This window comes from Botryllus schlosseri, chromosome 12 (assembly GCF_051294905.1).
Source record: "Botryllus schlosseri isolate E-star chromosome 12, Bs_hap1, whole genome shotgun sequence".
NCBI classification, from domain to species: Eukaryota; Metazoa; Chordata; class Ascidiacea; order Stolidobranchia; family Styelidae; genus Botryllus; species Botryllus schlosseri.
The window spans coordinates 19125504-19194315 of NC_137247.1; the positions used below are offsets into that span (position 1 = coordinate 19125504).

Consider the following 68812-nt stretch of genomic DNA (forward strand, 5'->3'; position numbering starts at 1 on the left):
ATGTAGGCTTATATCTGTCATGTTCGCTGATTGAGTCGAGCAGCTATGCTTACACGAGTGTATGAACTGAGAAATGAAATAGCAACTTTCCTCGAAAATACAAATATCGCCAACTCGTAATCTTGTAATCGAAAATGGGTATCTCATCTTGCTTTCCTAGTACATTTAACGTCACATCTGAACAAATTGAACTTGCAACTTCAGGGCAGAGATGAGCATGGATTAGGATTAGGTTTTGAAAAAACAGGATTTGTGAAATTTTGTCGGATTTGGATTGGATTTGGATTAGACATTTTTTTCGGAACGGATTAGGATTTGGATTGGATTTACCTATTTTCTGGGAGATTGAAATGTCGTGTGGCGAATGGCGACAAACTTTACTCAGATCAGTTATTAATGTACTTATAGTTACTAAGTTATCTTGAATCAAGTGAATCGTTGGTTGTGAAAGAAAATTTTCGAATCCCTCCATTACATAAATTAGTATTTTTTCTGAATTTCCAGTTGGAATCGGATTAGGATTGGACATGGACTTGAATATGAAAAAGTTATGGATTAGGTTTTGGATTTGGATTTGAAGGTTCGGATTTGGATTGGATTAGGACATGGAAATTTCAAATCCGCTCATCTCTGCTTCAGGGGGAAAACAACTACATACATGAGATGTTGAGGCGCATTCAAAACAAATCTGTGACTCTGGAAATGTCAACAGTACAAAGAAAATTATGCTCACTTTCCTATACTGGAGGAGAGAAAACCTAGTACCAACATTACATTTGTAACTGTGATACGAAATTTAACTACTGAATATTCAACCGCTTTTCCGACATTCCTTCTCTACAAAATGAATTCTCACTATTCAGTACTCTGTTTAATGTGGACGCCAATACCATTGCCTGAAAATTTCAAATGGGCCTTTCTGAAATGCGACGCAGTTAAATTGAATGACAAATTTCATATAAAGAGCATATCGCTGCATGACTTTGACAAAGAGCACGTTCTTGAAATTGGTCTTTATCCCAGCTTGACCAGCAATGCAAAAGAAATTGCATCGATTTTTGGAAGCACGTACGCATGTGAACAATAGTTTTGAACAATGAAATTCACGAAGAGCAAGCTAAGATTACGTATTTCGGACGTCCATTTTGAATAGGGTCTGATTCTTGTTTCATCTGACTTGTTACCAGAAGTCGAAAACCTTTCACAGAGCAAGCTGCGTTAATTGTCACAATTATTCTGTGTCGTTGAAGTGTAAATACATGTGTCTTCGGATTGGTATGATTGAGATTGCAGCAATGTAGGATAATATACCGAAGTGAGCGTAAAATATAGTACTAAGAAAACATCCGGCCCGCCAATGGGTTGTACACCCGAAGTTTGGCCCGCGACTAGCAAAAGGTTGCCGACCCCTGGCCTAGAGCTACAATTCCGGTATCAGAGTGTGTAACTCTAAAAGTTGCATCGATTGCACGCAATAACTTTTCCCTGGCTATTGTACTTAGAGAGATATTGGCATATTTTGACATTTTGGGGGGTATGAAATTGACCAAGATTTCTTCATGTTCCCGAAGGCCTAGAGCTACAATTCCGGTATCAGAGTGTATAACTCTAAAAGTTGCATCGATTGCACGCAATAACTTTTCCCTGGCTATTGTACTTAGAGAGATATTGGCATATTTTGACATTTTGGGGGGTATGAAATTGACCAAGATTTCTTCATGTTCCCGAAGGCCTAGAGCTACAATTCCGGTATCAGAGTGTATAACTCTAAAAGTTGCATCGATTGCACGCAATAACTTTTCCCTGGCTATTGTACTTAGAGAGATATTGGCATATTTTGACATTTTGGGGGGTATGAAATTGACCAAGATTTTTCCATGTTCCCGAAGGCCTAGAGCTACAATTCCGGTATCAGAGTGTATAACTCTAAAAGTTGCATCGATTGCACGCAATAACTTTTCCCTGGCTATTGTACTTAGAGAGATATTGGCATATTTTGACATTTTGGGGGGTATGAAATTGACCAAGATTTCTCCATGTTCCCGAAGGCCTAGAGCTACAATTCCGGTATCAGAGTGTATAACTCTAAAAGTTGCATCGATTGCACGCAATAACTTTTCCCTGGCTATTGTACTTAGAGAGATATTGGCATATTTTGACATTTTGGAGGGTATGAAATTGACCAAGATTTCTCCATGTTCCCGAAGGCCTAGAGCTACAATTCCGGTATCAGAGTGTATAACTCTAAAAGTTGCATCGATTGCACGCAATAACTTTTCCCTGGCTATTGTACTTAGAGAGATATTGGCATATTTTGACATTTTGGGGGGTATGAAATTGACCAAGATTTCTCCATGTTCCCGAAGGCCTAGAGCTACAATTCCGGTATCCGGTGTATAACTCTAAAAGTTGCATCGATTGCACGCAATAACTTTTCCCTGGCTATTGTACTTAGAGAGATATTGGCATATTTTGACATTTTGGGGGGTACGAAATTGACCAAGATTTCTCCATGTTCCCGAAGGCCTAGAGCTACAATTCCGGTATCAGAGTGTATAACTCTAAAAGTTGCATCGATTGCACGCAATAACTTTTCCCTGGCTATTGTACTTAGAGAGATATTGGCATATTTTGACATTTTTGGGGGTATGAAATTGACCAAGATTTCTCCATGTTCCCGAAGGCCTAGATATACAATTCCGGTATCAGAGTGTATAACTCTAAAAGTTGCATCGATTGCACGCAATAACTTTTCCCTGGCTATTGTACTTAGAGAGATATTGGCATATTTTGACATTTTGGGGGGTATGAAATTGACCAAGATTTCTCCATGTTCCCGAAGGCCTAGAGCTACAATTCCGGTATCAGAGTGTATAACTCTAAAAGTTGCATCGATTGCACGCAATAACTTTTCCCTGGCTATTGTACTTAGAGAGATATTGGCATATTTTGACATTTTGGAGGGTATGAAATTGACCAAGATTTCTCCATGTTCCCGAAGGCCTAGAGCTACAATTCCGGTATCAGAGTGTATAACTCTAAAAGTTGCATCGATTGCACGCAATAACTTTTCCCTGGCTATTGTACTTAGAGAGATATTGGCATATTTTGACATTTTGGGGGGTATGAAATTGACCAAGATTTCTCCATGTTCCCGAAGGCCTAGAGCTACAATTCCGGTATCCGGTGTATAACTCTAAAAGTTGCATCGATTGCACGCAATAACTTTTCCCTGGCTATTGTACTTAGAGAGATATTGGCATATTTTGACATTTTGGGGGGTACGAAATTGACCAAGATTTCTCCATGTTCCCGAAGGCCTAGAGCTACAATTCCGGTATCAGAGTGTATAACTCTAAAAGTTGCATCGATTGCACGCAATAACTTTTCCCTGGCTATTGTACTTAGAGAGATATTGGCATATTTTGACATTTTTGGGGGTATGAAATTGACCAAGATTTCTCCATGTTCCCGAAGGCCTAGATATACAATTCCGGTATCAGAGTGTATAACTCTAAAAGTTGCATCGATTGCACGCAATAACTTTTCCCTGGCTATTGTACTTAGAGAGATATTGGCATATTTTGACATTTTGGGGGGTATGAAATTGACCAAGATTTCTCCATGTTCCCGAAGGCCTAGAGCTACAATTCCGGTATCAGAGTGTATAACTCTAAAAGTTGCATCGATTGCACGCAATAACTTTTCCCTGGCTATTGTACTTAGAGAGATATTGGCATATTTTGACATTTTGGGGGGTATGAAATTGACCAAGATTTCTCCATGTTCCCGAAGGCCTAGAGCTACAATTCCGGTATCAGAGTGTATAACTCTAAAAGTTGCATCGATTGCACGCAATAACTTTTCCCTGGCTATTGTACTTAGAGAGATATTGGCATATTTTGACATTTTGGGGGGTATGAAATTGACCAAGATTTCTCCATGTTCCCGAAGGCCTAGAGCTACAATTCCGGTATCAGAGTGTATAACTCTAAAAGTTGCATCGATTGCATGCAATAACTTTTCCCTGGCTATTGTACTTAGAGAGATATTGGCATATTTTGACATTTTGAGGGGTATGAAATTGACCAAGATTTCTCGATGTTCCCGACGGCCTAGAGCAGGGGTGGGCAAACTTTTGAGCTCGCGGGCCGCATTCAACATCTGAATTCATTCGCGGGCCGCACTATATAAAATTGGGGTTATAAACCAAAATGCAATATTGATATTTGATTATACAGCGAAGACATGGAGACAATATATGTGCTATTTAAAACAAGCCCAATATTGCTTTGATGATATCTAACACGCGTCAAAAACATATAGTAGCGAGATTTCATAGACTGGCGGACCTCTATAACCATTGTCCAAACTATAGAGATGAAAGCCGGTGGGCCCGATTCTTAGAACAGGATTGAAATATACATCTGTGAGCAGCGATCTGTTCATACATTTAGTAATTCCACTTTTGGCTCAGTTCTATGACACACAATGCTGACAGCATCATAACCATGTTAGCTTCAAACACGCTTCTACTATGTGTAGAAAAATATAAATACCCCCATTCTACGCATACAGACAACGAATCTACCTAAGACACGCCCGAATCGTTTTTTATGAGCACATCACTGAAATAATTAAAAATGAAAATGAAGTGGCCAATCCTAAATCAGGTGATCCAAATTATGTCAATCTCGTTGCAGCTATCCCGCTGTGATATTAAGTATTTACCTCAGACCAGTGGTTCTCAAACTTTTTAGGACACGTCCCGCCCCCTTATGATGGTCAAAGATTTCGCGCACCCTTATCGTCATATCACCCAACGCACCTAGGATGCTAGCAAACCTAACGGGTAGTTTGGTGGCATGGAAGGGTACGACTGTGGATGAGCGATTTTTAAATATGTAATTCAGACTAAATACATATCAATAACTATGAATCGGCTGAAAATCGCGCGGAGCGCGAAATTTTTTTTTAGTTGAGCTCAGCTTCGCGCCCTGCTTCAGTTTGAAAACCACTGGTGAAATATACTACGAAAAAGTTATTCAAGTCCCGTGAAGTCCCTGGATTATTTCCATTTTTAGTAGGCTACGCATTTTATCAAAATTTTTAAAAAGGTTTTTTAGACTCTCGCGGGCCGCACAGAACGGCGTGGCGGGCCGCATGCGGCCCGCGGGCCGTAGTTTGCCCACCCCTGGCCTAGAGCTACAATTCCGGTATCAGAGTGTATAACTCTAAAAGTTGCATCGATTGCACGCAATAACTTTTCCCTGGCTATTGTACTTAGAGAGATATTGGCATATTTTGACATTTTGGGGGGTATGAAATTGATGAAGATTTCTCCATGTTACCAAAGGCCTAGAGCTACAATTCCGGTATCAGAGTGTATAACTCTAAAAGTTGCATCGATTGCACGCAATAACTTTTCCCTGGCTATTGTACTTAGAGAGATATTGGCATATTTTGACATTTTGGGGGGTATGAAATTGACCAAGATTTCTCCATGTTCCCGAAGGCCTAGAGCTACAATTCCGGTATCAGAGTGTATAACTCTAAAAGTTGCATCGATTGCACGCAATAACTTTTCCCTGGCTATTGTACTTAGAGAGATATTGGCATATTTTGACATTTTGGGGGGTATGAAATTGACCAAGATTTCTCCATGTTCCCGAAGGCCTAGAGCTACAATTCCGGTATCAGAGTGTATAACTCTAAAAGTTGCATCGATTGCACGCAATAACTTTTCCCTGGCTATTGTACTTAGAGAGATATTGGCATATTTTGACATTTTGGGGAGTATGAAATTGACCAAGATTTCTCCATGTTCCCGAAGGCCTAGAGCTACAATTCCGGTATCAGAGTGTATAACTCTAAAAGTTGCATCGATTGCACGCAATAACTTTTCCCTGGCTATTGTACTTAGAGAGATATTGGCATATTTTGACATTTTGGGGGGTATGAAATTGACCAAGATTTCTCCATGTTCCCGAAGGCCTAGAGCTACAATTCCGGTATCAGAGTGTATAACTCTAAAAGTTGCATCGATTTCACGCAATAACTTTTCCCTGGCTATTGTACTTAGAGAGATATTGGCATATTTTGACATTTTTGGGGGTATGAAATTGACCAAGATTTCTCCATGTTCCCGAAGGCCTAGAGCTACAATTCCGGTATCAGAGTGTATAACTCTAAATGTTGCATCGATTGCACGCAATAACTTTTCCCTGGCTATTGTACTTAGAGAGATATTGGCATATTTTGACATTTTGGGGGGTATGAAATTGACCAAGATTTCTCCATGTTCCCGAAGGCCTAGAGCTACAATTCCGGTATCAGAGTGTGTAACTCTAAAAGTTGCATCGATTGCACGCAATAACTTTTCCCTGGCTATTGTACTTAGAGAGATATTGGCATATTTTGACATTTTGGGGGGTATGAAATTGACCAAGATTTCTCCATGTTCCCGAAGGCCTAGAGCTACAATTCCGGTATCAGAGTGTATAACTCTAAAAGTTGCATCGATTGCACGCAATAACTTTTCCCTGGCTATTGTACTTAGAGAGATATTGGCATATTTTGACATTTTGGGGGGTATGAAATTGACCAAGATTTCTCCATGTTCCCGAAGGCCTAGAGCTACAATTCCGGTATCAGAGTGTATAACTCTAAAAGTTGCATCGATTGCACGCAATAACTTTTCCCTGGCTATTGTACTTAGAGAGATATTGGCATATTTTGACATTTTGGGGGGTATGAAATTGACCAAGATTTTTCCATGTTCCCGAAGGCCTAGAGCTACAATTCCGGTATCAGAGTGTATAACTCTAAAAGTTGCATCGCAAATATTTGGGAATCGCGGTACCAAATAGAGAACTACGTTGGAAACGTTTAGCTATGGGCCTCAAAAATGCCGTGGCAATATTCCAGCAATCGATGAATGAAGGATTGGTAGAACCAGTAACGCGAGAATACAGAAAGCTTGCAAAAACCCATGGATGGGGAGAAGAAGAAGAAAAGGCATGCCCTATATTCGCATACATTGACGATATTCTACTCATAACAAAGACAGATGAACAGCATCTAGTATTGCTAGATCTGGTGTTTGCTCAACTCGCCGAACTTAGACTCACCATCAGTATCAATAAATGCTTTGTGGGAAAGAAGAAAATAAATCTACTTGGCGTGTTGCTGGATGAAGATACGGTCAAAGTACAACCTGAAAGGATCAGAGCCTTGCGTGAAATGCCTCCGCCCCGGAATATATTCGAACTACGCGGATATATTGGAGCATTGAGATATTTGGCAGCGCACTTTGAAGATATGGCGATGATACTGGCGTGTTTTGATAGTCAGACAGGATGTGTACCAGCGTCACAAAGCAGGCGAGTACCTGTTAAATGGACACGAACGCTGTTTGATAATTACACAAAAATGCGTGATACGTTACTACGACCGAAAACGCTCTTCCATTTACGAATTTGGACGGGATGGGGGCAGTTCTATACCAAACGGAGAACGAAGAATCCATTCCCCACAAACAGATATACCCCGTGGCTTATTACTCAAAGAAATGGAAACCTAATGAAAAAAGTTCATACAGCGCGTGCAAAAAGGAAATGTTGGCGGTAGTACGAGCTTTCGAAAAATGGGGTTCTATACTTCTGGGTAGACCTGTATCAATACTTACGGACAACAAAGGAGTAATGGGAATATTGAAGAAAGCCACTGAGGGTAACAAACAAGCTTCAGATGACCCGCAAATGATGAGATGGGTAGCTGTGATCAGCGCCTACAATATCAGAAACGTGGTTCATATTTCTACATCAGAAATATTCACGGCGGATGCACTATCAAGAATGTTTGTAGAAAACACGGCAGTGGAAGAAGGTGACCCACTGGCCTGGATAGCTATCAAGAAAGGCGGAATGACAAAAAATGAGAAGGAAAAGCTTAACAGAAAATTGATTAAACATCTCAGGCATACAGAGTGTATGCTACAGAAGAGGGGTTGGCACCCTTTTGCATGTGCTATGAAATATGGCTATGATAATCCGACGGAATGGATTGAGAAGGACAGAATAATGATCTCAGATCATGGGATTGCGGCAAAACAAGGACATACTAAAGGACAGAATCCGCAAATGCAACAGTGGACTAACCCGGAAGGGCTAACAACATTGTTTCATGCCACTCGAAAGAACCGAGTATCCCCTATTATGGTGGAAGGCATAGCTAAGATGGGAAGACGTTTTGTACATCTATACACGGACGAGAAAGATGCGAAGCAAAAGGGAGAAGTCTGCATTTGCATTGACATAAAAAGACTCAAACCGCAATCACTATGGTCCTTGAAGGACGCGTCGAAAGTTGTACTATCTTCGGACATAATTCCTAATGATTGTATAACTATTTCAGATGAATAGGAACCTATCCTATTATCCTAGTAGGTCGGCTAATGCTGCTATGCACCTGAGACTAAGGGAATATGGAATTGTACGACATGGATGGAATATGAAACCTACCGTATCAGGAAGTAATTATGTGGACCGAATGGCGCTTATTACTGTGTGGCCTTTACCCTGTAACTCACGGCTAAATCCACTACAATTAAGTATAACCAATGAAATGCAAGGAAATGACTGGAGAAAGAAGAGGCCGGGGTTTGAAGAAAGCTTGAGTGAAGTTTGGAGAATGTTTCGATCTTATGAGATACATCCTAATGTGGATAAGCTATATGCTTACCTTACTGATGGAGAATACCGTAAAGCATTGAACAATGGGCTATTGCCAATGAAACAAAAATATCTGCAGGGATATAAATACAAATTCGGGGTACTCACTACTTGTGAGAAGGCGCCTAAAGGTTGGGAAAAGAGACACAGAATATCTGTTACACTGCCTAGTGCACAGAGTAAATCCAAGTACCCTCGTAAGGACGTCCTGAAAAAGTGGAACAATACTGAACAATGTCAGCCATTACATCTATGGCAATGGAATGGAAGCAAAAACTGGTTATGGGCGATCAAAACACTTTATACCTAACGAGTTGAACGATGATAATGTGATTTTCGTTAGGACTGCGACATTGATAGACTGATATTTGTACAACTGAACATTTAGCACTGAATACAATACTAACAATGGTATCCGCTTTACAGATACTAATTACAATACCTATGTCGGAAGTGAACATATCGAGTGTGACTGAAACAACCAAGGTGGAAAAGAACAACATATTTGAAATATACATACCACCTGTGAACTCAGAATGGGCCACGTTTGCATTGCTTCTGTTGTCTATTGCTGGGTTATCATGGTCATCTATTGCGTTCTGCTGGACGCGGAAGGATCGAAAACGAACCAGACGGATGAAAAAACAACCTATAAGCCCGGGCTGGGATCTACAAATGTTGGCATAGAAGACAAGGTACACTGGCTACAGACTGAAGTCTATGATGAATCGTTACACGGCAATAACGCTACTCACGAATGGGTACCTATAGCCGGATGGGAGGAAGTCAAGTACAACATGACATCGGAATGTGACGAAAAAGATGACACTCTTTCGGATTTTACAACTAGTACATATGGAATAGTAAGATCAAGATCTGTGAATTATGTGGAAAAATACTTCCCTAATACCACAATTTTCTCGTCCCATGACGAATATATCTCCGAATGCAAAACAAACAACTCGACAACATACCGGAAAAGATCTGAGATATTGCCTGAATTGCATCCTCTAGTATTTGATCGGAGCGTGATTTATGTTCGGAACAATAAACCATACCAATGGTATGATTGGAATTGGGATCCGGAGTCGAATAATGTGAGGTCATGGAATGAAGAAGATATTACAGTCCTCAATTTAGTGGAATTCTTCACGGCATATCGCATACAAATTTCGTTGCTATTCCTAGAATTTGCCGAAGTACATGCTAATTGTACTACTAAGAAAGAAGCCTTTACCAAGAGGCTAGTGCACTTTAAAGAGAGGAGAATTAGGTGGCAACTCAGCCGAATAAGTTGGTCATATTCAATCAATTATTCCTATGACGGTAAACTACCTTTGTGGCAAGGATTTTTCGACAAATGGACTCACCATGCGCTGAAAATAAGGACAGAATGGACTATAGATTGTTCGTTCTATGGCAAAGAATCGTCTCGAATACGACCCGAGACGCTAAAGGCCGATCCGTATCTAGTTATGACCTGGGGAAAAACAGATAAGCGATTTAATAAAACGAGCCCTAAAAGAATGCATGAAGAAATGAAATGCATTACAGGAAGTGCGGCAATACACATACAACGGACCCGTGCTGAATTTATATTTGAGGATTTGGCAAGGATAAAGTTGGCGTTGATGGAAGAATACGTTAACAATATCTGGGCAAACCTGAATATATCCAGTATAAAAAAGGACGAAATCAATAGTACATTGACAGAAACACGACAATACTATAAGACATGGGCAGTAAAGACGGTTAAAAGGTTTAAACCGTTCGCTACGTTTCACATGCTACATAGATGGGGGTCGGTTGTTTACACGGGAGACCACGAGAGAGTCTGGAATAATCGACTACGCTTGAAAGTAATAGATGGAGTACCTAACAAAAACATATCCGGAACTCCTTTATGTCGCTTGGGACTACCGAGAAGAGGAATTAATGAAGGCAATGCATCGATTATGGATACATATTGGTCGGACTACGAAACCGATTGGCCACCAAGATCCGGAGGTTATGACGGAGTTTTGGAAAAGGATTTAATACTGTTACAAACGGAGAACACCAAGAAAGCACGACAATATAAGTGCGACCATCCTTTTGTTCCTCTAATTACAAAACTTAGGTACTGGAATGACACACGTTACTATGTGAATGTGCAAGAAAAATATCCTGTTCAGCCATTTTGTTTTAAGACAATGACATGAAAATCGGACTCTACTAACAATCAGACAAGGTCAAAGAGGCAAGTGCTAGCGGTGGGTTCCAGAATTATACGATTGGCAACTACAGGACAATGGGGTTCCACTAAAATGGAATCGGCCGTCAATGCACATGTGGCAAGCCTGGAAAAAGAAATTAGAGAAAGGTTTCGTAATGATGCAAAGAATCTAGCAAGAACTGCGGTAGATCTTCGGCATATGCACAAAATGACGCCTGAACTAATGAAGATGTTAACCAGTTTGCAAGTAAAGTTATTTGAAACAGCTCGGCTAGCAGACGAAGATGACAAAACTCTTTCGACCTTAGTGCAGATGGGAAATGGAGATGGTTCCATTACTTTGAAGAACTTAGTTTCGGAAATACACATGCTGGAAAGAATAGCGCGAGTTCATCTAGCGGCTGATGATATGGTTAGCAGAGAATTACTGCGAGTAAACATACATGTGCCCAGTGATGTCAAATTTGAATTGAATATTATAGAGGGTATAATACAACTGAAAACACTTGCAAGAAGAATGAGAATACCTGTGGAAAATGTCAACATTGAAGAATTCGAAAAGCCGCTTGAATTATTTGTCAACGACACCAATAGCAACTTGACGATTAGAAAGATTGAGAACAGTGCTATACACCGAGAATTGACAAAAATCAAGAATGCAAGTATGACTATAAAACATGAAGAAAAAACATGGTACGGTCGAAGATCGGGAATTGAAAGGGTGCTCGACGCGTCAGGCAAAATCGCTAAAGGTCTCGGAACTGCAGTTGTCAAAACTGCTAAAGGTGTCGGAACTGGGTTGGAGACAGTTATTAATGAAGGCGAGAAGATAGTAAGTGGCGTTGGTAAAACAGTCGGAGGTATATTTGGAAGCGTATTTGGATCACTGTTCAAGCCATTATTGATTCCAGCAGCCATCTGTATAGCAGTGCTAATAGTGATATGTATTCTATTACAATGCCACCCGCAGTGCCACGAAAACAAACAGAAATTACATCCGTCATTGAGGTGGGGAAGTAATAAAAAAGAACGTCTGTGGTCAATCAAGAATAGCAATTTGATTCACGAAGGGAAAAAGATACTACCCGAAGCCGTTAAAATGGCGACTATAGCCCTGCCGGCATATCAAGCCAAACCAACGAAGGGTGTGAAGTGGGCCGACGATATCGAATGTGAGAAATAAAAATCGTGGGATGTAAAACAGGTTGTAGCATACAATATTTGAAAGGGAATTCATAACGACGACTCATGTAAAACAAATTTGTGTGACATTGACATGGAGTCTGAAACAACACTACATGATATTCATTGGTATTCAAGGAAGGATATTAGCGCCGATTTTGTCGTGTTTCTCATGACATGGTACATGAGATCTAGGGATATTCCAGGAAGAAGGTGTCTGAACAGACATCGCCTGATGGTACAATAAGCACATGCTACCCATTCGGTAACAGAATCTGGTACTGACAAGAGGTATGGCCAGAGCAGTTGGAAAGAACGAGTCCCCATCAGTCATGAAATGGATTTTGACGAGTAATGCATCACCAAAGGGAGTCGTAACGCCTGCGAGACCAGCAAATAGTCGGCCGTCGACTAGTGCAGAAGAAGATCAGGCTATCGAAACTGTGGACAAATCGCAATTATCGCAGAGAGCTCGAAAAAGATACAATCGAATGCTCCGAGAAAAGTCTAATTCGTCGATCAAAATAACCAAGGAAACGAAGGCGATGTTCGAAAGATACAAACGTATGAAGCTACGAAACGATCCTGAACAATGGCAGAATGTCAGAATGTGCGAAGTGCTAATGCATATGACTGAGCCTAATTACCAACAACTCTTCAAAAAAAAACGCGAATGATGAGACACAACGAACAAAAGGCATTGAAGGGAGAAACGAAGCAAGAATTGCCCAAAGGAGTTATGCTTGCTAGCAAAGAGATGATGGGAGGAAAGAACATCCCGAAAGGCGCTTTGCAATCTGACGGACGAATTCTAACGACTGGAAATGCTATTTCTATTGGTAAAAAGACGAAAAGAGAGCTGCGAGCAGCCTTGAAGAGAACACGAGTCTGTGTTTTAGCCGCAACGCACTGCGACTTGTGCCACGAGGAAGACAAAAACTGCATATTACATCAGACTATAGACTGCAACAGCACGCGGATCAAAAGCCGAAAGACAAAGATTTAAACTAATATGTTCAATTAGTTTCCCCGGCTTTTAGGGTGATTAGTGCACGCCAAACGCTGCTATGAACCTCCGGTCGACATTTCCATCGACAGACCTGTTCGAGAATTGTATATATGTAATAAATTGTGGGGATTGGGGGGCCTTTATAGATAGGTCTAACTAGGTAGGAACATCTCATTGCCAACGGAGAAGGTTTTGCCTGCTGGAAAGGGGCTCAATTGGAAACCGGTTGTGCATAATGCATGGGCAATAACTATTGATATCTCCAATTGATTAGTAACAACATTTGGTTGTTTGGATAAAATTCGAAGTGGGGAATAAGGTGCGAATGGCGAGAGTTGGACTCCGTGTCCTTAAACGGCGTATCCCGACATTATGACTGGTGATGTTGTCGTCAAGACGACAGAAACCAGACATGGATGAAGGGCTGAATGCTGTGATGGGACGACTTGAGAAAAGCTTGACCTTGACACACCTTAGGACACATTGATTAAGACTGGCTTATGGCCATGTTTGGATCAATCTGTCAGCCTTATTCCTCCTAGGTCTAAGTCAGCAAATGAGGGGTCAGAGTAACAGGTCATCGCGGCGATTAGGGTTTATGCTGTCTTCGTGGTGCATGGCAAGGGATGCAATTGTTGGTAATTTATTGTGTAACGATCTGATTATTGAAATTGAGCTGCATACACGTTGATTGTGTTGTGTCGCTTTCCAGACGATATGCCTAAGCGAAGTAGGGTGAGATAAAATTAGAGAAAATGATAAGATATTGAAGAAAAAGAACAATTTTGGTTCTTGTTGGAAAATATTACCGTACTAAACAAATTAATGGATAATTTGGATGGCAGTAAGAAAATCAAACATGATTCGGAAAGAAGGATAAAGAATTTTGTACCAATTACATAAGACGGGTATATTCGCTATCAAATGTTGAGACTTAAATGGAATGTGTTCTGGAATTGTTAAAAACAACCAAAATGTTTCGCGGGGGCAATGAGAACGCTTTGGCGGAAATGAAATTGATATTTAGGTATTTTTGGTTAAGAAAAGGGAAAAAGTCAAAGGAATAAAAGTTGATCGAAAAATACTGATACAAAGTAATTCATGGCGAGAATTCGTGAATAAATAATTAATAAATAAACGCCGGCGAATAGTCTGGAGAATCGAGGCAGCACAGTAACATGTGTGCAGACGTTGATGAGACATGAATTAACATTTGTGATGTGTAATGAAACGTGAATTAATATTTTGGGATATGAATTGATAATTGTGAAGGTTGATTTGTCAGTATAGTAACTGTACAATGTGTGTATTTGACACGATAACATGATAATGTATTACGATACTAAACAGGAAATACTTGCCTTGATGTATCCGAAACATAAATGGGGTCATACATCCCAGTGTAACATGTGCCTTTGTATAGAACGAATTCATGAATTTAATGTGGCAATGCAGAGCGATTTGCTTCTGACACAATCATAAGTAATGTGCCTACAATATGCAGTAATTAGTAAGCATACGACCCGGTTGGAGTACACCTTATGCTGAAGTATGTATATTGTTGGAGTAGTCATGTTATGATTGTGAAATAAAGTGTCTATGATATATGGTAATAAGCATGTAACCCGGTTGGAATATACCTTTTGCTGAACACTGTATATTATTGATGTAATTGTGAAGTAAAGAGTCTATGATATGCAGTAATAAGCATGCGACCCGGTTGGAACACACCTTATGCTGAAGCCTGTGTATTGTTGATGTAATTGTGTATTAATTGTTGAGTAATTGTGCTGTAATTAAGACGCAAACGCTATTGGAGTATTTGGTTGTTATAAGGTTGATTGGCTTGATTGGATACTGATTAGCTACTAATTAGTAATAAATTCTGGTTGAAAGCTGTATGAGTTACGTCTGAAAGGTAACCATACGACGGAATTAAAGCTGTGTGTGAGCTACGCCTGAAAGGTAGCTACATACGACGGAAGAATTGGACACTACTTGTCATCACTACTTGTCGTATACTGGCATCTCTGCCTGACAATTTACAAGTGATACTGCATACTACAAAGGAACTGGACACTATATTATCACAAATTGTTGCACACTGGCACCTCTGCCTGACAATTTATAAGTGATACTAAAGATATAGGTGACCCGTATAGAGGGCATTGTGTCTTCACAATCTATACGCTGTCATAGCTATATAAACAGGTGTAAACCCTGTGTAATTGGAGGTCCCACCGAGATAGAGAGAGATAGAGAGAGAACATGGACACTGGGCCAGAGTCCAAGTTGAAAAAATTGTGGAGGCGGACCAGATCTGCAGATTCCAAAACCACTCGATCTCTGAGTAGCTCTCGTAGGACATCTCGCGAGCAGTCTGCTGACAAAGGTCATGTGTCGGAAGGAGAGGCCACGGTGTCGGGCGATGAAACTACCAGTGTTTATACTGTACGGCAAGGAAGGTCTGCTTCAAGGTCGGGCATGTTCAGCAGAAGTCGTACCCCTTCGAAAACTCGAGCAAAGAGCGTGGAGCGCATTGAAAAATTGAAAGATACAAGACAACAGATAAAAATAACTCAACAACGTTATAACGAGGTTGTTAAAAAACATTCGGACTTGATTAAAAAGGCGAAAACGGACGCTGATCTTCAAACTAAGGAGGGGAAGACATTGCCTCACGTCGAAAAAGAAATAAACAGGGCTTATAAGTCCATCTCCGAAATACGAAAGGAGTTGGATGAGCTGAAGAAAATACATAAACGCCGGTTGAAAGGTATTGACCCCAAAGAACTGGCTAGATCATTGGAAACTGCTACAGTTATGGGTGAACAAATAGCTCATGCTAGCATTCTTCGAAATACCCATGGGACGCACCCCAGCTTCAGTATGACTCCTAAAACGCCACCGTCGTACCAAGAATCGATGGATGGAGGTAACAGAAGTCGGACGCCGTCTGCACCTGATGATAATGAGCTAGGATATCCCATTGTTCGCGAAGCCAACGCTACAAAAAAACAGGCAGGGGGAACATCAACGGATTCGGTGGACCGGGGGCATGTAAATATGCTAATTTCGGGGGAACCTGAACTGGGCGAGCCAGAATGGAAAGAATATGAAGAAAATCAATCCGAATGGAGGGATAGAAACCCTGAACGTATGCTATACCCAACCAGAACTAGGCGTATATTGGGAAGACAGCTTAATATTGGTAAAAGAGGCGCGCCGGGATATACACCAGGCATTGACCACGAGATATTGAACGAATGGGAAGATCCCTATGACGAAGATCCCATATTATATTCCACCAGAGACAAAAAAGAAGACCTGATGTACAAATTGCAGACAGCAATAACAAGGATAGACGAATTTCAAAAGGATTTGGAAAAGGAGCGTAATGAGCTGTGGATTGCCCATAAGGAAGAAAGAAGGCAAACACAGAATTATCAGGAAGCCGATGACAGGGCAGAATATCTCGAAGGTCGAATTAAAGAATTACACGACGAATTATCACAAATGCGAGTAAAGTTGCAACAGTCAAAGAATTATGAGAACCAGGCAACACATCTGGCGTCACGATGGGAAGATGAATATCGCGGTGTTTGTTCGGATTTGAAACGAAATAAGAAAGAAAAAAATGATTTACAAGCTAACCTAAAGCTGTCCGAATCGCGTGTGGCTGAGCAAGCGGCGGAGTTACTTGACAGATTGGAAGATACTGGACGTTCACATGTACGTCTACCTTCATCGTTAGGTCCGGATAACAGCGATGTTCGCTCGACGCCTAATCGCGTCCACAATACAGCAGGTAGAGAAGAAATTCCATGCCAAGACGAGTCACGACATAATCACGCATACAATATAGACGGCAGAGACGAGGTTCCACGCCGTGGTGTATTACAACAACGCAATCCGACCTACCAAGAAGGCAGGAATGAGTTTATGCGCGGCGGTGCGTCGCTACTAAGCAACCCGGCTTATAATACAGCAGGCAGAGATGAGTTTCAAAACGAGGGTTGGTCACAACAACGCAATCCTGGTTTTACAATACTCGGTGAAGAAGAATCTTACGAGCTAACCAGAGATCAGCTGAAATGCCTAACACCAGGCAGACGTCAACACATGTTGCCAGATACGGATAAATTCAAAGAACTCGTACAGCGCCTAGACGATCCTGAAGACAAACCACTAGTTACGTGGATATTAAAACAAATCAATAACACCAACACGGGCAGTGGCCATGAACCAATATAAATTATTCTATCAAGCTCTACGGAGTAAACTCGAAAAGGCGGGCAGAATAGAACAAGCTCTTAACCTATCTCGCGTCTACAATGCCAACGAACGAGACACTTGGAGAGATATGATGGATTCCCTCATACAATGGTATCCTAACAGTCGTACGGACAAAGAGGAAGTCATTGAGAATTTCGCTGAACGCTTCAGTTGGAAACAAATGCCAGGACCACAACTTTACGAAGTTTTGGGAAACTTGTCCCTGGCTATTGTACTTAGAGAGATATTGGCATATTTTGACATTTTGGGGGGTATGAAATTGACCAAGATTTCTCCATGTTCCCGAAGGCCTAGAGCTACAATTCCGGTATCAGAGTGTATAACTCTAAAAGTTGCATCGATTGCACGCAATAACTTTTCCCTGGCTATTGTACTTAGAGAGATATTGGCATATTTTGACATTTTGGAGGGTATGAAATTGACCAAGATTTCTCCATGTTCCCGAAGGCCTAGAGCTACAATTCCGGTATCAGAGTGTATAACTCTAAAAGTTGCATCGATTGCACGCAATAACTTTTCCCTGGCTATTGTACTTAGAGAGATATTGGCATATTTTGACATTTTGGGGGGTATGAAATTGACCAAGATTTCTCCATGTTCCCGAAGGCCTAGAGCTACAATTCCGGTATCAGAGTGTATAACTCTAAAAGTTGCATCGATTGCACGCAATAACTTTTCCCTGGCTATTGTACTTAGAGAGATATTGGCATATTTTGACATTTTGGGGGGTATGAAATTGACCAAGATTTCTCCATGTTCCCGAAGGCCTAGAGCTACAATTCCGGTATCAGAGTGTATAACTCTAAAAGTTGCATCGATTGCACGCAATAACTTTTCCCTGGCTATTGTACTTAGAGAGATATTGGCATATTTTGACATTTTGGGGGGTATGAAATTGACCAAGATTTCTCCATGTTCCCGAAGGCCTAGAGCTACAATTCCGGTATCAGAGTGTATAACTCTAAAAGTTGCATCGATTGCACGCAATAACTTTTCCCTGGCTATTGTACTTAGAGAGATATTGGCATATTTTGACATTTTGGGGGGTATGAAATTGACCAAGATTTCTCCATGTTCCCGAAGGCCTAGAGCTACAATTCCGGTATCAGAGTGTATAACTCTAAAAGTTGCATCGATTGCACGCAATAACTTTTCCCTGGCTATTGTACTTAGAGAGATATTGGCATATTTTGACATTTTGGGGGGTATGAAATTGACCAAGATTTCTCCATGTTCCCGAAGGCCTAGAGCTACAATTCCGGTATCAGAGTGTATAACTCAAAAAGTTGCATCGATTGCACGCAATAACTTTTCCCTGGCTATTGTACTTAGAGAGATATTGGCATATTTTGACATTTTGGGGGGTATGAAATTGACCAAGATTTCTCCATGTTCCCGAAGGCCTAGAGCTACAATTCCGGTATCAGAGTGTATAACTCTAAAAGTTGCATCGATTGCACGCAATAACTTTTCCCTGGCTATTGTACTTAGAGAGATATTGGCATATTTTGACATTTTGGGGGGTATGAAATTGACCAAGATTTCTCCATGTTCCCGAAGGCCTAGAGCTACAATTCCGGTATCAGAGTGTATAACTCTAAAAGTTGCATCGATTGCACGCAATAACTTTTCCCTGGCTATTGTACTTAGAGAGATATTGGCATATTTTGACATTTTGGGGGGTATGAAATTGACCAAGATTTCTCCATGTTCCCGAAGGCCTACAGCTACAATTCCGGTATCAGAGTGTATAACTCTAAAAGTTGCATCGATTGCACGCAATAACTTTTCCCTGGCTATTGTACTTAGAGAGATATTGGCATATTTTGACATTTTGGGGGGTATGAAATTGACCAAGATTTCTCCATGTTCCCGAAGGCCTAGAGCTACAATTCCGGTATCAGAGTGTATAACTCTAAAAGTTGCATCGATTGCACGCAATAACTTTTCCCTGGCTATTGTACTTAGAGAGATATTGGCATATTTTGACATTTTGGGGGGTATGAAATTGACCAAGATTTCTCCATGTTCCCGAAGGCCTAGAGCTACAATTCCGGTATCAGAGTGTATAACTCTAAAAGTTGCATCGATTGCACGCAATAACTTTTCCCTGGCTATTGTACTTAGAGAGATATTGGCATATTTTTACATTTTGGGGGGTATGAAATTGACCAAGATTTCTCCATGTTCCCGAAGGCCTAGAGCTACAATTCCGGTATCAGAGTGTATAACTCTAAAAGTTGCATCGATTGCACGCAATAACTTTTCCCTGGCTATTGTACTTAGAGAGATATTGGCATATTTTGACATTTTGGGGGGTATGAAATTGACCAAGATTTCTCCATGTTCCCGAAGGCCTAGAGCTACAATTCCGGTATCGGAGTGTATAACTCTAAAAGTTGCATCGATTGCACGCAATAACTTTTCCCTGGCAATTGTACTTAGAGAGATATTGGCATATTTTGATATTTTGGGGGGTATGAAATTGACCAAGATTTCTCCATGTTCCCGAAGGTCTAGAGCTACAATTCCGGTATCAGAGTGTATAACTCAAAAAGTTGCATCGATTGCACGCAATAACTTTTCCCTGGCTATTGTACTTAGAGAGATTTTGGCATATTTTAACATTTTGGGGGGTATGAAATTGACCAAGATTTCTCCATGTTCCCGAAGGCCTAGAGCTACAATTCCGGTATCAGAGTGTATGACTCTAAAATTTGCATCGATTGCACGCAATAACTTTTCCCTGGCTATTGTACTTAGAGAGATATTGGCATATTTTGACATTTTGGGGGGTATAAAATTGACCGAGATTTCTCCATGTTCCCGAAGGCCTAGAGCTACAATTCCGGTATCAGAGTGTATAACTCTAAAAGTTGCATCGATTGCACGCAATAACTTTTCCCTGGCTATTGTACTTAGAGAGATATTGGCATATTTTGACATTTTGGGGGGTATGAAATTGACCAAGATTTCTCCATGTTCCCGAAGGCCTACAGCTACAATTCCGGTATCAGAGTGTATAACTCTAAAAGTTGCATCGATTGCACGCAATAACTTTTACCTGGCTATTGTACTTAGAGAGATATTGGCATATTTTGACATTTTGGGGGTATGAAATTGACCAAGATTTCTCCATGTTCCCGAAGGCCTAGAGCTACAATTCCGGTATCAGAGTGTATAACTCTAAAAGTAGCATCGATTGCACGCAATAACTTTTCCCTGGCTATTGTACTTAGAGAGATATTGGCATATTTTGACATTTTGGGGGGTATGAAATTGACCAAGATTTCTCCATGTTCCCGAAGGCCTAGAGCTACAATTCCGGTATCAGAGTGTATAACTCTAAAAGTTGCATCGATTGCGCGCAATAACTTTTCCCTGGCTATTGTACTTAGAGAGATATTGGCATATTTTGACATTTTGGGGGGTATGGAATTGACCAAGATTTCTCCATGTTCCCGAAGGCCTAGAGCTACAATTCCGGTATCAGAGTGTATAACTCTAAAAGTTGCATCGATTGCACGCAATAACTTTTCCCTGGCTATTGTACTTAGAGAGATATTGGCATATTTTGACATTTTGGGGGGTATGAAATTGACCAAGATTTCTCCATGTTCCCGAAGGCGTAGAGCTATAATTCCGGTATCAGAGTGTATAACTCTAAAAGTTGCATCGATTGCACGCAATAACTTTTCCCTGGCTATTGTACTTAGAGAGATATTGGCATATTTTGACATTTTGGGGGGTATGAAATTGACCAAGATTTCTCCATGTTCCCGAAGGCCTAGAGCTACAATTCCGGTATCAGAGTGTATAACTCTAAAAGTTGCATCGATTGCACGCAATAACTTTTCCCTGGCTATTGTACTTAGAGAGATATTGGCATATTTTGACATTTTGGGGGGTATGAAATTGACCAAGATTTCTCCATGTTCCCGAAGGCTAAGAGCTACAATTCCGGTATCAGAGTGTATAACTCTAAAAGTTGCATCGATTGCACGCAATAACTTTTCCCTGGCTATTGTACTTAGAGAGATATTGGCATATTTTGACATTTTGGGGGGTATGAAATTGACCAAGATTTCTCCATGTTCCCGAAGGCCTAGAGCTACAATTCCGGTATCAGAGTGTATAACTCTAAAAGTTGCATCGATTGCACGCAATAACTTTTCCCTGGCTATTGTACTTAGAGAGATATTGGCATATTTTGACATTTTGGGGGGTATGAAATTGACCAAGATTTCTCCATGTTCCCGAAGGCCTAGAGCTACAATTCCGGTATCAGAGTGTATAACTCTAAAAGTTGCATCGATTGCACGCAATAACTTTTCCCTGGCTATTGTACTTAGAGAGATATTGGCATATTTTGACATTTTGGGGGGTATGAAATTGACCAAGATTTCTCCATGTTCCCGAAGGCCTAGAGCTACAATTCCGGTATCAGAGTGTATAACTCTAAAAGTTGCATCGATTGCACGCAATAACTTTTCCCTGGCTATTGTACTTAGAGAGATATTGGCATATTTTGACATTTTGGGGGGTATGAAATTGACCAAGATTTCTCCATGTTCCCGAAGGCCTAGAGCTACAATTCCGGTATCAGAATGTATAACTCTAAAAGTTGCATCGATTGCACGCAATAACTTTTCCCTGACTATTGTACTTAGAGAGATATTGGCATATTTTGACATTTTGGGGGGTATGAAATTGACCAAGATTTCTCCATGTTCCCGAAGGCCTAGAGCTACAATTCCGGTATCAGAGTGTATAACTCTAAAAGTTGCATCGATTGCACGCAATAACTTTTCCCTGGCTATTGTACTTAGAGAGATATTGGCATATTTTGACATTTTGGGGGGTATGAAATTGACCAAGATTTCTCCATGTTCCCGAAGGCCTAGAGCTACAATTCCGGTATCAGAGTGTATAACTCTAAAAGTTGCATCGATTGCACGCAATAACTTTTCTCTGGCTATTGTACTTAGAGAGATATTGGCATATTTTGACATTTTGGGGGGTATGAAATTGACCAAGATTTCTCCATGTTCCCGAAGGCCTAGAGCTACAATTCCGGTATCAGAGTGTATAACTCTAAAAGTTGCATCGATTGCACGCAATAACTTTTCCCTGGCAATTGTACTTAGAGAGATATTGGCATATTTTGATATTTTGGGGGGTATGAAATTGACCAAGATTTCTCCATGTTCCCGAAGGTCTAGAGCTACAATTCCGGCATCAGAGTGTATAACTCTAAAAGTTGCATCGGTTGCACGCAATAACTTTTCCCTGGCTATTGTACTTAGAGAGATTTTGGCATATTTTAACATTTTGGGGGGTATGAAATTGACCAAGATTTCTCCATGTTCCCGAAGGCCTAGAGCTACAATTCCGGTATCAGAGTGTATGACTCTAAAATTTGCATCGATTGCACGCAATAACTTTTCCCTGGCTATTGTACTTAGAGAGATATTGGCATATTTTGACATTTTGGGGGGTATAAAATTGACCGAGATTTCTCCATGTTCCCGAAGGCCTAGAGCTACAATTCCGGTATCAGAGTGTATAACTCTAAAAGTTGCATCGATTGCACGCAATAACTTTTCCCTGGCTATTGTACTTAGAGAGATATTGGCATATTTTGACATTTTGGGGGGTATGAAATTGACCAAGATTTCTCCATGTTCCCGAAGGCCTACAGCTACAATTCCGGTATCAGAGTGTATAACTCTAAAAGTTGCATCGATTGCACGCAATAACTTTTACCTGGCTATTGTACTTAGAGAGATATTGGCATATTTTGACATTTTGGGGGTATGAAATTGACCAAGATTTCTCCATGTTCCCGAAGGCCTAGAGCTACAATTCCGGTATCAGAGTGTATAACTCTAAAAGTTGCGTCGATTGCACGCAATAACTTTTCCCTGGCTATTGTACTTAGAGAGATATTGGCATATTTTGACATTTTGGGGGGTATGAAATTGACCAAGATTTCTCCATGTTCCCGAAGGCCTAGAGCTACAATTCCGGTATCAGAGTGTATAACTCTAAAAGTTGCATCGATTGCACGCAATAACTTTTCCCTGGCTATTGTACTTAGAGAGATATTGGCATATTTTGACATTTTGCGGGGTATGAAATTGACCAAGATTTCTCCATGTTCCCGAAGGCCTAGAGCTACAATTCCGGTATCAGAGTGTATAACTCTAAAAGTTGCATCGATTGCACGCAATAACTTTTCCCTGGCTATTGTACTTAGAGAGATATTGGCATATTTTGACATTTTGGGGGGTATGAAATTGACCAAGATTTCTCCATGTTCCCGAAAGCCTAGAGCTACAATTCCGGTATCAGAATGTATAACTCTAAAAGTTGCATCGATTGCACGCAATAACTTTTCCCTGACTATTGTACTTGGAGAGATATTGGCATATTTTGACATTTTGGGGGGTATGAAATTGACCAAGATTTCTCCATGTTCCCGAAGGCCTAGAGCTACAATTCCGGTATCAGAGTGTATAACTCTAAAAGTTGCATCGATTGCACGCAATAACTTTTCCCTGGCTATTGTACTTAGAGAGATATTGGCATATTTTGACATTTTGGGGGGTATGAAATTGACCAAGATTTCTCCATGTTCCCGAAGGCCTAGAGCTAAAATTCCGGTATCAGAGTGTATAACTCTAAAAGTTGCATCGATTGCACGCAATAACTTTTCTCTGGCTATTGTACTTAGAGAGATATTGGCATATTTTGACATTTTGGGGGGTATGAAATTGACCAAGATTTCTCCATGTTCCCGAAGGCCTAGAGCTACAATTCCGGTATCAGAGTGTATAACTCTAAAAGTTGCATCGATTGCACGCAATAACTTTTCCCTGGCAATTGTACTTAGAGAGATATTGGCATATTTTAACATTTTGGGGGGTATGAAATTGACCAAGATTTCTCCATGTTCCCGAAGGTCTAGAGCTACAATTCCGGTATCAGAGTGTATAACTCTAAAAGTTGCATCGATTGCACGCAATAACTTTTCCCTGGCTATTGTACTTAGAGAGATTTTGGCATATTTTAACATTTTGGGGGGTATGAAATTGACCAAGATTTCTCCATGTTCCCGAAGGCCTAGAGCTACAATTCCGGTATCAGAGTGTATGACTCTAAAATTTGCATCGATTGCACGCAATAACTTTTCCCTGGCTATTGTACTTAGAGAGATATTGGCATATTTTGACATTTTGGGGGGTATAAAATTGACCGAGATTTCTCCATGTTCCCGAAGGCCTAGAGCTACAATTCCGGTATCAGAGTGTATAACTCTAAAAGTTGCATCGATTGCACGCAATAACTTTTCCCTGGCTATTGTACTTAGAGAGATATTGGCATATTTTGACATTTTGGGGGGTATGAAATTGACCAAGATTTCTCCATGTTCCCGAAGGCCTAGAGCTACAATTCCGGTATCAGAATGTATAACTCTAAAAGTTGCATCGATTGCACGCAATAACTTTTCCCTGACTATTGTACTTAGAGAGATATTGGCATATTTTGACATTTTGGGGGGTATGAAATTGACCAAGATTTCTCCATGTTCCCGAAGGCCTAGAGCTACAATTCCGGTATCAGAGTGTATAACTCTAAAAGTTGCATCGATTGCACGCAATAACTTTTCCCTGGCTATTGTACTTAGAGAGATATTGGCATATTTTGACATTTTGGGGGGTATGAAATTGACCAAGATTTCTCCATGTTCCCGAAGGCCTAGAGCTAAAATTCCGGTATCAGAGTGTATAACTCTGAAAGTTGCATCGATTGCACGCAATAACTTTTCTCTGGCTATTGTACTTAGAGAGATATTGGCATATTTTGACATTTTGGGGGGTATGAAATTGACCAAGATTTCTCCATGTTCCCGAAGGCCTAGAGCTACAATTCCGGTATCAGAGTGTATAACTCTAAAAGTTGCATCGATTGCACGCAATAACTTTTCCCTGGCAATTGTACTTAGAGAGATATTGGCATATTTTGATATTTTGGGGGGTATGAAATTGACCAAGATTTCTCCATGTTCCCGAAGGTCTAGAGCTACAATTCCGGTATCAGAGTGTATAACTCTAAAAGTTGCATCGATTGCACGCAATAACTTTTCCCTGGCTATTGTACTTAGAGAGATTTTGGCATATTTTAACATTTTGGGGGGTATGAAATTGACCAAGATTTCTCCATGTTCCCGAAGGCCTAGAGCTACAATTCCGGTATCAGAGTGTATGACTCTAAAATTTGCATCGATTGCACGCAATAACTTTTCCCTGGCTATTGTACTTAGAGAGATATTGGCATATTTTGACATTTTGGGGGGTATAAAATTGACCGAGATTTCTCCATGTTCCCGAAGGCCTAGAGCTACAATTCCGGTATCAGAGTGTATAACTCTAAAAGTTGCATCGATTGCACGCAATAACTTTTCCCTGGCTATTGTACTTAGAGAGATATTGGCATATTTTGACATTTTGGGGGGTATGAAATTGACCAAGATTTCTCCATGTTCCCGAAGGCCTACAGCTACAATTCCGGTATCAGAGTGTATAACTCTAAAAGTTGCATCGATTGCACGCAATAACTTTTCCCTGGCTATTGTACTTAGAGAGATATTGGCATATTTTGACCTTTTGGGGGGTATGGAATTGACCAAGATTTCTCCATGTTCCCGAAGGCCTAGAGCTACAATTCCGGTATCAGAGTGTATAACTCTAAAAGTTGCATCGATTGCACGCAATAACTTTTCCCTGGCTATTGTACTTAGTGAGATATTGGCATATTTTGACATTTTGCGGGGTATGAAATTGACCAAGATTTCTCCATGTTCCCGAAGGCCTAGAGCTACAATTCCGGTATCAGAGTGTATAACTCTAAAAGTTGCATCGATTGCACGCAATAACTTTTCCCTGGCTATTGTACTTAGAGAGATATTGGCATATTTTGACATTTTGGGGGGTATGAAATTGACCAAGATTTCTCCATGTTCCCGAAGGCCTAGAGCTACAATTCCGGTATCAGAATGTATAACTCTAAAAGTTGCATCGATTGCACGCAATAACTTTTCCCTGACTATTGTACTTAGAGAGATATTGGCATATTTTGACATTTTGGGGGGTATGAAATTGACCAAGATTTCTCCATGTTCCCGAAGGCCTAGAGCTACAATTCCGGTATCAGAGTGTATAACTCTAAAAGTTGCATCGATTGCACGCAATAACTTTTCCCTGGCTATTGTACTTAGAGAGATATTGGCATATTTTGACATTTTGGGGGGTATGAAATTGACCAAGATTTCTCCATGTTCCCGAAGGCCTAGAGCTAAAATTCCGGTATCAGAGTGTATAACTCTAAAAGTTGCATCGATTGCACGCAATAACTTTTCTCTGGCTATTGTACTTAGAGAGATATTGGCATATTTTGACATTTTGGGGGGTATGAAATTGACCAAGATTTCTCCATGTTCCCGAAGGCCTAGAGCTACAATTCCGGTATCAGAGTGTATAACTCTAAAAGTTGCATCGATTGCACGCAATAACTTTTCCCTGGCAATTGTACTTAGAGAGATATTGGCATATTTTGATATTTTGGGGGGTATGAAATTGACCAAGATTTCTCCATGTTCCCGAAGGTCTAGAGCTACAATTCCGGTATCAGAGTGTATAACTCTAAAAGTTGCATCGATTGCACGCAATAACTTTTCCCTGGCTATTGTACTTAGAGAGATTTTGGCATATTTTAACATTTTGGGGGGTATGAAATTGACCAAGATTTCTCCATGTTCCCGAAGGCCTAGAGCTACAATTCCGGTATCAGAGTGTATGACTCTAAAATTTGCATCGATTGCACGCAATAACTTTTCCCTGGCTATTGTACTTAGAGAGATATTGGCATATTTTGACATTTTGGGGGGTATAAAATTGACCGAGATTTCTCCATGTTCCCGAAGGCCTAGAGCTACAATTCCGGTATCAGAGTGTATAACTCTAAAAGTTGCATCGATTGCACATAATAACTTTTCCCTGGCTATTGTACTTAGAGAGATATTGGCATATTTTGACATTTTGGGGGGTATGAAATTGACCAAGATTTCTCCATGTTCCCGAAGGCCTACAGCTACAATTCCGGTATCAGAGTGTATAACTCTAAAAGTTGCATCGATTGCACGCAATAACTTTTACCTGGCTATTGTACTTAGAGAGATATTGGCATATTTTGACATTTTGGGGGGTATGAAATTGACCAAGATTTCTCCATGTTCCCGAAGGCCTAGAGCTACAATTCCGGTATCAGAGTGTATAACTCTAAAAGTTGCATCGATTGCACGCAATAACTTTTCCCTGGCTATTGTACTTAGAGAGATATTGGCATATTTTGACATTTTGGGGGGTATGAAATTGACCAAGATTTCTCCATGTTCCCGAAGGCCTAGAGCTACAATTCCGGTATCAGAGTGTATAACTCTAAAAGTTGCATCGATTGCACGCAATAACTTTTCCCTGGCTATTGTACTTAGAGAGATATTGGCATATTTTGACATTTTGCGGGGTATGAAATTGACCAAGATTTCTCCATGTTCCCGAAGGCCTAGAGCTACAATTCCGGTATCAGAGTGTATAACTCTAAAAGTTGCATCGATTGCGCGCAATAACTTTTCCCTGGCTATTGTACTTAGAGAGATATTGGCATATTTTGACATTTTGGGGGGTATGGAATTGACCAAGATTTCTCCATGTTCCCGAAGGCCTAGAGCTACAATTCCGGTATCAGAGTGTATAACTCTAAAAGTTGCATCGATTGCGCGCAATAACTTTTCCCTGGTTATTGTACTTAGAGAGATATTGGCATATTTTGACATTTTGGGGGGTATGAAATTGACCAAGATTTCTCCATGTTCCCGAAGGCCTAGAGCTACAATTCCGGTATCAGAGTGTATAACTCTAAAAGTTGCATCGATTGCACGCAATAACTTTTCCCTGGCTATTGTACTTAGAGAGATATTGGCATATTTTGACATTTTGGGGGGTATGAAATTGACCAAGATTTCTCCATGTTCCCGAAGGCCTAGAGCTACAATTCCGGTATCAGAGTGTATAACTCTAAAAGTTGCATCGATTGCACGCAATAACTTTTCCCTGGCTATTGTACTTAGAGAGATATTGGCATATTTTGACATTTTGGGGGGTATGAAATTGACCAAGATTTCTCCGTGTTCCCGAAGGCCTAGAGCTACAATTCCGGTATCAGAGTGTATAACTCTAAAAGTTGCATCGATTGCACGCAATAACTTTTCCCTGGCTATTGTACTTAGAGAGATATTGGCATATTTTGACATTTTTTGGGGTATGAAATTGACCAAGATTTCTCCATGTTCCCGAAGGCCTAGAGCTACAATTCCGGTATCAGAGTGTATAACTCTAAAAGTTGCATCGATTGCACGCAATAACTTTTCCCTGGCTATTGTACTTAGAGAGATATTGGCATATTTTGACATTTTGGGGGGTATGAAATTGACCAAGATTTCTCCATGTTCCCGAAGGCCTAGAGCTACAATTCCGGTATCAGAGTGTATAACTCTAAAAGTTGCATCGATTGCACGCAATAACTTTTCCCTGGCTATTGTACTTAGAGAGATATTGGCATATTTTGACATTTTGGGGGGTATGAAATTGACCAAGATTTCTCCATGTTCCCGAAGGCCTAGAGCTACAATTCCGGTATCAGAGTGTATAACTCTAAAAGTTGCATCGATTGCACGCAATAACTTTTCCCTGGCTATTGTACTTAGAGAGATATTGGCATATTTTGACATTTTGGGGGGTATGAAATTGACCAAGATTTCTCCATGTTCCCGAAGGCCTAGAGCTACAATTCCGGTATCAGAGTGTATAACTCTAAAAGTTGCATCGATTGCACGCAATAACTTTTCCCTGGCTATTGTACTTAGAGAGATATTGGCATATTTTGACATTTTGGGGGGTATGAAATTGACCAAGATTTCTCCATGTTCCCGAAGGCCTAGAGCTACAATTCCGGTATCAGAGTGTATAACTCTAAAAGTTGCATCGATTGCACGCAATAACTTTTCCCTGGCTATTGTACTTAGAGAGATATTGGCATATTTTGACATTTTGGGGGGTATGAAATTGACCAAGATTTCTCCATGTTCCCGAAAGCCTAGAGCTACAATTCCGGTATCAGAGTGTATAACTCTAAAAGTTGCATCGATTGCACGCAATAACTTTTCCCTGGCTATTGTACTTAGAGAGATATTGGCATATTTTGACATTTTGGGGGGTATGAAATTGACCAAGATTTCTCCATGTTCCCGAAGGCCTAGAGCTACAATTCCGGTATCAGAGTGTATAACTCTAAAAGTTGCATCGATTGCACGCAATAACTTTTCCCTGGCTATTGTACTTAGAGAGATATTGGCATATTTTGACATTTTGGGGGGTATGAAATTGACCAAGATTTCTCCATGTTCCCGAAGGCCTAGAGCTACAATTCCGGTATCAGAGTGTATAACTCTAAAAGTTGCATCGATTGCACGCAATAACTTTTCCCTGGCTATTGTACTTAGAGAGATATTGGCATATTTTGACATTTTGGGGGGTATGAAATTGACCAAGATTTCTCCATGTTCCCGAAGGCCTAGAGCTACAATTCCGGTATCAGAGTGTATAACTCTAAAAGTTGCATCGATTGCACGCAATAACTTTTCCCTGGCTATTGTACTTAGAGAGATATTGGCATATTTTGACATTTTGGGGGGTATGAAATTGACCAAGATTTCTCCATGTTCCCGAAGGCCTAGAGCTACAATTCCGGTATCAGAGTGTATAACTCTAAAAGTTGCATCGATTGCACGCAATAACTTTTCCCTGGCTATTGTACTTAGAGAGATATTGGCATATTTTGACATTTTGGGGGGTATGAAATTGACCAAGATTTCTCCATGTTCCCGAAGGCCTAGAGCTACAATTCCGGTATCAGAGTGTATAACTCTAAAAGTTGCATCGATTGCACGCAATAACTTTTCCCTGGCTATTGTACTTAGAGAGATATTGGCATATTTTGACATTTTGGGGGGTATGAAATTGACCAAGATTTCTCCATGTTCCCGAAGGCCTAGAGCTACAATTCCGGTATCAGAGTGTATAACTCTAAAAGTTGCATCGATTGCACGCAATAACTTTTCCCTGGCTATTGTACTTAGAGAGATATTGGCATATTTTGACATTTTGGGGGGTATGAAATTGACCAAGATTTCTCCATGTTCCCGAAGGCCTAGAGCTACAATTCCGGTATCAGAGTGTATATAACTCTAAAAGTTGCATCGATTGCACGCAATAACTTTTCCCTGGCTATTGTACTTAGAGAGATATTGGCATATTTTGACATTTTTGGGGGTATGAAATTGACCAAGATTTCTCCATGTTCCCGAAGGCCTAGAGCTACAATTCCGGTATCAGAGTGTATAACTCTAAAAGTTGCATCGATTGCACGCAATAACTTTTCCCTGGCTATTGTACTTAGAGAGATATTGGCATATTTTGACATTTTGGGGGGTATGAAATTGACCAAGATTTCTCCATGTTCCCGAAGGCCTAGAGCTACAATTCCGGTATCAGAGTGTATAACTCTAAAAGTTGCATCGATTGCACGCAATAACTTTTCCCTGGCTATTGTACTTAGAGAGATATTGGCATATTTTGACATTTTGGGGGGTATGAAATTGACCAAGATTTCTTCATGTTCCCGAAGGCCTAGCCTAGAGCTACAATTCCGGTATCAGAGTGTATAACTCTAAAAGTTGCATCGATTGCACGCAATAACTTTTCCCTGGCTATTGTACTTAGAGAGATATTGGCATATTTTGACATTTTGGGGGGTATGAAATTGACCAAGATTTCTCCATGTTCCCGAAGGCCTAGAGCTACAATTCCGGTATCAGAGTGTATAACTCTAAAAGTTGCATCGATTGCACGCAATAACTTTTCCCTGGCTATTGTACTTAGAGAGATATTGGCATATTTTGACATTTTGGGGGGTATGAAATTGACCAAGATTTCTCCATGTTCCCGAAGGCCTAGAGCTACAATTCCGGTATCAGAGTGTATAACTCTAAAAGTTGCATCGATTGCACGCAATAACTTTTCCCTGGCTATTGTACTTAGAGAGATATTGGCATATTTTGACATTTTGGGGGGTATGAAATTGACCAAGATTTCTCCATGTTCCCGAAGGCCTAGAGCTACAATTCCGGTATCAGAGTGTATGGTGCGTCATGGTGTGATAATGGCTGACGCCGAGATGCCCATTTCTATACCTCATGCGTATTATTTCTTGGAGGAAGGGTATCCAATAAGCAAGAAATAAGCGACCACGATATGGCGCGCAGCGCGAAATTTTTTTGAAAAGTTGCCTAAATTTTCAAAATAATACTCTATAATTAATATTAATTCACGAAAAAATTGTGGGCCCCCTTCGAGTTCGGGCCCTCCGTCTCAATTGGGGGCTTGGGTGTGGCAGTTACGGTCATGGATGCCAATGTAACCATTTCAACGCGCCATCGCCCCCTTTGTCCGTTTTCGCCCCCTGGGGGGCGATATCGCCCACGTTGGGAACCACTGGTCTAATACTATTACATAACATCCCTTCAACTCAAGAACACGCCGAATAATGGAAACTGCGCGCTTCGAAATGCGAGGAGTCTGTTACGAGAAGCGAAAGCAAAACAATTCCTGAGTCAATCGCTGGTGTCTATTTTGCAGCGTCGGCCTGTTAGCTCTTTCAAGTGTTTTGTGCGAGATAAGGCCGTGAATATCGTAGGCCCCGGCTAGCCTAGCCTCTGTGTGGTCATAATTACAAATTTAGAAAGTCTCACAACAGTCATAGTCTCCCATTTCACAAAACTGTAAGTTAGGATTGCAAACACTGGTTGATCATTTTAAAGCTTTCTTGAATTGACAAATTTTGTTACTATAATCTGGTGGTAGCGCAATCGCGCATGGAAAAGTAAGAACCACCGCTCCAAACAAATTTTGATACCACTCTCAAGAACAAAGGAATGAAGTATGAACTAATCCGGGTTGTATTCACTAATTCGAGTTGAACCTTGGGAGCTCAGACACACGTGATAAACAGCGGTATTTTCGACAATGGATCATGCAGATATCGAAGGTTAGTTGCAGAAATCAATAGTAATTACCCCCTCCCCAATGATATGTTGTTTAAACTCAGCTGGAGTTCAGAAAACATTTGTGGATATGGCATAGGAAATCTGAAACAAAATGATTTGGACTAAGTCAAGAAATGCATCTCTATGTTAAACAATCGCATCTTTATTAAAACACTTCGAGAATATATTAAAACATTTCCAATCCCTAGATATGCATACAAAGTAGCTGTAGAGGTACAACATGAACAGAGACACGAAATAAGTTGTGAACACAGTTGATGGAGAACGAAGACTTGAATGGTACAACAAGAAAAATCGAATCACATTCAGGCTGTCGGTTGAAATTTTTCCACTCTCTCGAGGAGCGCTTCCGAGTAACCAGGGCTGTAGTATCGGACGATTTCTTCTGGGAAGCAGTTATTGATCGTGTTGATATATTCGTGAAGGATAGTGCCGGGTTCTGCTTTGATCTCTTGGACCTTCTTCAGGCCTCCACTGGTGACGAATATCCTCCGCGCCTTGCTGTCGTGCGGTAGTACCTGGAAAAATCATGCAAACGCTGGGTTGGAATTTAAATTCGACTTTCCACAGAGGAGGAACTTCACGCAAAATGAGAGAACATACAGAGCAGGGGTTTCCCGCCTTTTTCCGGGAGGCCATGATAAATATTGCGAAAAAAATTATTTTTAATTCTACTGCAGTATAAGAAGAGAAATGAATTAAAAAGTAATTACAATAATAGTACAGAAATAAGCAACTTATTGATCATGAGTTTATGTTCTACCCTACGCCTTCAAACCAAAAGACATTACCAGAACAGAAACAATACAAAGTAGAGGGCAATTATTTTTTCAAACTTTTAAAAGAGGGCCACGGAGTAAAAAAACGTTGGAAAGCCCTGATTTGGATGTTCGCACAGCATCGAAATGCAATTGGTGGGAAACAAGTATTTCAGAGGAGTTGCCAAAACCTAACAGCTTCTCATATCAGCCACAGAACAGAGCAAGTCACTTCAACTTGAGAACATGTGGTGAAAAATTACCATTCAGGAATAACAGAACTGTAGCGAATCAATAGCGGTACCTAAAGGTCTTGACAAAACTGAAATGACAATTGTCGCATTGGACGGTTGGTTTTCAAATCTGAAACATTATTTCACCTTGCTGTATTGCCCGACAACGTGCTTGAGAATATTAGGAGGTGCATCGTGGAGCAGAGGTTCCAAAGCGGGTAGATGTACGCACTTTTGTAGGATATTTTTCAATGCCTTCTTTGACTGTGTCCGAAACAATCATGCATGTGAGTGTAAAGAATTTCGTGTGCTGGAAAAAGTTTGCACACATACTTTTATCTGCAGGTCCTCGGAACTGTTTGCCGCCAAAAACAGCTGCAGCAGTCCCGGCAACACGTTAGCGACAGCGATGGCTTTCGCGTGTTCTGGAGTGTGACGTCCTATTTGTCCGAGAGACCATGCGGCAGCTGCTTTGATGTGATCTTCCAGCTCCTCCATTAGACTGATAGCGAGTTGGTTGACGCCCTGAAAATAATCTTACCGTTAGTGCTACACTACCAGCGTATAAGACAGACTCAAGTCGCGATTTTCTGATGACTCGACTTGACTCGAGTCATTTCCCCAAAATACGGAAATGACTCGACTCGACTCGAGTCAATCTTTGTATTGACTCGACTTGGACTCGAGTCATTGCGCATGACTCGGACCAAGCAATATGACTCGAGACTCAGACGGCCAAGACCGACATTTTATTATAATTTCGAAGAATAGTAAAGTGACCGCACTATTGGGATTTCGTCTATCGGTACTGGTACTTTAAAATGCGACTAAAAACTGCTAAACGTGAGGAGAATTAGCGTATTAACAATGCGAACCATTCGATATCACCAAACCAAGTTATAAAAAGTGGGTTTAACAAGATTTTAACTGAAAACGGAACGGTCAACACAATGACTTGGACTCGGACTCGAGTCATAATACCATGACTCGGACTCGGCCCGCTGTTCAATGACTTGAACTCGGATTTGACTCAGCGATGAATTGAATATGACTCGACTTGACTCGAGTCAAAACTATAGAAGTAAGATTGAGTTGTGACTCGGAGCCTTGTGACTTGGTAACAACCCTGCTAGAAGCGACTTCAATTGGTTGAGAAAGTTTTTAAAAGTAGTTCTAATTGATAGGGTTTCATTCACAGTCATAACATCTATCATAATATGCTTTTGACAACGCACCCACTGCATCTATGCATCATTTTAGTTTGACAAATCAGTAATTTGGTTGTAACTGTTTCTGTTCAATATTAAAACCAAGTTCTATGAAAATGAGATAGAAACATGTTACTACAACTTGAAAGCCGAAAACTAAGCGGTTATCAAGATAATATGAAAAAAGATAGCAATGATTATTTGGTTAAATTGCACACCACTGGAGGGTACGCTAACCAAAATCCTCATTGAAGTATTCGACTTGATATTTGGGGCCATATGTCAAGGCCACTTTTTTGAATTCTTATTTTTGAATTATTTACTACCCCGAGTATGATGTGATAGATGTTTATTTTTGGACTCAACAAAAATTTGGGATTCGCCGAAGGCTTGTAGAATAGGCCTAGCGTTACCGTTCGCTATGTTACTTGTTACAAGCCACTGCTTTATAGGTACTCATATAATCCACTGCCGTCGGCACGAGATATTGCGGTTCGAGTCTCACCAGTAAGACGTTTTGAATTGAGGGAGGATTATCTGAGCCCTCCTCCCGTGCATATTTACAAAAAAGCCGACGAAAGACCCGGTTCAGGACAAATATAAAGAAGCATATGACGGAGAGCGAGGAAAGAGTCAAAAAGACTTTCGAAAGGGCAATATCGAATACTGTCACATCAGGCATTAGGCAGAGGTGGATGTTAGATTCAGATAGCGTACTTGGTCGCTTCGACATCCTGCCATCTGTTCATTCCATCACATTGTTTGTGTATCGAAATGTGCACTGTATGTTCTGAGTGGATGAAAATAATAAAAGACCCAGATTATGATCACTACTGCATCAGGTCCTATTATGTCTCTTCATGTGCTGTTGATAGCTAGCAATAAAATTAGCTAGTTGAAAATATGTGCAATTTCATTGCTTCTTTGCCAGTAAGCAAACGAAAGCATGAATTCAGTGTGACATCACAGCAATCTAGATTAGTTGATACAGTTAATTCGCAATTTGGGGAGTTGGTGGCCAATTAGTCATGAGCATTACAAATTAATGAGTGATTAAATTATTTATCATACGGTTTGAATCAGATCTTTTGAATATCGAATAAGACGAATCCAAGCGAATCAATAGGAGTAATGACAATATGAGTACCGGTACGGTGCTTTGTATTTTCTCAGTAAGTGAAGCAGTTCTGATTGAGAGTTCCAAGGAGCCATGTTAAGTCACTTGCGTGAGTCCGTCACACGCTCACACAATTATATGATACAAAGATCCCTTAAACTTGATGTGATGGCGCATGCTACGAATTTCATATACAATATTCATACGGTCATAAACCTGAATATTTTCACCTGACAATAAATAGTCGGGGGTAATCATCAGCAACTAGTAGAGAATTGGAAAGAACATTGTATAACAACAATCGTATCCCCAAATGCCACCGGTGATCCGATTTGGGTTATTTTTGGGTTGGGATATTTGGGTTTATTTCAAAATGAATATATTATTCAGTTGTATATTGGACTGATTTTATAAACATAAATGCCAGCTGACCAGAAAGACCAAAACCCTGATTTGATTGAAACGTGCACATCATACAATCGGTGAGTAGGCTATATCACACAAGACATTGCAATGACGTACGCTTACCTTTGATACGATGACCGCCATAGCAAGGTTTTCCGAATGTGCGGCAATGAATCCCAAAGTCATAATTCCTGGGAGGCAGACATTTCCCTTTGAGTCGCCCACGTAGTCCACAATAGCGGCCACACCGCCGGCGTTGACAATAAGTTGCGCAAGCTAAACGATCGTAAAAGCCAGTCAAATTTTCTCAATGCAGGAACTCAAAGCAGTTCGTTTACCTCTGGTGTATGCTTTGAAATTTCTCTGATCAAAGTCGCCACGTTCTTTCGGACGTACTCATCAAAGTCTCGGAGACACGTTAGAACAGCTGGGAAAATCTCCGCTTCCACCACCATTTCCGCCAAATCCACAGAGTGTTTCGCGATTTGACTCAGCGCAGAGAAAATTTGACGCTGAAAATGAGTAGAAATGTCAAATACCGTACATCTATTCTGGCTGAATTTTAGTTTGTCGCATGGTTGTGACCAAGTCACGAGGTTCCGAGTTACAAGTCAATTTAACTTTTATAGTTTTGACCTAAATCAAGTAGAGTCATCTTTAATTCATCATCGAGTCAAGTCAGAATCCAAGTCAGGGAGCAACGTGTTAAGACTCGAGTTCGAGTCCAAGTCATAGTGTTTACCAATCACGTAGATCGATTTTTTACTTAAAAAACAGAAGATTTTGACCTAAAAAATCAAAATTTCGACATTTTTTGACCTAAAAGATTTAATATTGACCAAATTTTGACCTAACGTATGCAAATTAGTTGTTTCCCACATAATGTTAGAATTGTGCTACTTATCGTCATTTCTGGTTCGAGCCGTCTGTCCTTTCGAACTAGTTTGGCCTGAAAAAACTTTTTTGACTCAAAACTCCCAAATTTTTATAAGAAAACACTTTATTTCATCGAAATCTGGCCCTATGAAGAATTTCAGGAGTTAGGCTACATCACGTAACTGAAGTTTGCATAAACTGCTAGTGACACACTGTGTTGCTTCATTCTGACAATGCTGCCAAAATCACAATTTTTCATCATGCGCTTCTGGATATTAAAACCATGCAATGCCCACGCGGTCTTGCTTCAGTTAGGATATTGCGGTACGTTGAGCATAACACCATGTCAACCTATTTTTTGCATTTGAATGTTTATGATTCACAATGAGCAGACAATGGGCCGCCTACAACGGTAGGCCTATAAAGTAGGCTACAAGCTGGTAAATGTCAAATGATAAGTTCACCGACAGTGCGAAATCTACCATACAAACGAATGCAGGTTGCAAAAAAATTTTAGCTTTGAAAAATATTTTGACATTTTTTGACCTAACCCTACAATTTTGACAAAATTTTGACTTTTTTTGACATGTCAAAATAGTTTCGCCTTACCAATCAGCATCGAGTTCAAGTCACGTTCAACTCACTTCTGTGAGACTCTTGGATTATATCAAAGGCCTCGAGGCTCGGATTCATAATATAAGCTACGATACTCAGCACTCACTCTAAACATGCTTAATCAAACAGATAAAAGACAGTTTCTGGGCCTATTTTTCAATTGTTGGTCCGGATATAAGAAATTTGAATAAGTCATGTGGAATCTGTTGAGTCAAATCACTTGGTTGAGTGACGCCTACTGACTCGAGTAGACAAGTACAAGTCGAATCAATACACAAATTGACTCAAGTCGAGTCGGCTCATCTTCAATCCAAGAAAATGACTTGAGTCACGATTTTACACCTGGTAAGTTGTTACCTTCAATTTTGCGTCAGGATTCAAAATCATTTGTGCCAAATGGGCGATGGCGCCCGCGTCCACTACAGTTTGCGCTAGTTCGGGGCTGTGTTTGCAAATGTCGCTCAACGCAGATGCGGCAATTCTCTTGAGAGATAATTCCGGTTCTTGGATGCATAGTACGAGCAAAGGAACGGCGCCAGCATCTACGACCGCTTGTGCTAGCTCTGAAAATATCGGTATTTTATTAGGATCCTGTTCTAGCTAGAAATGGGACGGCTAATATTCAAAGGCAGCTCAATAACTGAGTTGTACAAAGCTGTATTATGTTTGTTTTCCTCTCTAGCGTAGAAATATACAACCTGCAGCCTATAGTGAGATATTGAGTTATAGCAGTTTTATAGGTACTTATATATAAAAAGAACTTCTGGAATACTGACGATGTCACATGGGTAGGTGTACCTCAATTGCAGGCAAGCCTATTTCTGGATATTTTCTGAGTAAGAAATCAAATTTTCGAAACTTTTGCATGAATAGTAAATTACATGCGTACACATTGTTTCTTTCTCATTAATTTGTAAGTCGCACAGTACAGCTTGCATTAAAATTGGGTCAAGATCGGAAAAAAGATGGGAAGCACTGGGTTTAGAGAAAGACAAAAATAATACTAATTTATTTGATCACCAGGAAATTCCGTGTGGATATATACGATTACTGCTATGTGGAATGCAATACCGAATTTTAGTGATTTATTCGAAAGATTCAAGCAGAGTCGGGAGAGATAATTTTTTCGAATATCGGTACTGAAAGTATATGCTCCTTGCGTCTGAGAGTTAATTTATCAGCTAGACTCATATTTTGATACTATTTCTCATTGCCGAGGATTGTAATTTGTAAACCTCGATTGATAGCATCGCAGAGTGTGAAACATGGAAATGACACAGGCTATCGTCGAAACAGTGATCAACCTACAGCATTGTCAAAAAGTGCAATGAAATAGGTATGGTCGAAAAAATACCAAATAATCATTGTGGTGATCGAACTGCCATCATATTATTTAAGGTCACATGTAAGGTAGGCCTATATATTTAAACTTTCCGTGTCGCTCGCACTGTTATGGCGACCTAATGAGTTACACTCAAAGACTCGGCTTGATTCGAAGCCTAATACGATTCAGAATCAAACCACTCAGGTACTGGTAGGATACCCGATTTAGTCCAGCCTTACTGATAAGTCCCGGCTTAAGCGCGATACCACAGGCGCCGGACGCAGGCATGCTCGGTATGACGCACATGCCTAGTACATTTTTCGGGTATACGGTTCACCCACAATTCCTTAGGCATGCATCGGCCTAAACTAGAATAATTCGCAAGATATTTACTTTTACATCCTGCTGCCTATGTGAGCAATTTAGTAGCACATTGAAGGTGAGTAACTAGAAGCAACACGAGACTGACACACAAGTCCGCGATATTAAAGATAACGATTTCTACTGGCGCTGAAATCTCGTCTGTCGGTTTGATGAAGTGCTGTCAGTGAACAACAATCAAAGGTGCACTTCCCTTCACTTCGCGATCTGCGACACAATCTCCCGCTGAGATGTATATTCATTTGAATGAAACGGACATTATCCTGCTGATTTGTAAGAAAATTTGTTGTGCGTGCGGGTATTGGTAACATTGCATCTCGCTAGTAATCTGATGGGCAAATAAAATTGCATCTTTGTTTCTCTCCGTGTTGTTATATTACCGGTATATGTGCGAAAGCGGGGCTCAGACCGGATTGTATACATCATATAGGCTAAGTAAGTTCATCAACACAAGGTTGCGGATCTCATTCTTGTATTACAGGCATTTACACATTTACTTCACTCAAATAAATGAATGATGCCTTGGTAAATTGGCAGAATTTTCAAACCTCCTCCTTTTTAAGCGACTTCTTTTCTCATCTAGGTACCCGTTTACTTGATAGTATCGTAAATTTTGTCACCATTACAAACGACCGGGTAATCGGTGCTATAAAACGCGTGTGAGTCACTCCAATACTAGTTATTAGACATTTCCATAGCCTATTTCCGATTCTTAGATTCCTTGATGGGCTTCCAATAAAATATAGGTCTGAATACAAGCTTATTCTGTATGTTTTTAAGTACATGGAGAGAAGTGCACCAGAGTATCCTCGTGAGCTATTGACAATCTACAATCCAAGAAGGCCGTTATGTTCTCAGTCGCAGAAATTCTTGTCAGTTCCGAGAGTCAAAACCTACGGCGAGAGAACCGTTTTTCCTCGGCTGCCATTCTGTGTGTTACAATCTTCCAGTTTCTATCAGATTATCTAACGCTCTATATGTTTTCAAGCGCAAAATCAAAACCGTTCTATTCACACGAGCGTTCGAACTGCAGCAGTGTTCATTCCGCCCTACAACTATGCACTCCGTCTTTTATACATAACGTTTACTTTATATTTTATATATTTTATTTTATATTTTATTGACTCTTGTGTACAGCACCCTAATGATATATTGTTATCGGTGTTTTACAAATTATTATATTATGCATCAATTTCTACCACATTAAGAAGACACCCCGGCATCAAACTGGCATAGCTACGGAAAGTTAGCGTCCGGCACCTATGAGCGTTACCAATTCCTGGTGAAATGATGCAACTACTAAAAAACCTATGCATGATAAGTATGAGGGTTGATCTCTTCAAATTTGGATGACACATTTTTACTTTGACAAGATTACAGTATCACCATCACGACTCAAAATAATTTGCTTATCTACTGCACACATCACCGTCACAAACTTACCGGAGTTGTGCCGAGCAATGTAGCCAAGCGCCCAGGCCGCGGCTTCTTTCACGCCGGGATCAAACTCCTCGAGGCATATCACCAAGGCGTCTAATGCGCCGCAGTCCACGACAGCCTGTGCCAGTTGAGGAGAGTGTTTTGCAACGGCACGCAATACGAAAGCGGCAGCTTTCTTGTAGAATCGCTGAGAATGAGAATGGAAGAGTCATGGAAGTGAGTAGGCCTAATATCTAAAACATAAAATTGGGTTATGAAACAGCAATTGTTACATTATTGCCCCAATCACCGGTATTGATAAATATGTTGCAAATCATTTACTAGACGAGACATGGCATATTACGTAGGGTTGGACACCGGGAAAATTAGGATCCTTGATTCTCATGATTTTGAGCTTTTTCTTTATTCCGACTATGGATTTAATCCTTTTAAAATCTCGAGATCAATATAAAGGATCTACAGAAGCTGATGTAGTGTCATATCGATTATTTTGGTCTTAAAGCAGCTTTACAATATAAGCTGAATGTCCTGAACACCCCACATTAGTATAGTAATAATATACCACACCAACTGTGGCATAAAAATCAATTACCATACCCATTAGATTCACTGGCACCAATAGCTGTAATCACTCAGCAACCTGCTCTGATATGTAGCCTACTCCAAAACAGTAGTCTTCTTCGAAGTAAACTAGTCTGATGATGCAGGCATCAAAGGTACATAAATTGGTAGCGATGCTACGGCTAAGTAAAATACCAAGGAGTTTATACATAGAATATGCTCAGTCGCTGCAATATATTTTTGTATAGTGATAAATACATACTCACATTTTGCTCAGCAAGCGAATAAACCAATTGCGGCAGGATGTCGCCCTTGACGACGGCCTCTGCCAAGTCATCGTTATAGTTAGCGAGGCGTCCTAAAGCCAGTGCCGCAGTCTGTTGAACTGTTGGCACAACGTCAAGCAGTAACGGACGCAGCAGAGACATCACCCCTGTAAGATTTAACAGTAGGTCAATGGATAGGTAATGAATGATCATAATATGGATAGGTTTTGTACTGCAGTATAGGTTATTAATTACCTTGAAGCAACTTCAAAGAAGCGTTTAGATTCTAAACCATAACAGCGACGGCCAAAACCGCGATTGGCTCAAACAGCGACGGCCAAAACAAATACGACAATTTCCCCAGACGACACTGTGACAGCGGGCACTCCCCATACGGACAACTTCCGAAACGACGTTACCCAGCCACGTCCCTTCACCGATGGTATACCGAGGTATACCCTTCACCGTTGAAGCCGATTGCGGATGATTTACAATTTACATTCTTCCAGATAGTAAATAGATAGTGATCACCACAGATTTAGCGTCACAACATGTTTATTGAGACTTAATCCACAATCTTTCTGAGTTCCGAGAGCATGTGAATTGAGTTTGGATGAACAAGGCGTGACGCTAAATCTGTGGTGATCACTATCTATTTTGCAACTTAGTGCGAAACTTGAAATTGAATTTGATTTTTCACAAGTTTGTCATAACGAGGTTTCATCGTGGAGGAAGCTGTGCACAAGAGCTGTTTCAGATGACGATCAGTCAATCGGTTGCGATATTTGCTTTTGATCCTCACTAATTTGCTGAAAAGGGCTTCACATACATAGGTTGAACCGAACATGCAGGCATTCTTCGATGCGTTAGCTATCAGGTTGGGGTATTTTTCTTCAGGAACAGCACCCCAAAATTCAAGGAGTCCATTGCTTTGAAACAACAGTCGCAATTCTATATCGGACTGCAAGTCCAGCAGTTCCATCTGAAAAATATCAGGGGCAGTGGCGGCATCTACTGCCATTGGGTTTGAAAATATATTCATCAGGGGTACGGAATGATGCATTCCCTCTATTCGACGTTTAAACCCGTCAATCAAGGTACTAATAACCTGGTCATATGTTTTGAATGATCCATTCTGTCGGTGGTTTGAAAGCGTTACAAAATGTGTCGTAACACCCTCCTCTAGGTGCTTTCTCCAAAGACACAATTTCTCAATGAAACCAGACACTGTCCCGTACCAGGCGTGACAGAGCTTGTTATTTCCTTGTAAGTTCCGATTTAGTGACGACAGGTGTGAGGTAATATCCACCATGAACGCCAAGTCAGCAACCCAGTGTTCGTTTCCCAACTGAGGGATGTCTTTCTTTCCTTCGACAAATATTTTAATCTCAGGAAGTAGCGCGTAAAATCTTTTGAGGCATGCAGCTCGGCTTAGCCATCGTACAGCGGTGAACATGATCAAGTCTCCATGGTCAGCATCAATATCGGTGAGAAAAGCCTTGAATTTTCGATGGTTAAGTGCGTTTGCTCGAATCCAATTTACGGTCGATATTACTATATCTGTCACATTGGACATCTTTAATGATTTAGCAACAAGACTTTCCTGGTGTATAATGCAGTGTTGCCAAGTCACAGCGTCAAGATTCTGTTCAGCACGCCATTTGTTGACGAGTCCTTGAAGACCTAGATTTTTGCCGAGCATTGCTGGGCAGCCATCTGTCGCCAATGAATATAATTTCGATGGGTCTAAATGCGCTTCTTGAAGAGTAGCATGAAATTCACGAAACATGTCGGTTCCCTTCGTTGTGCCATGAATAGATCGCAAAGTAAGAAACTCCTCGCAAATCTTGAAATCTGGCATGACTCCCCGGATGAATACAGCTAATTGCTCTATGTCGGTAATGTCGTTAGTGCTGTCAAGAGCAAGCGAGTAGTAAGAAAAATCTTGCGACTTGTGAATAAGTTGCTCATGCAGATCTTGGGATATGCAATCGACACGACGCGTTACTGTATCATTGCTAAGCTGCAATTTTTTAGCTTTCTGCTGAATGGCAGGAGAACAATTGTCTTCGGTAAACAAAACAATAGCCTGCTTCGTAATTTCGCCATCAGAATATGGCTTCATATTGCTGGCCAATAGATGACTGATCTTATATGATGTTATTGTTACCTCTTCGGGTTCTTTTTTTTTTAAAAACATTTTTCCTTGTTTGCTACGCTCTGCTTTCAGACATTCTAACTTCCGTTTCCTTGATTCACCTTGATAGACGTCGTATTTTCCCGCATGTGTTTTATAATGCCTCTTAACGTTGAAAGATTTTACACCGTTTATTATTATAGGGCACAGAAGGCATTTCGCTTTGCCGTTTTCCTCAATTTGAAAATACGCCTCTTCCCATTCACTTTGAAAGGCCCGATTTTCTTGCACAAGGGTGCGAGATTTCTTTGCAGGTTGATCTGAACCTGACATTATCATTGAACCAAAGTCTCCGATATTTTCTAACGCTATCAAGATCAAAGCAAAGAGTAAGAAAATAAAGTACCTGCAGTTACCCCAAACGTTGATTGTCTTATTGACCGAGTCTCTTGTCACCCGTATTCTAATATGAGCCGCCGTCTCGAGCGAAATAAACTTCGCCCGTCTCATTACAGACACCTGATTAGGCTTAGGTCAGACGGTCAGAGCCTTCAGTAAAGCAGTAAAGGTTCGGATTTAAAGCCTACCGAAATTACTATCGGTAATGTTACGTCACAACCCGTACAACTTGTATTACGTAGGATTCTATTGTGATCAGGGAATGACCTTCGCGTCAGTAAACGTGAACATAAACGTACATTTGTTGTGTTGAAGGCGCGATTTATTTATGATCATGAATAATTAGAATTTCCGTAGAAGCATCAATGATTTCACATCGTTAGTGAGAGCCGCACGGAGAGCAGTCGAGAGCCGCATGCGGCTCGGAGAGCCGCGGTTGAGAATCACTGGTTTAGAACAATGATACTAGCAATCCCATAATATCGAACTGAAGCTGTGTGGTTCAATAATCCTCGACAGATCGCACAGAATGACAGCAATGTCAAAGCCAAGATACATTAGGAGACATTGGAGTCCGTACATTTATAAGACAAAGTTTTAGGAAAATGAGATAGAAATGTGTGGCTTCCTGGTCTTTTAAGCTCAAACTAGCTTTCTAGCATGAGCGGTTACCAAGATATGACAAAATTAAATATTCTTGGCTTGTTCGGTTAAATTGCACAACCCTAGAGGGTGCAGGAACCCGAAATCATGATAGAAGTGATTCAAATATCAATAACACTTCTTAAATTCAAATTTTTCGATTTTTCACTCCACCCTATTAACATCAGATCATCAGTCATGCCTATTTTAGTGCATACCGGTATGCTTTTGAGTAGAGTGAAAACTATATATGTAGGCTGGTTAAGGTACCGTATTACCATCATAATAAAGAAACATTCGATACCTATTGTAGGTTAATCTGGATTATTAATCAGTTGATAGGCCTATCCGCCGCCATCGAAGCGAGAGCCCTACGTTCTAGTCTCAGCACTCGTACCAGTATGAGCCAGATCAGGGTATGCCGCACACAATCAGTAATTTTGCGGCATGCAGCGTATCCACAATTCCGTTAACATGTATAGGCATACTCAGCTAATTTGACCTGACGCTGGCGCTGGTCAGATGTTCATAACACCACTGTATTCATCTTAAATTACAGAGCCAGCAATCCTGAGCTTTGAAAAATCTTAACGGCATCTAAATTTTGAATTACCTGCATTCTGCAAAGTCTCTATATTTTGCGGTCGGGTAGATAACTCCGCGATAGTCTGCACAAACTGTGTCCGTGCTTTCTGGTATTGTTCGAAAACTATAACGAAGACAAAGAAGCAAACGGCGTAAATTTGCATCTAATATGCATTCAGTTGTTACACGCTTACCCTGCAAAACTTGTCGTTGGCTCATCTTTCCTTGTATGTCCCAGTCGTAGCTATGTGCGTGCAATAACACTCAGTGAATACTAGAGACTGCGTCGTAATTCCAAGCTAAACGAGATTGGCGTCGCATCCCTCAATCGATGTTTTGTTACTTGGCAACCGAATCAAGCAACCACTGAGAGCGGTCTAGAGCTGTAATAAATTGCATTGAGCCATATAGCTTAGTGAGTACGATGACGATCACAGAGAGAGAGTCTTTATTGTCATCCAATGGAAATACACACCAAACAGACAGCAATATTCGTGATACAGAAAATACACATGCACAGTATTCGTTATCACATAGGAATGATCGACACGACCACGAATTGGGCGGCCCCGATTCGTTTCCCGTCGGAGGTTCATCTGGGCTCCTCTTGCCCCGCCGTCGCCGTTCTTACGGCGATAAAAAACAAGCCCAGAAAAGAACCGATAAAAGAAAGCATCTCACAGGTAATGGAAGGAACTAGAAAGGGCCGCGGCTTTAAAAGATCAACATAGCAAAGAACTGTTACATCGGGCAATCTAGGTGGATGTCAGTCTAAAAAGGATCGCAACTGCGTTTTGTTCGATATCCTCCTATCTATTCATTACATTGCATTGTGTCTTATCGCATTGTACATTGTGTGTAACTTGTTCAGATGAAAATTATGACCCTGCGAATATTGATATTACTTTGCATTACTTTTCATTCAGTGTGCATGCCTCTTATTTACTTCGCCTAGGCTAAGGTGGGTGTCTGATCTTAATGGCTACTCCATTGTTTCGATACCTTCCTATCTTTTCATTGTATCCCAGTCTTGTGATGTTTTGAAACAATGAAAATAATAATAAACATTATTGACTGACTGATTGACTGATATTATTATTATTGACGACCTTCGAGTTCAACTAGTCCGATCACACTCACATCTGGCGGTTGATGGAAAATAAATTTACCTCAATTGAAGGTATTGTTTCCGAATATTAAAATCAAGCAATTCAAGCCTAGAGTTGATCTAATCATTTTTTTCGTTTATTTCATAATTTTCTCTCATTCGTATGGTGATATCTCATGCGGTCGCACAATAACATTTGCAATACCATCATGCGTCCTCTCTTAAGGGGATTTGTCCTCTTTTTTGACTTTTGTGAAAGTGTCCTCGGAGGACGCCCTTTTGTCCTCTTTTTTGAAAATTAAGGTCAGAATTAGAGCAAATTGCGAGTGATATGCCGTAAATTAGAACAGAAGTGACGCTCCGGTGGGTATTTCGGGGTGAAAAACGGTGATTTTAGCTCTGAGCGAAAAGGTGATCTTTTTTTTCTTAGTCAACCGATCACAAGGTGGGAAAAATTCACCGGTTTTTGAGAATTCTTCTCCGGTTTTGCTAGTCTGAAATTTCTGAAAAAGTGTCCTCTTTTTAGATTTCCTAAATATGGTAAGCCTACAATAAAGTGGGTCGCAGACTGTGTTACGCGATAGATTTTAGGTGGAGCGCGAAGACTTCGTCAATCACATATTGATCCTCGCCACAGTGATAATTGTTGCAACTGCGTTTGGAATAATTATGCGTAATGACGACTCTTGCTGTAACAAGTAAAATACCTAAATAGTAGTGCTGGACTGCTGGTCAATAATTTCGGTGCTACCAAATGTAGGCTATTGCGCAGATACGATGGAGAAAATAAGCAAGATATGTAGGCTAATGCAATTGACATTGAGGAATGCGGAGTAAGGCATTTGTGACGGCCGGCTGCATAGACTGTCAAAAGCTGGAAATTGAGCTATGCGAAAGGTGCAGCGAGCTTGATTCATATTGATGCATCCCAGGAGGTATAGCCCAGTGGTTCCCAACCTTTTTCGACTCATCGCCCCCATTTCAAACTCCACACCGATCATCGCCCCCCAAATATTGGGAACCGGAAAATGGGCATACATACTGAAATCACCGGCGAGTTGACTAAGAAAAATGGTCAACTTTTCGGCTCGACCTCGAAATTACACTTTACCAGCTAAATGTTGGTGAGTTCACTAACTAAAAAGGTGATTTCTCTGACTTGATTCCAAAAGGACCGTAACAGAACTTCGTTAGCCCCCCCCCCCCCCTCCATAGGGCGATAAAGCAAACAAACCTCTGCACCCCTCAGACCCAACTCCCCCGATATAGGCTACCTCTTTACCACTACTTTTTAGCACAAATTGTTGGACTCTTTAGTTAGTCGGCTTATTTCGCGAAAAATTTCAATCATTCATGATTGGATCGGTCAATATGATTGGGAATTGCATAGATATTGCTTTCAATTTTTTATCTCTCTCTGCTCATGTATTCAGATATACCGGTAAAGCTGAGTGAGGTGTCTTGGAAAATATAGGGCCCGTAAACAATAATTGAACATATTCGGGCGGACCCGTGGGTATAATGACTTCGTTACGTAATGATATTTCGTGGCCTGTCTGCTATGTCTAAAGATATTCAAATCGCCCATACGTACTAAACTAAAAGATGCACACGATTTCAAATCGGTATTTCTGCACTGGCAATTAATTTTTCTCTGCGAGATGGCATTTTTTGTGGGATTCTGAATGCCAGGACAGGAACATTTGGCGCCAGCCATTTAGGCGCCTATGGACAATTAAATATATATGTATATCGTATATAGGCTATATCGAAGTCGGTCAGCCTAAACGCCGTCCTTTTCCGCCAAGGTTTTCTCGTTCTGGCACTCTTCTCGGAGCAGCATGTTACATGGCCTGAAACTTCATATGTCTTGGTGCGTCATTGTGTGATAATGGCTGACGCCGAGATGCCCATTTCTATAACTCATTCGTATTATTTCTTGAAGGAAGGGTATCCAATAAGCAAGAAACAAGCGACCAGGAAATGGCACGCAGCGCGAAAATTTTTTGAAAAATTTGCCTAAATTTTCAAAATATTACTCTATAAGTAATGTAAATTCACGAAAAAATTATAAGCCCCCTTCGAGCTCGGCCCCCCATCCCAATTGGGGGTTTGGGTGTGGCAGTTACGGGCATGAACGCCAATATAGCCATTTCAACGCACCATCACCCCCCCTATCGCCCCCTTCGTCCGATTTCGCCCTCCTATCGTCCCCTTGGCTATTTTCGCCCCCCTAAACCGACAAATCGCCCACGTTGGGAACCACTGGTATAGCCTATTCAAAGACTAGGACTTGCAGTCTTTGTTAATCATTTGTTCGACTCAAGCAGCTAAGTTACACTACAAATATTTTACTTTTGTCAAGTGGGAAGCAGCGTTTGGTTGTATTTAGATCAATTTAATAATTTTACAAAACCAGACAATAATGTATTTACACTGTCGCGGTGTCAATGGCATAATTCCAAAATTTGCATCAATTTGTGACTGCATCGCGAATATTCATATATCGATTTTTTTCCTCTGTGCGACTGAATTGTAATTTGCAAATAACGTCCAATTTTATCTATGTCAGGGGTGGTCAACCTTTTCGGCCAAGGAACACATGAGAATTATGAACCATTGCGCGGGTAGGCCACTGGAATGTTGATAACCCTTTTCTAGTCGTCCGAGAGGAGCGAACCGAATTAGGTAACATTGAAAACAATTAGACTTATATTACTATACGCTTCAAAATTTATAACAATTATGTCATGAAAACTTTGTGCGTAATTGTGCAGTGTGAAGTCGTGCTCGGGTCGCACGAAGAGTAGAATTTTTTAAGGTAATGTTTAGGGTTAACATACGTCCGTAATTTCCCGGACATGTCTGGAATTTCACCGTTCACGCCGCGTCCGGGAGGAAACTCTAAAATATACAGAAATGTCAGGAATTTTGAAGGCTTGGAATAGTTTTTCGTAAATTAACGTAAACGATATATTATTTATGGGAGATTTATGCCGCTTGAAATTATTCTTCGCGCCGTGCGCGATTCAGTATCACATTAGACCAGAGGTCTCAAACACGCGGCCCGCGAGAGCATTTTGTGCGGCCCGCAACGGCATTTTGGAATTTCAAGTAATCAACATATATTCAAGTGACATATCCTTTTTAGATATAAGAACTTAAAGTTCGTCCTAAAACTACTGTAAAAATCACTAAAATCACAACAATTTTGTTTAAAATAGACAGGGGCTACGAGAAATCTCATTGGAAGCACAAGAGGTAAGACCGCTAAAAAGGTTAAGAAACAGTACTATTACAATGGCTCAATAATGATTATATTGAACTTGTTATTGATATGTTCCAATAATAATAGGGTTACCAAACGTCCTCTTTTAAGAGGATTTGTCCTCTTTTTTGACTTTTTTGAAAGTGTCCTCGGAGGACGCCCTTTTGTCCTCTTTTTTGAGATTTTGTCCTCTTTTTTGAAAATTTAGGACATATTTGGAGAAAAATGCGAGTGATATGCCGTAAATTAACACAACAGTGAAGCTCCGCGGCGGGTATTTCGGACTGGAAGACGGTGCCTTAGGCTTTGAGGGTAAAGTTGACCTTTTTTTGTTTTAGTCAACCACCTATAGGTGCTAAGCAAAGTTGAGAGGAAAACGGTATTTTGAGCTCTTTTTTTTAGTCAACCGATCACAAAGTGGGAAAAATTCACCGATTTTTGAGAATTCTTCTCCGGTTTTGCAAGTCTCAAATTTCTGAAAAAGTGTCCTCTTTTTAGATTTCCAAAATATGGATTTAATTTGACTTTCGCAATAACAATAGCTTATACTTACAAACGACTATATCAAAACCGGGATTAGGCCACACCGCTCAAATGCTCTAATCTAATATCAGATCAATCTTCAGAACATTTTAAAATATTCCACATAAAATTGTGTCACGTCAAAATTCCCTACTAGCGGCAATATAATAACGCGACAGTTTGACGATGTCATGATGCTTCCTCTCGTATGATGTCTTTACCTCAATAATTAAATAAATTAGGTCCGGCACGAAATCAATTTTATTCAAATATTTTAAAACGTGATTTTTTCCGCGTCAAGAATGAGTAATACAATAGTAAATTACATTTCAACGACGTTTGTGGAATGCCTGTAAGGTCCGTCAAGCAAGGCCTACTTGGATATTATGCATCGAAAATCCCTATTATTGATGCTGCGGCCCGCGGCGTCATCAAAAACGAGGAAATTGGCCCGCGAGTACATTTGAGTTTGAGACCTCTGCATAAGACAGTGATAGTGGCTCGGAGGGGGTTGTTTGCCTTTATTCTGGGGTTTGCGAGTATGTTGAACGTAATCAGCTTCCGAAATAGACCGTGAGTAAGTCTGGGCAAAGGTACTGTTTGTTTGTTTGTTTTGTAGTATTCATGGTGTTTGTTGACTACTATGGTCAATGGTCATTTACACCAGGCCGATATTCTTCATTGTTGTCCCGTAACTACCGACTTATAGCACGGCCCACTTCTAGTCCTACGCGGATGAGGTGGCGAGGAGGAGCCTAGATAAACCTCCAATACTTAGTTATTTGAATTCTGAAGTCGACCCCGGTCGGACTCGAACCCACAATCTATTGGTGTTGCAGCCGCGGACACCGTTTTTCAGTAATCAAATTTTGAGTTGGGCCACAGAACATTTTCAAATCAGAAATGGAGTTGCGATCATGAAAGGTTGAAAACAACCGGATGTGCAACCTGCTGGCACGGAACAGCATTTAGGCTCATAAATAGTCATATCCGGGTGACATGACATGGCTTTACACTGTATAATTACGTTCCCTGCATTTTCGAAGTCATCCGCACCAGCTCTACCGCTAACTATGATGATGTGGGCGGAGAGAGGGTCAAAATTTGATAATAATATACGAAAGAACCAATTTAATAGACTGATTTCATTCACAAAATTTACCGACCAGATGCATATAGAAACCAGATGTATCTAGTAAGCCCCCCAGAAATTGCATCGATTACCCTATGGTGGGCTCAAGATCAGTGTTTATTTGGACGAGAGGGAGCTGAAAAAGTGTTGTTTTGGTCCTGGTTACACCGACCTAACATTATAGCGGCTCCTGATCCAGATCGTGACCATACCTCCGGTAGATAGGCTAATATTTGCTAGTATGACGTCATATTGACAGACAATGTGTCATAGCTTATTTTGAAATCCGCTAGTGGGCGCTAAAGGGTGTCCGGAATTTGCTCCACAAGAATATGGTAACCCTAATATAGTTAGACTCAATTCTGTAAATTACGCGTATTTACAATTTTCAGGAAGGGGCTCCAATACTAAATGCAACAAATCGAGTGACAAAATTATGCGAAGTGCTGAGAGAAATTTCAAGTCAAACAAATCTGCTACGAAATATTCTACTTTATGGTCATATACGAAGATCTGCGATAAATGTGGATGGCCTCTGGTTACGACAATGCGTTGGAACTGATGTTTCAGTCATCATCAAATTTCGCGGTCAGGCTAATCAAATTTGGGTTGGCCTTGCAATTTTGCCGGATGTTATAACTAATTTCGAGAATTACCTCGTAGGCCACACATTTGGCCTGCGCGCCACGGGTTGGCCGCCCCTGATCTGTATCGTTATTATTACCAGTGATTGATGGTACTTGAAAATCCTATTGAAAATCATTCCAAAGCAATTGTTTTCATGGTAAAGAAGTTGAAGTCGGAGTCAGAGTCAGGGTCACAAACTCCGACTCCAGTCAGTATTTTTTCCACGACTCCGACTCCGACTCCAGTCACTATATTTTTCACGACTCTGACTCCGACTCCGACTCCATCAAGCGAAAATTAGCCAAATTCCGACTCCGACTCCACATGCAGCCCTGGTGCTGCCAGAAAAAAAATCAATTTGATCCATCGCAATAATAAGAATAACCTACAACAAGTCCTCTGGGTCATTGTTATGGTCTAATTCAGAGGTCTCAAACACGCGGCCCGCGGGCCGCATGCGGCCCGCCAGAGCATTTTGTGCGGCCCGCGACAGCATTTTGGAATTTCAAGTATTCTACAATATATTCCAGTGCCACATATCTTTTTTAGACATAATAGCTTGAAGTTCACCCTAAAACTGCTATAAAAACACTGAAATCTCAACTAACTACACTATCACATCACTTTCAAAAGCTACCATGCGATAGAAGATCAACTATTACGTCACATTTCTAGTTCATGATGATAAAACATGACCCGTTGATGATTCGTGACTGAAAATATTGTCATTTGGTTTTGTGCGATTTTTCGTAAAATTACTCGATTTCAGATTGACTGGGTGATTAAATAAAAATGACTCGAGTTGAGACGAGTCAAACGTTAAAATCGGAGAAGGACTTGCGACGCGGAACGGTGACTTGGCAATCCTACGGACGTAACAGTCTATGAAACTGTCATGAGGAATAGCAATATATCGAAAGGTGGTAGCTTGCGTTGCGTAGGGTATATATATAGCTATCTAATCAGGTCAGTATGGCATCCATTGGCATTATGTGAGCCCCGTGACGTATAGTTGGATACATGCTAGGTGTTGTCTGATCTCATTATCCATGTTATTATCGGTGGCGAGTAAGGTAGTAGTACGCTCCACAGCCGTAACACCAATGAATTCATCGGCGATTGGACATTTCTATTTTTAACCAGGGTCCGTAGACCCCTTCGGGGTACGGAGCACCACATCACGGGGTACGAGATGCATTGTGGAATTAGGCCTATATGCTGGGGAATATTTTCTCGACCAATTTACTCAACTGGAAAATGGTCTTCGCGCCACGCGCGATTTTACGTGTAGTGGCTTTCTAATTTTAACATAGGTACAATCAGAAATTGTGTTGAAAATGAACGGGGGCTACGAGAAGTCTTATTGGAAGCACGAGGGGTATGATCGCTAAGGTTAAGAAACAATGCTATCACTATGGCTCAATAATGATTATAATCAAGTTGTTATTGATATGTTCTAATAATAATCGAAGGCAAAATCTGACGCTGATTTAATTTGACTTTGGCAATGACATAGTAACAATAGCCTACTTATCACGACTATATCAAAACCCGGATTAGGCTACACCGCTCAAATGCTCTGATATCAGATCAATCTTCAGTAGATTTTATAATATTATGCATAAAATTGTTGCACGTCAAAGGTCCACTAGCTGCAATATTATAACCCGACAGTTTGACGATGTCATGATCAATGCTCCCTCTAATTTTTGACACATCTGCCCAGACTCACCAACTCACTGCGCAAACCCTTGGACTACAGTGCGTAACGACTAAAAAAAAGGTCATCACTTCGGATTTTTTGTGCGCAGCTTAGATTTTCTGTGCGCAGAGACCTTGTCAGTACTGCGCATTTGCGCACGAGCGCAGCTTAGAGGGAACATTGGTCATGATGCATCCTCTCGCATGATGTCTGTTACTCATTATTTGAAGAAATGATGCCCGGCATAAAATCAATTTTATTCAAATATTTGAAAATACGATTTTTTTTCCGTGTCAAGCGTGAATAGTAGGCTACAATAGTAGGCTAAATTACATATTCACGATGTTTCTGGAATGGCTGTCTTCAAGCTCCCGTCAAATAAGGCCTACTTGGAAATTCTGCGTTGAATATACCTCTTATTGGTGGTGCGGCCCGCGGCGTCGTCAAAACTAAGAAATTGGCCCGCGAACCCGTTTGAGTTTGAGACCTCTGGTCTAATTGGACCTGATTGTGCGAAAAAAAGTCGCTATACTCAAACGATTTGGTGCTTCGCTTCAAACATACGGGATATCCGGAAGCTAGAAAATCCCGACGCTCAAACCTTGCTTTGCGGCAGATGGCGACATAGAGCAACATCCGAGGCTCGGATTTTAGCGCGAGATCACATCCAGATATCCATCGTAGAAATCAAACCAGGCGCAGCAGTGGAATACCGACGCTTGATCACGATCGAGACTCCTCATCGGCGGCCGATCCAATTAATCCAAGAAACAAGTCGGCAGATCAGGAATCCCACAAACTAGAGAATCTCGGCCTAGTGTAAACTTGGGTTGCCATCCGTCCGGAATTTCACTGTTTAAACTTGCGTACGGGAGGAATCTTTAAAATATGCCTAAATGTCCGGAATTTTGAAGGCTGGACGTAGGTCCTAATTTTTTCGTAAATCAATATAACAAAATTATATTAGGGAGTATATATGCTATATGATATATTTCTTCGCGCTACGCGCGATTTACTATCACATTTATTGTTTTTAATATGATCACTAGCACCCTCGCAAAAACTGCAATAAATTATAAATAACCCTCATGTACTGAAATAAGCCTAATTGTAATCGCAATTATAGGAGAATGGTATATTCCTAGAGATGGTTAAGGCCGTTTAAATGTTTTATTCAAAGATAGTGGTTCCAAATATGGTGCTCGTTTCCCTTTATTCTGCGGTTCGCGAAGATGTTGAACGTAATCAGCATCCAAAATATCCCACGAGTAAGTCTGGGCAAAGGTCCTGACTTCTTTTAGTCATCAGCTCGTCAAATTTTAATCTGAGCCCCGGAACATTTACATCGAGATGGAGTAGAAACCATAAAATGTTGAAAACAACTGGATGTGGGGTGCTTATAAAGCCCCGTGGCGCGCACAGTCACATACTCCTGAATCTTGTTCGTGACCACCCGTGGTCTATAAGCAAAGCTTTGCTAGTGTGACGTCATATTGAAAGACAATGCGCTCATAACTTCACAGGGATGAGACTTCACAGGGAGTTCACATTCACAATTGAAAATATATAGGGTTAATATGGCTCCTTCGACGAAAAGGGCTTCCGACGGCAGTGATAAACAGACGAAGAATATCTTAAACAACGACTACATCGTTATGCAGCCATTTAAAGGTCGGTGGCGATCATCATCAGATTACCCATTACGTACCAATCATCTATATCAGGGGCGGGCAACTTCTCCGCGCGGCGGGTCGGATAGGAGAACATGGAGATAAGGCGGGTCGGATTCCTGAAATTTTTTATGAGTTTGGGGAACTCCCCCCGTGGGTGCGCGCTACAGATCCGTCCATCCTACCCTGCACTACTCTTTGTACATACAATCCAGTGACGCACACATTCTAGCAGATGGTAACGATATCTAGTATCAGGCGACCAACTCACGGGCGAGCCCAAATCAGTGATATGAATGTGATAAAAAATCAGTGCGCATGAGGAATCCAGTCGCGCGAAGCGCAAAATGTTTTTTAATAAATGAATGACTTTGATCAATGATATTAATGCTTGTATGAGCAAGTGGTTTCCCCGAAAATTTACTGCACGTAATTATAATTTTGAGCATTGATCATGCCATAAGTATATTGTCGCAGATTATTCACTTCGGGCGGGTTAATTCTTATTAATTACTTCATTCAAGACTCCTGCAGCCCCACGACCTCGGGCGATTCTGGTGTATCTATGATACTGTATTCTGACAATCAAGACCCGTGCGTAGAGACACTGAATCGCGCCAAGCGCGCGAATTTTTTTAGTTTGAATCCTTCTACCCGGAAATATTCTACTATTTATAGGTATTACGAATATTCTGGAGAAAAGTGGTTATGGCATGGCCCCATTCGCCACTGGCTACGCCAGTGCGGTGGACATCAGTTGCATTGGAAGGCCGCTTTGTCTTGCTAATGTTGATGGTCGAAAATGCTTGCGCCCAAATGCCTGTAGACGGCGACGCGGGCCACATCATCACGTAAGACCGCAAACTGTCAGCGGGCCGCACAAAATCCCGTCGCGGGCCTGATCCGGCCCGCGGGTCGTATGTTGCCCGCCCCTGATCTATATCTACTTGCTATAACTGTTGACCCGACGACGATTTCGAGGGTTCCAGCCACTTCATATCATATACATCAACTCTACTAAGTTAGGGTTGCCATACGTCCGGAATTTCCCGGACATGTCCGGAATTTCGCAGTTCAAACTGCGTCCGGGAGGAATTTCTAAAATAAGCCTAAATGTCCGGAATTTAGAAGGTTTGAAATAGGATCAAAATGTTTTCGTAAACCAACAGAAACGATATTATTTTTGGGCAGATTTACGCCACTTGAAATTTTTCTTTGCACTGGGCGCAATTTAGTGTCACATTCGTTGTTCCACCACCCTCGCAAAACATGCAATCAAAAACTATTAAAAATAACCATCATTTACTGAAATAATTAAGTCCAATTGTAATCGCAATTATAGGATAACTGTATATTATTGGAGTCGGTTAAGGCCATTTAGATGCTTCAGTCAAAGATATTGGCGCTAAACCTGGGGTCGCTTGTCTTTATTCTGGGTTTGCGATGATGTTGAAAGTAATCAGCTTCCAAAATAGGCCTGGAGTAAGTCTGGGCGAAGGTGCTGATCGTTTTTCAGTAATCAGCTTATCAAATTCTGAACTGGCGGGCTACAAAACATTTTCAACTTAGAAATGGAGTCGCGACCATGAAAGGTTGAAAACCACCGGGTGTGCAACCTGCTGGTGCGGATCTGCATTTAGGCTCATAAATAATCTTATCCGTGTGACATGAAATGACATGACTTCACGGGTCCGTGGACATATTAGCATGCGACACAATAGCAAGCGACACTTGAGCATGCGACACTTGAGCATAGCGACTCGTGGGCATGTAGACACATGAGCACAGAGACATATTAACATGAGGACATATTAGCATGGGGACACATGAGTATAGGGACACACGAGCATGGATACACGTGAGCATAGGGACACATCAACATGGTGACAATTTAGTAAGTGCCACTTGAGCATGGTGACACATGAGCATGCGATACATGAGCCTTTACGACACATGAGCATGGGTACACAAGAGCATGGCACACATGCGCATATGGACACATGGGCATGGGGACACAAGAGCAAATGTGCACATGAGCATGGGTCACGTACGCATTCGACACTTGAGCATGCGACCCGTCTACATGCAGACACTTGAGCATGCGACACGTGGATAAGCAGACACTTGAGCATGCGACACTTGAGCATGCGGCACTTGCGCATGCGACACTTGAGCATGCGTCACTTGAGAATGCGTCACTTGAGCATGCGACATTTGAGCCTGCGACACTTGAGCATGTGACATTTGAGCATGCGACATTTGAGCATGTTAGACTTGAGTATGCGACATTTGAGCATGCGACACTTGAGCATGTGACCATATAGATTTGTGTGAAAAGCTTCAAAAATCGCGGTAAAACGATAAAGGTTGTCATTGCTCCACATATATTGGAATCGCGTTTACACGTATCAGACGAACTAAAAGAATACATCCTTTTGTGAGACGAAAGCGATTCCAAATTCGCATTTCGACACGGGACTTATTATTTTATTTTGCGGGTCTCTTTTGATAGGGAAGTTTTACGTGCCGTGGGTGGGTAGGGGGAACATTAGGGTTCGAAGTGGGTTAGGGTCCATGCTGTGGTTAAGGTATCCCAAGATTAGGGTTGGGAGTGATGGATATTAGGGTTGGTTAGGGTTAGGGTTAAGGTATCCCATGATTAGGATCGGGGATTATGGGTATTAGGGTTGGGAGGGGGATATTTGGGTTAGGGTTATAGGGTTAAGGGTAAGGTATCCCAAGATTAGGGTTAGGGTTTGCGTTAGGGATAAGGTATCCCAATACCAGGGTTAGGGTGATGGATATTAGGGTTGGGGTTAAGGTATCCCAAGATTGGTTGGTTAGGGTTAGGGTTAAGGTATCCCAAGATTAGGGTTAGGGTTTGCGTTAGGGTTAAGGTATCCCAAGATCAGGGTTGGGGTGATGGGTATTAAAGTTGGGAGCGGGGATATTAGGGTCGGAGGAGGGGAGATATATTATGTACGGACTGGTATAAATCCATGATTTTGACGCTAGTTAACTGCACACTAATATATGAAAAATGCTCAAGTGTCGCAGGCTCAAGTGTCGCATGCTCAAGTGTCGCATGCTCAAGTGTCGCATGCTCAAGTGTCGCATGCTCAAGTGTCGCATGCTCAAGTGTCGCATGCTCAAATGTCGCATGCGCAAGTGTCGCATGCTCAAATGTCGCATGCGCAAGTGTCGCATGCGCAAGTGTCCTCATGCTCATTTGTCATCATGCTAATATGTAACCATGCTCATATATCACCATGTACAAGTGTCAACATGCTGTAGTGTCCCAATGGTTATGTGCCCCCATCAGAGATGAGCGGATTTGAAATTTCTATGTCCTAATCCCATCCAAATCCGAACCTTCAAATCCAAATCCAAATCCTAATCCATAACTTTTTCATATTCAAGTCCATGTCCAATCCTAATCCGATTCCAACTGGAAATTCAGAAAAAATACCAATTTATGCAATGGAGGGATTCGAAAATTTTCTTTCACAACCAACGATTCACTTGATTCAAGATAACTTAGTAACCATAAGTACATTAACAACTGATCTGAATAAAGTTTGTCGCCATTCGCCACACGACATTTCAATCTCCCAGAATATAGGTAAATCCAATCCAAATCCTAATCCGTTCAGAAAAAAATGTCTAATCCAAATCCAATCCAAATCCGAGAAAATTTCACAAATCCTGTTTTTTCAAAACCTAATCCTAATCCATGCTCATCTCTGGCCCCCATGCTCACGTGCTACCATGCCCATATGTAACCATGTTGATTAGTCTCATTGCTAATGTGTAACCATGCTCAAGTGTCGCATGCTAATCTGTTTCCATGCCCATGTGCCCCCTTGCTCATGTTTCACCCTGCAGATATGTCCCCATGCGCATGTGCCCCCATGCTCATGTGTCCCTATGCTTATGTGTTACCATGCTAATGTGTCCTCATGCTATAGCGTCGCATGCTTAACTGTCGTTTTTCATTGTGTCGCATGCTCATATGTCGGGCAACCGACTTCACGATATATAATTCCGTTCCCTGTATTTTCGAAGTCATCCTCCTCCACCGGCTTTACCGCTAATATGATCGAGTAGGTAGGTGGAGAAAGGATCGAAATATTAAAAATATATGCAAGAATTAAGATTATAGACCGATTTCATTCACAAAATATAACTACCAGATACATATAGAAACCAGATGAATACAGTAAGGCCACAGAAGTTGCATCGATTACCCTATGGTTGGCTCAAGATCAGATGGGTTTTTGGACGGGTGGGGGCTGAAAAAATGTTGTTTCGACCCTGGTTACAACGCACAACCCCATAAATCCGCCGACCTAACAATTATAGCGGCTCTTGACCCGGCTCTTGACCATTTTTGGTCGATAGGCAAAGTTTTGCTAGTGTGACGTCATATTGACAGGACAGCGTGTCATATCTCATTTTAAAATCCGCTAGTGGGCGCTAAAGAGTGCCCGGGATTTACTCCACAAAAATATGGTAACCCTATACTAAGTGCAAATCGTCCGTAGGCTCATACTACATGTTTTTCGAAAGTATTTGAACAATCATAGCATAATTATACAATTACCGTTTGAAAAAAAAAGGTTTTTTAACAAGGCATTTGTTTTAAAAGTTTAAGTGTTTGAAAACCACGTTTGTTTTAAATGCAAGCCTACCTACACACATGCATATTGCAATTTTTCTTACTTTCATTCAAGATGCTCGCTCAATGGTATTGCTGAGTGACAATCGCATATAGCTATACCAGTGGCTTTCAAACTTTTTTTTTGACACTCACCTCTTTATAATAGTGAAAAATATCGCGCTCCCTTGTGGTCATATCACAAAATGCAACCAGCATGCTAGCAATCCCAACGGGTAATTAGATGGTATGGAAGGCTATGATTGTTGATGCTGTTGACTTATGATGTTGACCTTAAAAATGGAAGATTTTGACCTAAAAAATCAAACTTTTGATATTTTCTGACCTTACAAAAACTAAATTTCGGTTAAATTTTGACCTAACGTATGCAAATTAGGTGTTTTCCCACATAATGTGAGAATTGTACTACTTATCTTCATTTCTGGTTGGAACTGTCTGTCCTTTCGAAATAGTTTGGGCAGCAAAAAACTATTTTGACTCAAAAACTGGGAAATTTTAACATGGAAAAACTTTATTTTAACGAAATCTGGCCCCATGAAGAATTCCATTATATAGTTACATCCCGCATTATGGTAGAAATAATTAAATTCGTTGTAGTACAACGAAAGATACTTTCCTACATTCTCGGGTAGAAAGTGTCTGTCCTCACTAAGTAACTTGCTAAGAATGGAGAAAGAACGTTCAGCAGCAGCAGTTGTTAGCTGTCAACACTGAAGTTGTGAGTACACTGCGACACACCGTGTTGCTTCATTCTGATATTTTGTGTCTACATCACAATTTTTCACCATTCGCTTCTCGATATAAGAACCATGCACTGCTCACGCAGTCTTGCTTCAGTTAGGATATTGCGGTACGTTGAGCATAACACTATACAGATTGTAAGTCACGTTGGGACGGCCGTGTTTACTGCTTACTCACAGGTTGCCGAGAATGCATCAGCTATTGGAGCGGAGCACGGACCGAAGTCGGACTGGATATCCGGTCGCATTTTTTTGCATTTTTGGCCGGAGCCGGACTTCTGTTACGGCCGCAGTCGGATCTTGTTCGGATTCGTAATTTTCCGATGTGGTCAAAATCGCTATTGAGGGTATTGATGAGCATGAGTATTGTAATTGTAACCAGAGGTGGTCAGTAACGAAATACTTCTACTTTTTCGAAGTACTCAAGTCGTTTTCCTCTACTTCTGGTACTTACTCAAGTAGATCTGGTTTTCGCTACTTCTACTTCGTAGTATTTTGTGATCTACTTACTTACTTTTCGCTATTTTCAGTTTGTCAAGTAGAAGTAGTTTAATCCTTCAATCAGGAAGATAGCCTGAGGAATTTCGGGGCTGTTTTCAAGGAGTTTCAACATTTAATTTTCATAAAAGTTGAGTAAAGCCCAGAATTTTCGTCGCGCTTCGCGCTCAGTGGATACGGAGTAACCATGCAGTATGATTTTACGAAACTAGGCCCACGGTGAATATAATTTAGGTAGCGGATTGACGTGGTTCCGTTCACACTCCATTGTCGCCCTTCCCCCATGTGAAATATTTCATCACAGTATATATGGCTCATCATAACGTTTGAAACTGATGTTTCGCAATCTAGCATTTACTTATCATATCGTAATCTAGCATTCCATGGCGTGTCCTAATCTGGAAAAGTGGACTCTGACATTTTTTAGTTCTAGAGCTGTTTAAGCATACTACCTTTGAAACTTTCTGGACTAAAGACATGGCATACATTTTTTGCTTTCAGAAGTAGTATTTGTATTTCACTTTCAATTCCCAGTATCATATACTTTTAGTTCTAATCAATATCAGCTCTGTTGTCTGGATAACAGACATGTTGAAGTATAAAAACAAGTGTAGTAATGCCTTTAATTTGCGGAAATAAAGCTACACAATATGGCATTTTTACGATCCATCATATTTTTTATTCACGTTTACTAGTCGCGCAAAGTGTTTGCACCGTATCCTACACAACTTCTCCGTATTGCTCTTCGACTAAACTACGGGCCTTATAATATTGGGGAGTGGGCCATACCATGATATTTTCTAAAACGTGCTGTTCGATCAAACAGAGGATTAGTATCGCATTTCCATATCAATACTATCATTTTCCACCCATGATGGGGACGAATGCTGATGCTGTCGAAAATTGAATACCTCCTGGTATGCATCAATATGAATCGGGCTCGGCACCTTTTGCGTAGTTCAATTTGCACCTTTTGACAATCCCTGCGAACAAATTACGAGCGTTTTCATAACTACTTACTTACTTGAGTAGATTTAAAGTCAGTCAATTCTACTTCTACTTCAAGTAGTTTTAGGTTGCTTACGGAAAAAGTACTTCTAGTCGTACTTGAGTAGATTTTTTCGTCGCTACTTCTACTTCTACTTGAGTAGCCTTCTTGACTACTTTGATTGTAACTACCAACCACACGCCGGTATATCCGCCAGTGTTTAATATAGAGCTTTGAGTTTTGTATTGTCGTGTTTCTTTTGTTGCAATATTCAATATATAACGTGAACCCGTACTGTATGATCTAGTCACTAGTGTTTTGAACTTTATTGGAAATAGGTCTTCGTAGAGGATTATTATCGGAATTTTTCGGATTAGATCTCGGTCATTTGAAGAATCCGGCCTAGGATTCGGATCGGAATCGGACCAGAGAATTTATCGATCATCCACACTCAGCCATGGCTGCAGGACTTTCAACCTACGCACACGAAATGACATAACAAATCTGTTCTAAATTATCATTTTGATTTTAACTCTGATTTGGGTTACTCGACAAGATTAATGTTTGTGAAATTACCGTTGTTACTAGCTCAGGGGTCGGGAACCTACGGCTCTTTTGATAATAGGATCTTTGTCAAATTTTAATTTGGCTCCCAACATTAGCCTAATATATATCAATATTGCTGCGACTTATTCGTGAATTTTCATAATGGCTGAAATCAATATTTTTGTGGTAGCTGAGACAAGTCAATATGAGGCCAAGCCGGTGGTGTAGTCAGTGATTTTTAGGGGATGGCCTTATGCGACTCGCGACGTTGCTGCATTGAAATATCGGATTTCAAGATGCACTGATTTATCAGCTATAAAAAGCAGAGTTATGACGACGCCTGTATGATAATGAATTGTCAAATCCTAGTTTTCTTCGTTATCATTGGCGGGAAACGAACCCAGCGCAAGTGACATTCCCAATTACAAATTCAAACGCCAAACAGATCCATCATTATTCCCGATTATTACCCAGCTTGGTGAAATGTAGGATTGCAGCGCAACAATATGTCACCGCATGAAAATGGAGATAGAGAAGTAAAATTAGCAAAACGATATCGGTTAACAATATGCTCCGTCGCAATTACGGTACGACTTTCTCGCACGCGCTGCACGAATTCCTTCAAATGTCGCTCAACGTAAAAAGTGTGTTACTAAAAAAACAAACAGTAGATTCACATTGTCACTGTTGTCTACACTTGTTGCTTGTAATTCCAAATTTACGTGCAAATTGTCCTAGATTCGGAAATAAAATTTAACTTATGTAGATGGCGAATGTTTCAGGGCCTACCGTCCGCGGCTAAACTGTGTCGCATCCTGAACTGCCAGTTTCCATTGTGTCGCATGATCAAATGTCGGGCAAGCGGTTTGATTAGTGCGGTTATTATAGCACCTCGAGACAAATCCTGTAGTGAACTTAAATTCTTTACCACAAGTGCGTCACGAATCTTCAATTGTGACGTCGCAGAATATGGATATTGTTGTATCGCTCTCTGGGGATTACAGTTAAAATATAGGGCCAATATGTGCTCTTTTGTCAATAAAAGGTTACCGGCTCCTGCTATATAATTACAGACTGCGTGCGGTATTTCTGCTTGGATATTATTATACATCGAAGAATATGAGAAGATAACCATAGCGCTGTATCTACGGAAACCTCAATAGAAAATCGCGAACACTTCCGTTTCCCATAGTCACATCCAGCCCATCAATCCAACACATCGGCAATTCGTTGATAACTGAACGATAACACCTACAGCTACAGTTTGCTAGTTATTTTGGGCTAACATTATTCGCATGATTGGCGTCGGATGTGATAATCCGTTATCGACGCACTTTAAACTATTCAACCGCGACGGTTTAATCGAAGACTACAAAGCCACCGAATCACATTTTTGTAGCGAATGCGTTCACCTTGAAAGTATGGCGATAGCAGCATTCTGGCGCGCACATCATTGATAAGAATATCCTTAATCCGACAAAATATCGAAGAGCGTTTCCTATACTTCAGGCGAATGGCCGGTAGAACAATGAACTCATATCAAGTACCCGTGACGAAATACAGCGGATTAATGTCTGAAACGATCAACAGATAGCGAGGAATCGGCCTCATAAAATGATTACCTTATCGAAGGTTTCTGACGGTTGGGGCATATTTCTCAAATCTTTGCGACCGTACTTAAAGCATTGCATCATTCGACAACCAGATTTCACCTGCCTCTCATCGGGAACATCCCCCGAATCATACAGTCAGATATTAGTAAGAAAGGGGCGCTGCTTAATTATCACAGCAGGTCTGGTGGTATAACCTGTCACGCGCGAATGACAAATGCGAGATATGCTTCCCCCAACGAGCTATCGCCTATTTGTAACATCGAATTAAAGACTTATCTGGAACTGTTTTTATGAATGTACGATTGAGTTGGCCCGCGCTGAGTGTTACTAACGATCGCGCGCAGCGTGCTGCCTTTGATGAACGTCTTCTGATAGTTGGACCGACCAGCTTGTGATCATGACGTAAATCGAGTAAGACAGTAAACGAGTAGGGTACTCTAATTTCAAAATCGTTGTATACTTTAACATGTTACTCTCGATAAACACTGTAGTAGAACTGTCTTCGTGATGAAGTCCTGGTACATGGGAATGGCGTCAAACTGACAATAAAACATGATCCACTTCACTGGGGACTGATGCAATATTCATATCGGATATATGTACGAACGCAATATCACTGCCGTACTATAATTACACCGCAGTCCATTTGAATTGTAGTCCTTGAATAGGTTATTTACGACGAAACAAAATTATAAAACTAAATAAAGGCTGGCAATATTCGGGTTTATTCCAGTATGACTATACTGTTCATTTGTGTATTGAAGCTCCTGTGGGAGTCCCTTCAAATGTAAATATAGATTTATCATCATGGTAATGATGTAAGCGTACTGCTGAGTGAATAAGCCCGCGTCAGTGGGTCGCAGGTAGGTGGCAAAACTTCTATCGCATACCACGATGCAGTTTTTAATTCGAAAATAGTCGTTTCTTATCGGGCGGAATGAATATTGCATTTAAAAAATAAATATTTGAAGACATTTGAAACTGCGCATTTCTGACTTTTCATATTCCTGTTATACCAACATATTACTCTATACAATTGGATAGTATATTCATATTGAAATTAACCCGATTGTGTATGAATTGAATATACTATAAAATTGTATATCGAAGTTCTGTGCCTCGAAGAAGCGTTTCATATTACTTTATGCTGATTATAATGAATAGGGATTGTCAGAACCCCGGGTCCTGGATTGTGTGAACACCAACTTTTAGGACAGGTTCGTGTGATCAAGAACGTGAACACATTGCGCGGTTGTCTGTAATAGACATTATCGTAGTACTGTAGTGTAGTCATTAATCGATCGGATCGAGTACGATGTCATCATATCGTGGCATTAGAAAGAGATCAATCACGGGTCACGACTATGTTACTGAAGCGAAATCTCATATCACCAATATATAATTAGTCTGTTAAATATGCTTAAGATCCAGGATCAGTTTTCTGTCCAGGACCAGTCTTTGGCACCAACTATTTTTGGATGCCCTGACTCATTTTGAGTACGTGTGACACAAATACCAGTGGTATAGTTTCATCACGAATGACTGACTCTGCCACTGCGGTGGAAAAATCATGATATCATTCTATTTCGTTTTCGGGCCAAGTCTTAGGGGAGATGTAAGGGCGTGTCATGAAATTATTCACAACCGCAATAGGGGGTATAACAAGCAAATTGTCAATAATCAATAACCGTTTCGACTATGCTAAAGCGGAACAGAATGTTCGAACCATCTCTACTGATTTTGGATTAAATTTATTAGTTTAAAGTATTTACAACACACTCTATATAAGGCACTCATAAATAAGTGACCGATGGACTCAGTAGGGCAATTTGTTGTGACCTAAAAACAAAAGATTTTGACCTAAAATTTTTTCACATTTTTGACCTTAGAAAACATAATTTTGACCAAATTTTGACCAAACGTATGCAAATTAGGTGTTGTCTCACATAATGTTAGAATTGTACTACTTATCATCATTTCTGGTTCGAGCTGTCTGTCCTTACAAAGTAGTTGGACCTGAAAAAAAAAACTTTTTTGAAGCAAAAACTGACAAATTGTTTCATGAAAAAAATTGATGTTAACGAAATCTGACCCTTTGAAGAATTCCAGTAGTTACATGACGTATTGTGGTAGAAATATTTGAAATTTCGTGTAGACTTGTAGTACAACGAAAGATACTTTCCTACATTCTCGGGTAGAAAGTGTCTGTCCTTACTAAGTAGCCGGCCAAGAATGGAGGAAGAACGTTCAACAGTAGCAGTTGTTGGCTGACAACACTGAAGCTGTGCGTGCGTAGACTGCTGGTGACGAACCATGTTCCTTCCTTCTGACAATGGTGTCTACATCACAATTTTTCATAATGCGCTTCTTGATAGAAGAACCATGCAATGCCCACGCAGTCTTGCTTCAGTTAGGATTAGGGTTGCATTTAAAACAAACGGTGTTTTAAAACACTTTGTTTAAAACATGTTTTAAATGAAGGCCTTGTTTTAAACATGTTTGTTTTAAATTGATTTTTGTTTTAAATGCAACTCTAGTTAGGATATTGCGGTAAGTTGAGCATAACACCATGTTAACCTATTTGTTTTATTTGAATGTTTATGATTCACAACGAGCAGACAATGGGCCGTCATACAATGATAGGCATACAAAGTAGACTACAAGCTGTAAAATGTCAAATGATAACTTCCCCGACAGTGCAAAATCTACGATACAAACGAAATGCAGGTTGTAAAAAAAATTGACTTTGTTTACAATTTTGACTTTTTTGACCTAACGCTACAATGCACATTTGTACTGCTGTAGGGCGTCTAATCACTTAACAATGGCACATTATCATCCTCTTTCTCATATAATTAGCGGTCGGTTTATAACAGGGGCGGGCATCTTCTCCATCCGGCGGGCCGGATAGGGGAACATGAAGATAAGACGGGCCGGAATCCTGAAACTCCCCCGTCCATCCTATCTTGCACTACCCTTTGTACATACAATTCAGAGACGCACACATTCTGTTGCGAAATATATCTGGTATTAGACGACCGATTCACGGGCGAGCCCAAATCAGATATGAACTTGATAAGAAATCAGTGTGCATTTGGCTTTTAGTCGCGCGAACCGCGAAAATTTCTTGAATAAATGAATGAATTTGATCAATGATATTGATGCGTGTATGAGCAATGGTTTCTTCGAAAAGTTACGACACGTAATTATGATTTTGAACATTGTTCATGCCATTAGAATATATATTCATGAGCTTGTCACAGATTTATTCACTTCGGGCGGGTTCATTCTTATTATTACTTCGTTGAAAACTCCTACAACCAAACGGCCACGGGCTATTCTAGTGCATCTATGATACTTTATTTTAGCAATCTAGACACGTATGCAGAGACACTAAACCGCGCGATTTTTTTTTTAGTTCGAATCCATCTGCCCGAAAATATTCTACTATTTATAGATATTACGAATATTCATGAAATATTTGTAAATGCCATGGCACCATTCACTCCTGGCTACGCCTATGCGGTGAACATCAGTTGTATTGGAACGTCGCTTTGTCTTGCTAATGTACATGGTCGAAAATGTTTGCGCCTGTAGACGGCGACGCGGGCCTAATCATCATATAAGTCCGCAAACTGTCGGCGGCCGCACAAAATTCCGTCGGGGGCCGTATGTTGCCCGCCCCTGTTTATAACATAATATACTGGGATGTAGTCAAGACGCTACTGTGCTATTCACAGATGTTTGGTCACAATCACATACCTCTGTACTCGACAGGTTCAGCCTTACAAGGGTAACTGATTGACTTCTGTCCGTATTAAGATTACTTTAAAGACTACCAGGCTAACATTGTAAACGAGCGATCATGTCTCCGAGTTGCGCAACATAATAGGCTATTCACCACCAATCCACCACTCCCATTCCATTGAGTTTGTTGATGGGTTGTACTTAGTCAACTCAATTTTATAGACACATCGTTTTAGTTTGATCCATTTTATCGTTTTCGAATAAATGGATTGCTGAAACGGGAGCACTTATGATCTGTAGTTATACATATATTACGTGATATGGTAAAGCAAGATAAAAAAAAACTATGGT

The 68812-nt window shown here is 40.8% G+C and overlaps 1 protein-coding gene and 1 long non-coding RNA gene across 2 annotated transcripts; one reads left to right on the forward strand and one right to left on the reverse strand.

Annotated features, from left to right (window-relative positions):
* Positions 1-32797: 32797 nt before the first annotated feature.
* Positions 32798-45976, reverse strand: LOC145451690 (sperm-associated antigen 6). Its single transcript, XM_080329902.1, has 10 exons — positions 45817-45976; positions 45651-45746; positions 41860-42026; positions 41036-41219; positions 38245-38450; positions 36735-36908; positions 36520-36672; positions 34000-34191; positions 33814-33930; positions 32798-33193 (listed from the first exon to the last, which is right to left on the reverse strand). Exons 1-10 carry the CDS (start codon positions 45839-45841, stop codon positions 32981-32983), a joined length of 1527 nt encoding a protein of 508 aa, XP_080186028.1. The 5' UTR covers positions 45842-45976; the 3' UTR covers positions 32798-32980.
* Positions 45977-58344: 12368 nt separating this feature from the next.
* Positions 58345-58839, forward strand: LOC145451604 (uncharacterized). Its single transcript, XR_013918962.1, has 2 exons — positions 58345-58411; positions 58549-58839. It is a non-coding gene; the product is annotated as an uncharacterized LOC145451604 (long non-coding RNA).
* The last annotated feature ends 9973 nt before the right edge of the window (positions 58840-68812 follow it).

What these genes read in the sequence shown, in the direction of transcription:
- LOC145451690 (XM_080329902.1), bottom strand. Translation starts at nt 45,841, where the DNA reads ATGAGCCAACGACAAGTTTTGCAGG. An exon ending in CCAACGACAAGTTTTGCAGG is followed by an intron (nt 45,747 to 45,816) that starts GTAAGCGTGTAA and finishes TCTTCGTTATAG; the next exon opens with TTTTCGAACAATACCAGAAA. An exon ending in ATTCGCTTGCTGAGCAAAAT is followed by an intron (nt 41,220 to 41,859) that starts GTGAGTATGTAT and finishes TCTCATTCTCAG; the next exon opens with CGATTCTACAAGAAAGCTGC.